Source organism: Ammospiza caudacuta, chromosome 2, assembly GCF_027887145.1.
Source record: "Ammospiza caudacuta isolate bAmmCau1 chromosome 2, bAmmCau1.pri, whole genome shotgun sequence".
In the NCBI taxonomy this organism is placed as follows: domain Eukaryota; kingdom Metazoa; phylum Chordata; class Aves; order Passeriformes; family Passerellidae; genus Ammospiza; species Ammospiza caudacuta.
In genome coordinates this window covers 20,909,076-20,977,332 of record NC_080594.1, presented here as the reverse complement: position 1 = coordinate 20,977,332, position 68,257 = coordinate 20,909,076, and the positions used below count along the sequence as shown (strand labels likewise).

At 42.2% G+C, this 68,257-nt stretch overlaps 2 protein-coding genes across 5 annotated transcripts; both read right to left on the bottom strand.

Moving 5' to 3' along the window:
• Nucleotides 1-33,662: 33,662 nt before the first annotated feature.
• LOC131554873 (OX-2 membrane glycoprotein-like) lies at nucleotides 33,663-41,647 on the bottom strand. 4 transcript variants are annotated; one of them, XM_058800459.1, is made up of 6 exons: nucleotides 41,461-41,647; nucleotides 40,928-41,032; nucleotides 39,967-40,048; nucleotides 38,869-39,195; nucleotides 37,948-38,214; nucleotides 33,663-36,114 (listed from the first exon to the last, which is right to left on the bottom strand). In XM_058800459.1, the coding sequence occupies exons 3-6, from the start codon at nucleotides 40,022-40,024 to the stop codon at nucleotides 36,011-36,013; spliced, it is 756 nt and encodes a 251-aa protein (XP_058656442.1). In that variant the 5' UTR covers nucleotides 40,025-40,048; nucleotides 40,928-41,032; nucleotides 41,461-41,647; the 3' UTR covers nucleotides 33,663-36,010. The 4 variants fall into 4 exon arrangements, with proteins under 4 accessions (XP_058656442.1, XP_058656445.1, XP_058656443.1 ...); XM_058800462.1 differs by lacking the exon at nucleotides 41,461-41,647 and adding an exon at nucleotides 41,155-41,206 and having other exon boundaries at nucleotides 37,997-38,214; XM_058800460.1 differs by lacking the exons at nucleotides 40,928-41,032; nucleotides 41,461-41,647 and adding an exon at nucleotides 41,175-41,330.
• An 18,960-nt stretch (nucleotides 41,648-60,607) lies between these two features.
• LOC131554879 (OX-2 membrane glycoprotein-like) lies at nucleotides 60,608-67,740 on the bottom strand. Its single transcript, XM_058800470.1, has 3 exons — nucleotides 67,374-67,740; nucleotides 61,478-61,789; nucleotides 60,608-60,939 (listed from the first exon to the last, which is right to left on the bottom strand). The coding sequence occupies exons 1-3, from the start codon at nucleotides 67,738-67,740 to the stop codon at nucleotides 60,608-60,610; spliced, it is 1,011 nt and encodes a 336-aa protein (XP_058656453.1).
• Between the last annotated feature and the right edge of the window lie 517 nt (nucleotides 67,741-68,257).

Genomic DNA, 68,257 nt, shown 5'->3' with positions numbered 1-68,257 from the left:
ATACTTTCTACAACTAAAAATTATTTTTCAAATTGTATCCATTTATTTTACCAGGAGTTGTGACAATCCTGGGCCTGCCAACACCTACTTCAAAGACAGTGGAAAAAGGAACCAGAAAGACAACTTCCCTTCCCTTCCCTTCCCTTCCCTTCCCTTCCCTTCCCTTCCCTTCCCTTCCCTTCCCTTCCCTTCCCTTCCCTTCCCTTCCCTTCCCTTCCCTTCCCTTCCCTTCCCTTCCCTTCCCTTCCCTTCCCTTCCCTTCCCTTCCCTTCCCTTCCCTTCCCTTCCCTTCCCTTCCCTTCCCTTCCCTTCCCTTCCCTTCCCGTCCCTCATAATATACTTTTACCTTAAATCCAGAGAAATGCATACTGATTAGGACAAATATATAACTGAGCTCTTTCAGTGGTGACTTGGCTCACAAATACATCTGCTACAAGCTCTGTGTTTTGAGATCATAAGAATTCTTAGCAAACGCCATCCCAACAAAGGTGATTGAGTCACATGCTTTGACATGGATCCTGAAGACAGACTTCAGAGAAATTTAGCTTAGAATTTTGAAAACTTATCTAAAATCTGTAAAAGCCACCTGCAAACATGTTCCTAGATATACAGGGTACAGAAGTATAGGAAAGGCTCATGAATGCTGAGGAGTCTACACTGCCTGACTGGGCACTACAGCAGCCACAGCCACCTCAGCCACTTGGAGGTGAGAGGGAGATGGCTCTTGTCCCCTTGGTCCAAAAGAACCACTGTCAGTAGACAGAGCATTTCTTTGTAAAAAACAGGTGAGGAGCATAGCACCTAACACATCAAGACTGCCTGCTGCTGGGATCATAGCCAGTAAGCCTTCATTCTGTCCATAATAATGAACATCCTCTCCACATCCCCAAGAGCATGTTATTCATTTGTGGCTTGAACAGGTTGATAGCAGACCCCACTTGAGGGCTGATCCTTTGTCCCCATCCCCAGAGAGGTGCTCCCAGTGTCTGCTGCCTGTCCTGCTCCTGGCTGACAGGTAGGACAAATCCTGGCTGCTGGACTCACTCTGCTGCTCTGAACCAACCCTCGCCCTACTGCACTCTGACACAGGCAGAGAAATCATCTGTAATCCCACTCCACTGCTGTTAGATACACTCAATTTTCTCTGTGTGGGGGATGGGAAAGGATCTAAATAAAAAAGACAAAGTAATCTCCTGTTTTTACTTTATCTAATTACTGTGGAAGTTAAGGCGGAAAGTACCAGACTTTCAAAGCATACTTTCATTTTCTACTTGCAGGATTTTTTTGGACGAATGTGTCAAAGCATCCTACTTCCTCCGGGAAATGTTTTAACTAAAAACATACGCTGATAACCTGAATCTGCTTGCATAAAAAAAAAATACTCTGTAATTTACACTTGAAATATTTTCAATGTACCAAAACTGTACAGATAAAACATGTGCAGTTCCCACAGATGGGGGATTTAGTGAACTGTCAGACCAATGGAATCATCTGCATTTGCTCTTGTAACAGATGTCAACATCCGAGCTCACCTTCCTAATCTAACAGTTATTCCCAAATAGTTAAGTGATGGCAAAAATATCACTAAAAGAGTGGATGCTACGGAAGAGAGAGATGTCAAATACCAAAGAAGGCCACACGGAGAGGTTGCCTACACCAGGAAATTTTTGCCCAGTATATGCCAGAATTTTATCTGTCTGTTTCTACAAGTGAATGGCGGGTAGCACACCCATAAGTCAGGCTGACTGCATCAAGAAGGTGTGGAGGGTGTCATTCTATACCCAGCCCATGAGCACCAAGGACCGAAAAAAAACCATCCTCCACTTCAGTGCCGGCCAAAGCCCAACTTAGTTATTCAGGAAACACCAAAGGTAAACTTTAAAGCCCTCTCCATCCTAGAAAAGGTCACAATGAGTGACCAAAGCCTCTGCAACCTGGCCATCCTCTGAAGGGAAGAAAGAAGAATGGGCAGAGAAGAGCAGGTGGGGAGGATTGAGGTGACTTGGCTATGCAGGGGCAGAACCTTCTTCTCAGTGTTCTTTTCCCTGGGCATGCATCCCTCCCTTCTGATGAGGGTTTTAAAGACATGACCTGTGCAGCCTAGGACTGGTTCTTTGGCAAGCCACTAGATGGCAAGAAATGGCAAGGACTGAGCACCAGCTGTGCCCTTCTTCCCTGCAAAAGGGATCCCTCGTGCTTCCCTCAGGCCCCGCCTGGAGTCAAGCTTGTAGAATGCTCTTCCTAACTTCACCTGAGAGCATCAGAGCACAAGCACAACCCCTCTACACTCAACGGTCCTCGAATTAATTTCCTCTTTTTATTTGTAAGTGATATTTTGGGTGTTTTTTGGTATTGCTTAATTGTCTTGCTGTGCTAGAAGAAGTCATGGCACCTGTTCTGAAATGCCACTGAACTGTGGTGATTCGTGAACAAAGCCTGTTCACTTTAGGGAAGAGCAGGTGCTTCTCTGTAAGACAGGTTAACATGCTACCAGCTGAAAGTGATTTTCATTGATTAAAAACAAGCCAAAGTCCTCACAGAAATGTATATTATATCTTTAATTGCTCAATCTTTTGCTCTTTTTGCTGCAGTGTTATGTGTCCAGAGAGAAAATCCCACAGAACTGTTGAAATTTCAGGGGTAAATGTCTTTACTCTGAGCAGTTTACAGCACTACCAGCTGAGGTATGATTTTTATTTGCATTTTTATCCAGAACAACTCTCCTTTGTTAACCTAAAGAACACCAAAATAATTTTACTGTAATTATCCATTTTCGAGTCTTTTCTCCAAGCTTAGGCTTTTTCATTACTCTGTGTCAGTCAGAACGCTTATAATCCAAAAAGTTATATGCCAAACAGAACAATATTGTTATTAGCAATGTCTTTGTTACCTCCTGTCTTCATGGACCCAGAAGAATTCCTTACAAGGATGAAAGCTGTCCCCTGCCCCATCCCTGTCTCGAATCCTGGATATGCCTGGCTACATAAAGCCAAGTCAGGGAGCTGAACATCTTTTGTTTTGGTGACTCTCCAATTGCCACAAGTCCCAACCCCTCCTTGCAACCTGCAAATACAATGCCTTATCTGCAAGGCTTGCTTCTACTTGCCTGTTCCAAACAAATGGTTAAACTAATTGACTTCTTTAGACTTTCTCAAAATAATATGTTTCTTTTAAATTTAATTTCTCTGCATTTTCTACTCCCAACCAGGTTTGTTTCTGACAGATACAGTATTTCAAAATATGTTGTCTTTTCCCAGAGTTCCTTCTTCCTTCAGGAGGCAACTAATTCAATGTAAAAGAAAGTATTGTTTGTCATATGGAATGTAACCAAGTCTCTTAAACCTGACCTTGTCATCTTCTCCCTGGAGCCCAGCTCTGGTGTGGGATTCATTCCACCCACTGCAGACAACTACAGTGGCATATTGTATCTGAGCCAGACACCAAAAGGCTCCATTGAGACTCATGGGAGAAAGATTAATCATATCTCAGAATCTGTGCACATCATAGTTACGTGGGCATTGGATAAATCACCACATCATCATCACTAGCTGATTCGGTCCTTGATTGGGAAGGAAGTCTTCCCATCCACAGAGTACAGCCCCAGTGACCTTGCTATGAGCTTCACCAAGAACACAAATTCCTTTCATCTGCTGTCATGCATTTATTTTCTGTCTTCTGCAAGCCTCCTTTCCAACTGCTGTAAAAAACATCCACAAGGATCAATTAAGGCAGGTCAAACACTGAGATCTGCTTGCCTGATCTGTCTGCTAGGTCTGACATCCTTTGGGTCTAGATCCAGGACTGGAGATCCTCAACCTGCGTGAGTGTCCTGCTACAGCTATGGACAAAAACTGAGCAGGAAGCTAAGCAACCATGAACCACAGCAGAAAGTACCTGTCAGCCCTTCAAACACAGAGGATTGGAAGCAACTGAAGCTACAGGGCTGATCTCAGGAGCTCAAAGCAGTGAGCAGGTAACACAAGGAAGGTCTCAGTGCAAGAGCTGGCACCCACCACTCTGCAGTGCAGGTGAACAGAGCTGCTGCCTTCTTCCCTAACATCAAGGTGGCAGCAAAAGGAAATCCAACATTTGTGTGCACAAAAAATTTCAGGCCAGATCATAAGTGTCCTTTAATCCCTGTGGCATCTGAAGCAAGATACCAGATTTCTAGGTAAACATGGAAAAGTGCTGCCTTCCCCTTCAGGAATAGAAGATAATAGATAATAGAAAAGAGTATTTTCATAGTTTCATATTTGTCTAAACAGAGAGCCTTTGAGGGTAGCAGACATACCACGCAAGCTGTTGCATCTAGAATTAACCTCTTTCCATCATGGAACTTCCTTAAAATATGTGAGGGCAAGAATGTTAAATTCCATGGCATGATTTATTGTGAGACCAAGTCTGTTAAAATCACTGAAAGACAACCATTAGAAACCCTCATCCATCACTGTAGAGAGTAAAGGAAAACTCAAGACTAAATCCTGAACTGCTACTTCTTCCCTTCTTTCCTAGCTAAAGACATGGCTGCTGGAAGAACCGTCAAAGAGAGATGTCTGTGAAGTCAAGAGAATACCAGGTCAGCCATTTAGGATAATCTCTCTTTCATGAATTGCAGAAATGAAGGAAGGTAGACAAGGAAAGAAGGGAATTTTACACAAGTTCCACCCAGGAGATCAGCGCAAGCATGGAAAGAGCAGCTGTGTTAGTTTAACACAACCTGGCTTTTAGTGGGGATGTAGAAAAAGCCACAGAGGCTGCTTCTGAAGGAGAAGCTCCTCAAAACTTCTACTGTGTCCAGCAGAGCCAATCCCTGAAGGCTCTGACGACGGACATCTTGGCCAGCCCAATCAGAGAAGTTAGCAACGCCTCTGTGAGCGCATATTTACAAATGAAAAAATGAAAAAAACGTATGCAAGCCCTCTTTCTTCCTCCAAGGGGTAGGGAGGAGGCCTCCAGGAAGTCTTCTGGCATGGCCGGGAGGAGCCCATCCTGGCTCATCCCAGCGCCAGTAGCAGCCATGTGGCCAGGATGGTACAGTCGGGGCAGCTCAGCCAGGATTGTGCGGCCGCTGCCATCTTGGCATGACTTGCAATGAACTTTATTTATTTAGTTGCTTTTAACTAGAAAGGCAAGGGCAGCTGGTGTGGCCTGTGTGGGGTCGGCAGGGACCCCATGATCAGCAGTGAAGGGCATGCCGAGCAATTGCCTGATGTAGAGCCCAGACGGGATCAACATTTCAGCACTGCAAAACTCTATAAAAACTTTTCAAGTGATAGAACTTGAGAACAAATGAACCTATGGACACCAATTCTCTCCCAAGTCAGAGAAAAGAAAAAGATGAAGACATGTGAGGAGAACAACATGGCAATGCTAAGGGCAGTGAAGAGGAGGGAGGGGGAGGGGGAGGTGCTCTGAGTGTCAGAGCTGAGATTCTTCTGCAAGCTGTGGTGAGAACTAAAGTACAAAAAACTGTTTCACTGTAATTCATGAAGTGCATGGGGAGATGTAGATGTCTACCTGCAACCTGTGAGCACAACATAGCAGAAGAGACGCCCCTCCCTAAGTGAACAGAAGAAAGACTTTCAGAAGTGACTGCTGCAGCCGGAATAGCTGCTAGTAAAGTCCAGGGTAAGGAAGCAAAAAGAGCCTTTTCATAATATCCACAGATGTTTAATTCAGCCATGTGGTAAGATGTTCAGGGTCACAGGCACATTCATGGGGGGACTCGAGGTTTTTTCCTGCCGAGGGACCTGGGGATCAACCCGGTCTTGGGGCAGTACAAAGATAAGGGTCAATCAGGAAATAAGGACGCTCAGGCTCAGGGACATAGGAACAGCGGAAGGAACCAGTGGGGTCTTAACAGCTTTTTGAGGGAAGCTTCTTGTGTCTCCCTAAACCAGGGAAAGCCCCCCAGGGTCTCCTTAGTGACAAACTGACAAAACACCCCATGTTTTGTCTCCCTGCGCTGTTGGTAAGAAAGAAAGAAACGCTTGAGGGCAGGAAGGAAAGGTGTTCTAAAGGTTTATGTTGGTACTCATTTTCCTCTTTTAATTCTATTAATAAATTTTTATTTCTGCCTTTTAAGTTTTAAGCCTGTATTACCCTTAGAGTGTTTTCTCCTAATTGTTATCTCACCCTATAAGTCTTTCAGATTTTTTCTTTTCCACTCCTCTGCTAACCTGTAGTAGAGGAGAATGAGTGAATGGTTTCTTGAGGGTGCCCGCCTTTTAGGCAGTATCAAACCCCCACAACAGCCAACCCTGTGTTTGGCAGTGTGCACTTGGGGTCTGAGCTGAAGAAGACTGCAATGTGGAAATTTACTATTCTAATCCTTATAAAATGCCTCACCCAAAGGACAGTCCCAGCAAGTACAGCTTTCCAGAGCCAGAAAAAACAGTTATTGCACTTAAATATCACTTATGTCCCAAAGAACAGAAAACAAACATGACCTATTACAGGCCTCCAGAGAACTGCAATTTTCCCAGATCTGGGGGAGGGTAATTATTCAAAATAAATTCTGATTTTTTTTAGCAAGATATATAAAATTAATCTCCCTAGAATTCTCATGTTTCTTTTTCTAATTTTTTTTTTCTTTTTGCCAGCTGCTCCTTTTCCATAAAACCTTTGCTTACTAGTTGTACAGGGTTAGATTTTCTTTAAGTTTTAATAATTTTTGTTTTGGCAATATGAAGTAGTAGATACACTCCCTAGTAGATTAGTCTGTTTCTTAAATACAGATAGACTTGTTTCAAAAATTGTCTATTATCACATGTAGTCCCACGTTGGATACCATTACTACACCAACCATTCCACTATAGTTACCATGGAAAAAACTGCACATACTGAGAGGTTATCTTGACCTTTGAGTATTTTTCTTTCTTACAGAGCTTCATTCATTGGTGAGGGAAACTGGGACAACCACATTCCCAAAGAAAAAGGGTGGCAGACAGTCAGAAACATTCATTTAGAGATGACCTTTGCAATCAGCCAAGCTAAAAATACTCATCCCCCATCCACACATTGCAATTGGGCCCCCTTAGCTTATGCCTGCTGGTTGTTAAGAAGCAAAGGCAGCAGTGTTTTATGGGGCTACCTCAGGCAGTGTCCCTGAGGTTAAGGACAGGTAAAGCTCACAGGAAGACTTGGGAGCTCTCATTAGTTTATCTGATCTGGCACACAGCTCTGGTGCAAGTTTTGATTTATTCCAAACCCACTCAGGGTTCACAAAACGCACAGAAACAAGTGAAGCTATCTACACTGGTAGCACACAATGGGCACTCTTAGAGCAGATGGGAGCAATTGGTGCCTGGCAAGTCTTCCAACAAAAAACAGATCTAAATGATGAAGTTCTGGTTTTCTTCTTAAAAACGATGACGGTGTTGTGGCCCTCTCCAGAGCGGAAAGTCTATGATAAGGAGAAATAAACAATCTTAGTTCCTTCTGAGCCTGTCCAGAGCTTGCAAGATTTTTTGGAATAATGAGCAGGCACAGATGCCAAACAGAGGACTTAACATCATTCCTTAAAAAAAAAAAAAAAATATTCTCCTACCATGTCATCTTGTTTTCCCTGAATTTATTGCAAATGCTGCTTTGTTCCTGCAGAAGGAACAAAGTGTAGTGGATGAAGGACTATTATCAGGGTTTGACACACAGAGAGCAATAACCTATAATTTTCATAGACACATGGATGTCTGTGTCACTGCATAATTTCTTTGCTATGTCTAGGCCACAGGCTCAGTCTCTGTCAGCAGCCACAGAAAGAAAAGGGAAGTGCAGAAGAGTAAGTGGCCCCAAAAAGGCAGGAAGGAGTCAACATCGGCATAGCCAGGCCAGAGTCACATGCCAACCTCTGGAATTCTGTTCAGACTGCCAATGTGCCAAACTGGCTTCAAACACTTTAGGAGGGGAGAAAAAAGTTTTGAAATATATTAGGTGTATGAAAACAGCTATTCTATCTAAAGAAACACAAAAGGTGTTTGACAGCTCTGTTCAATAGTTTACACTGCGGCTCAGGTCAGTGGTACCTGTAATGCCTGTAATGTTTAATGCAGTCATCTTAAATGATTCCTTTACTTTTTCCCATAGGAAAGCTTTACAAACTTTGTCTCCTCCTAAGTTCTCCTAGAATATTGATGGAAATGTTCAGAAAAAAACCCAACACAATGAAAATAAAACACATTTCTGCAAGACTGTAAAATGTCATTTCCTCTGTGTCTGAAAAGGTGGTATATTCTCTTCATTTAAAAATGCAGGTTTAATTCATGTGTGGCTTGCTTTGAGACCTACTAGTTAGCCCGTTACCACAGCAGCTGTTGCTTCAGAAGTGGTTGTCTTGGTTAGGAAATTACAGGATGAGTTAAATAGTCCTTTTCTGACAGGCACAGAAATCTGCCATCTATATGCAGCCACCAAGGCAAAATTATTGTCTATCTCCATGATGATTCAGAAAGAAAGATAAGACAAAGGACCTGTTTGCAGGTTACTCATTTCCTGACCCTCTGCCAAGGCCCAATGCCCACCGCGCCCAGGCTCCCATGTAACTCCAGAGCACTCTACATATCCATGGTGTCTTCTTCAGGAGAGACGAGAAGGACACAGGAAGAGTTGGGCCTCTGAAACGCTGACATAGAACACTCAGAGCAGTGAAAGCCACTGAAAACCACATCTTGAACATCAAAATAGATGAGTGCTGTCCTGCCATCACATGTGGGAGAGCCCCATGGAAAAATGTAGGCTGAGACTATGCTCATTCAGTCCACCCAAGGAGCCAAAGTTCAAACTACGTGCACAAACTTTTCATTTTACAATTTCATACCTTCCATTTACACAAGGGGACAATGCTGGTTTCCCTGTTATTCATCCTATTACCTGGGCAACACATTTCTTTTAGGATCTCCTTTCCTCTTTTTAATTCAAGGGCAGATGGTGCTTCCTTTGGTCGTGTCTTTTCCATTCTTCATGCTTCAAACAGTCAATGCAGAAGAGGAATTCCTACACCCTTTTCCTGTGTTTTGCTTGCTGCCCATTCCTCAGCAGGATCCTTGTTGCCAACTCCCATTAGGCTTGCCAATAAAGTAAACAAAATAATAGTTTAAGAAATCACTTAGAAAAAACATTGCCTTTTCTGATGCCCTCCATGAACTACTTTGTAACAGCATCCTGAGTGCAGCAGTCTTCCTCTTCAGCTATAACCCAAACTATATTTTGGGCCTCACAGAATATTTTGTGGCATCACTGGACAGATTCTGGTCCAAGCAAATCCAGGAAACTCAGTAAGTTGCAGACAAAAGTAAACATATTTGCTTGCTACCTAAAACCCAGGCTTGGATATTTTGAGCACAATTTTCAGGAAGTCCCCTCTTCCCAGGCAATTTTGCTATTTATACGTTTTTGGGAATTCAAGGGAGTTTTGCCTTTAAAACACCGACTGCTTTACATAGAGTGTAGATCAGGGGATTTCTTTGCTAATTTAGCTCAGCTTCAGACTAGGTCAGCCAAGAGCTGCTACCCATATAATTAATTATTTTTGGCCTTAAATTGATGCCAGCTGGCAAATTAGGACCTGGGGAGAACTAGCAGGGGTTTTGCTAAATATGTTAAAGTAAATAGAAATGAAGAATTTATTCTGGCCTTTACTTATTCAGCAAAGAAAAGAATATAAATGTTTGCAGAACATTTCAGAAAGTTTTGACACATAAATTTTGTTTAGTTTTAGTGAGGCGTTTCTACTTCCACGCAGAGCATTGCATCTCAGTTCCACATACTTTGTTGGTTATCTTTACTGGCACTGATGTCATCTGCAAGACTGGATGGCCTCTTACCATGTCAGGATGGCAGGTTACACATGGGGCAGCCCAAATATGCATTCCCATAAAAAGAAGGATATTTTTTGCAGTTCTTCAAGATGGAACATATCACCAATCTCATCTGAACATCACACAGTATTTTAATAATATATTTCTAGCTAATAGGCAAGAAAATTCTCCTGGGTAGCTGAGTAGAAGCAGGGACAAAGAAATCATAGAACGCCTTGGGTTGGAAGACACCCTATAGATAATCTGTTCCAACACCTCTGCCAAGGGCACAGACACCTTCCATCAGACCAGGTTGGTATCCAACCTGGCCTTAAACACTTCCAGGGATGGGGCATCCACAAGCAGTTCCAGAACCTTACTGCACTCACAGCAAAGAATTTTACTTAATGATTTTACTTAATTAATTTTACTTAATTAACTTAAAGAATTTACTGCCCTCACAGTAAAGAATTTCTTCCTAATAGCTAATCTAAACCTACCCTCTTACAGTTTGGAGCCTATATCCCTTGTGCTATCACTACCTGCCATTGTAAAAGGGTCCTCTCCATCTTTCTTGCAGTCTCCTATTCAAGTACTGAGGTATTCAGGTACAATAAGCTTTTTCTGGAGCCATCTCTTCTCCAGGCTGAAAAACCCCAATTTTCTCAGCCCCTCCGCATAGGAGAGGTGCTCCATCCCTTTAATCATATTAGTGTCCCTTCTCTGGACTCACTCCAACAGGCACATGTTTTCCCTGTGCTGGGACCCCAGAGATGGATTCAGGGTTCCAGGTGGGGTGTCACCAGAGGGGGGCAGAGGGGCAGAATCCCCTCCCTTGCCCTGATGGCCATGTTGCTTTGGATGCAGCTCAGGACATGTTTGGCTTTCTGGGCAGCCAATTGCACCTTGCCAGCTCATATCCACACTGTCATCCACCGGCATCCCCAAGTCGACAGGGCTGCTCTCTATCTGTTTATCCCCTGCTTTGATACCCAACACAGGGGGCTGCCCCAACACAGGTGCAGCACTTTGAACTTGATCTTGTTAAACCTTATGAGGTTCTCATGGGCCACTTCTCAAGCTTGTCCAGACCCCTCTGGATGGCAGAGTCACATAGTTCTGTCTTGCATCTTTTCATTTAAGTAAGAAGGAGCTATTGCTCCATCTCAGCTAGCACATATGCATGTTTTCCATGCAAGATTCTTTAAAATTTCCAGAGTTTGCCAAAAGAGTGTGCAATGGCTCAATAAGTGTTATGTGTTGCTTGGGACCTCCAAGTAGGTGGGTGTTCAATTTTACATTCAAGACTATACACACATATATATACACTATATATAGATATATTATACATAAATACATGTGTGTGTGTGTGTGTGTGTATAAATATATACTATGTATGTAATCCAATATTATATACAAATCCCATAATTTAAAATGGAATTCACTTATCTTCATGGTACGTTAGAACGTCAGCCTCCAGGTTGGAAGAACTACTATTACAATATTTGCTGCAAGCTGTTCCAGGTTTTGCATTATTTATTTGCTTATGAGAGACTAAATCTTCAGCTGGAGTTCCTCTAGGATTGCAGCTAACAGCCAAAGTCTTCTAAAATTATTTATACTGGGCAAATTAATGAATATAGTCTTTTAGGATGAGCTTAGCACCTTTGAAGCCTGGTGTAAATCACACACCATACACCTATTCTGCAGTACTACAGTGTAACATCCATCAGTGCCTGCCACCCATCTTTGTATGAGCTGAACAATAGATCCAGCTAATGTAAAACCACAAAATGGACTATATGCAGCTGTTTCACATGCCCGTAATTAATGAGTATAATTCACAGAAGAAAAATTTACTCCACATCAAAGGTCTCAGAATTATCACCGAATAAGAAAAGAAGACTGTGCCCTGCAACCACAGGCTCTACATGAAATAGGCTATCAAGAAGGCTGAAGCTTGAATACTCGCCAAAAGCCTTTATCCCTTGAGCTAAGATGTTAATTGGTGATACATGTTGTGCACATGCTCTTACAGGAGCTACGGATGCATCCACAGGTTGGCCTAGAGAGTGAGATAATGTCTTTCAGCAAGAGAAGCAACACCCTCTGCCTCTTCCTCTCTGCTGTAGCTGATGGAAGAGACAGTAACAAATCTGGAGTCAGTCTGGGGACCCTGGCACTCTATTGCTAACCTGCTGAAAGCCAAAGATACCAGTGTTTAAATTTGCACTGACAGATCTCTCTCCAATTAAAATTCTGTTTCACCAGCCCTCTAGCAGAGTGTGTAGAGGGCACGAGGTACTCCAAACACGGACCAGTCCCTCTTTTTACTAAATATTATTCCTGGAAACAGAAGGCTGCTGGTTTGACAGCTATGTAAATAGAAATAAGTTTACACTTTGTTTAAATAAATACTTGATGACAGTGTACAGTAACAGCAAGATGGTTACCAGTTGTAGAGAGAGGCCTTACATGTCTTCTCCCTGCATGTGCAAACTAGAGCTCTGTAATCTTCCTGTGAAGCCTGACCTTGCTTCCAGAGATTGTGCTATTTCTTTTTCCTTCTGAGCTCCATGTTCAGACGAGCTGGTCTCCTTCCCTGCTTATTTGACTTACAACACAGGGGATTTGTCTGCTCAAAACACTCCTGTGCAGTTGCTGAAAACTGACCAGCACTTGTGGACCCCCAAGCCCACAAAAGCAGATTCCCAGAGGACTCTGCTAAATAGCTCCCTGAATAGCTTAAAGTTTGCTCACCTGAAGTCCAGGGTAGAAACTCTAATGTCCTTTTTTCTCATTACAGTGACAATTTTAAACACTTTCTGTGACAATTTTAAACCATTCTGTGATCATTGTGGCCAAGACAGTCACATACTGCCACATGCCCCTTGAGTCCTTCTTTAGTCACAAGTAAGTCCAGGAAGGAGGGCATCTTTCCTAGCTGACTCACTGAGTACTTTTGTGAAAGAGTTATCTTCAACGAACTACTGGAATTTCCCAGACTTGCTTGTCACATGAGTATGGTATTCCCAGCTGATGTCTGGGAAGTTGAAATCTCCCATAAGGACAAAGGCTGTGGATCCAGATATTTATCTTGACTACAGAATAACTCATCAGTCCTATCATTCTGCCTGGGCAACCCATAGTAGACACCCACTACAACATTTACTTTGTTTTCCAATCCCACTATTCCTTACCCAGAAGCTCCCAGACATGTAATTTCTAACTGTAAGGACTGTACAGCCACACATCTCCCTCACACACAGTGCAACTCCTTCACTTCACCTGCCCTGCCTGTCCCTCCTGAGCAGCCTGTGGGACTCATCCCACCACATCTAAATAGCACCAATGCCGTCACAGGATTGGGAACAGACTGGTGCTTCAAGTTCATCCTATTTGTTTCTTATACTGTGTGCATTGGTGTATAAGCATTTCAGATTAATAAATTAAGTGTTTTGGTGAACAGAAGCACAAAACCTAAGGACTGGGGTTTAATCACTTCCTACAGGATGGCAGGGCAGGATTCAAACCTCACAATGTGATCCTGAATCATATAAGTGTTTTATGTACATGCATAAAACACCCCCTATTTTGTATCAATGAGTAAAGGTGAGCAGTGTGCTTAGTTCAATGCTTCCTCTTGTCAAAAACTCAGGAGGAGGGTGCCACTGCCTGAGGTGGAGGATCATTTTGCCTTGACTGGCAACTGAGGGTTGCTATGACACAGTTACTATATCCCCCTAACTCTCCCTTCTTGCATCTCTGCCTTGCTCACAAGACCTATCAAGGTGCCATCCAGCTTACCCTGCAAAAGATTTTCCAAAAGTCTGAGAATAGCTCAGCGCTGTGCCGGAGCTTCATATGAAGTAAGGGACTAGACCTAGTCAGATTCATTATCCCTGGAAAGAGGGATTTTCCACTGGTTCCTAACATATAGTCACGTTCAGAGGCATCCCCAGGCATAGGTAAAATGAGATAACAGAATATACATGGTATTCTTGATGCTCCAGGACTTCAGCACAGCTGCATTTATGGAAGTGAAAGCAGAATGTGGTACTGTACTACATGTCTGAAAACATTTCCCCTATCTTCCTAAAAATTGGTTTATAATTATTATTTCCCAGAATGAACCTCATGAGTACTGGCACAAAACATTTCCTTCTTAATCTTCACAGCTTTTCAATTGTTCTCATTTAAAAAAGAAAGTGGCAAAACATCTACATATGAGCAAAAAAAACCAAAACAAAAAAACCCCAAAAAACAAACAAACAACAACAAAAAAAAAAAAAACCCACAAAAAACCCCCTCCTCAAAAAAACAATAAAAAACAAACACCAGCAAAAAAACCCCCAAAGCCAAACCAAAACCAAACTGGAAAAAATAACAAGAAAGGTTACAGTTTATGACATTTAATCAGAGCATCTCAGTTCTGGAAGTGAAGCGCTTTAATGCCATGTTGTTTTCTTTGATGTGGACTGAGTCATTCAGATAAAAGTCACTTGTGAAATACTAGGGTGTACAGTCTGTGGAGGCCCTGGAGGGGCTTCTCCTAAGTTACACCACATTGGCTCCTTCCCCTGTTCCTATGCCTGAACATCGGTGCTCCTGAGGCTCTCCCTCCCTTTTCCCTGATTGAGCCTCACCTTGATACCGTCTGGAGACCAAGGTCAGCCAGGAGGCCCCTGGGGGAGAGAGCGGGACCTTAGGGGAGAGAGTGTGTCTGAGAGGAGAATATCTCACTGTGCAGCTGAATTAAACATCTATGGATATTATGCAAAAGCCGTTTTGGCTTCTTTACCCTGGACTTTACTAGCAGCAATTCAAGCTGCAACAACAGTCTGCACTAGTTTCCTTTATAATTATCTTTTCAGCATGTTTACAGTAACAGGTTCTGGAAAAAATGGGGCTCCCTCCCACATTTTGCCTTTTATTGTTAAAATAAACATTACAACATTTGATATTTTAAATACTTAATATTGTACAAATATTGTAATTTTTTTTATAAATCCTCATCGAAAGGGTTGATGGCACTGGACTGACCTCAACACTCACATCACATTTGTCCTGGCTGAAAATAAAGGGCATTAAGTCTTCCTTTGAGCCTTGTCTCCACACCCTTCTTCAGCTCAAAGCAAATGTTTCCATTACAACCACACCAGCTTGAAACCCACTAATAAAGATCTGCAGGCATCCGAGCAACACCTCCAAAACGTACGCAATCCACTGAGAGCCAAAATATGCATTGCTGGCTTATTTTCACTGCACTATGTGTGGCACTAGGGGACAACAAAAACAATAGCAAGTGAGCAGTCAAAAGGGCCACAAATTATGAAGTACAAAAAAAAAAAAAAATTAGAGAGAGAATGTGGGTAATGAAAAAAGTTAAGGCACAAGAACAGAGAATATGCAAGATGGAGACAGAGAAAACCCATCTGTGAATCTGAACCACGAAAGTCACTATATAAGTTCCTTTCCTACCCACATCAATGACCTGCTCTGGCTCTCACTCCCCCTTCCCTCCTAATCACTTCTTGCAACCTGAAACTTACAGACCCACATTCTCTTCCCCCTGGCAATTTTCAGATACCTTTCATGGATTGAAGTAGTGAAGGCTACAAAATAAGAAAATAACTCAGTAAGCAATCCACATCCACATATACATCTGTCATCTGCCCTTCCTCTGCCCTCTACTTGTAGGAAATTAGTGGTAGCCACCAGAAACCTCTAAGAAAAACAAAGGATCACCATTTCAAAAGTTTTGCTGCAAGGCTGAGACGTTTCCCCCCTTTCCTGCCTCTCTCTGGACTGGATCATTGTATCAACAGCTTTGCTCACAGGGAACAAGGCAAACTTGTAGTTGTGTGCCTTCCTGCTCAACTGCTTGGGAAGGGAAAAAGAAATGCTGTGAAGAAAGCAATCTAAACTTTCTCAGGATATGGAAAAGCCAAAGTGTTGCTGGAAGCTAACTCTCTGGAGATTATGAATGAGAAAGAAAACACAAACTCAAAATTAGGATTTAGTGAAAAATTTTAAGTACTACCCCCACAGGACAAAATATTTTTTCTTCCAAGTAAGGGCAGAGAAGTGTCACTCTTAGTACTCTTCTACATTACACTGCTTCATCATATGGAGAACAAATAACATGAGAAAAAAATCTAAGTCTCCACACCAAAAGATTTTTTTTCCAGCCTGAACTCACCAGATTTATGCAACTGGGTTATGTCACATCTCTTTTTTTTAGTATTGCATTTTCTATTTTCATATATTTTTCTCCCAGAAGACTCAGTGGTCTGAGGTTTTCTCTAATGCCTACTAGGAAAGATGAAAATCTCTGATACATAGCAAAATCAGATATTTTCCTCCTGGAAGACAAGATATCATGGACAACCTGGACTCAATGCACCTAGAGAGCACTGTTAGAAGCAAGGACCTGCCTAGAGGGACACAGCAAGCTGGGAAAAGGATACACACAGGCCCTTTATTTCTGTCACCTCAGTTTTCTCTTTCTAGAATGTGAAGCCTCCTAGCTTAAATACTAACTAAACCCTACTTTTTTTGAATTTACAAGTCATTCTGTTTATCAGTGGAAGCTCTTGTCTTGGGAATAGGGCTACCTGAAGTCAAAGCTAGAGCCATCTCAGGATTTTATCACAGAAGTTGGCAAGCGGCATAGTAAAGTAGTAGTTGCATGTACATATGTATGTATGTGTGTTCATCTTAAAACAGAGGGCTACATGTACCACAAGAAGGAATCTGGAGTATTCTTTAAGTTTTTTTGCAAGAAAAGACCCCAAACATCTATATTTCCACATATTTCTATTTGATTCTATTAGCTAGAACTAATGACATATCTAGAACTAAAGTCATATAAACAGAAATTATCCTGTACACATGAGAATTTGTGTGGGTCTGGTTTGGGGTGTTTTAGCACAGAAGCCATTAGCAAAACAACCTGGAAACAGGTGAGTTCACACAGGCAGCAAAAATCAGAAATCCTGTATCAGGCATAGATTTTCCAGAGGGGCTCTCCTCCTGTACTTCAAATTGCACCTGATTTCTGACTTGCACTCCCATCAAAATGTTCCCCATGACTGAAAGAAGTGGCCTCCTTCAATTCCTCTTCACAAAAGTAAACTCTCCCCATAATCCTCTATAATTCCCGTAATCATGTCTGCTACCTGCTGTAGTTCGTCTCCTGCTCTATAGCCCAGCGCTGATGGCACCCCATATCACACAGGGCAGGCTCAGAGTCTCTCCTCTAACCAGGGGGCTTGGCTTCACCATCATGTGTCTGTCAGTGCTCTGAAGACAAGGACACGGAGTCATGTGGAGATTGCTCTTGGCTCTTCCTTTAAGACAATTCCTCTTCAAGTCAGGTAAGAAGCAATTCTATTTCCACATAGTTACTGATTTGAGAATGCCACTGGGAAAAGAGATTAATATTTTTATGAATTTGTATCTTTACTTTATATTTTAATGAGCCTCATTAATATTTATGACTCTTTCATATATTTATAAATTCATTTTTTATTCCATATTTTGATGAATCTCCTTTCCCAGGGGCTTTGTCAAACCTCTACCTAAAGTCTCTAAAGTGGCATTCTAAAACCTCTACCTGGTGTCTCAGAAAAGCTTGCTCTGTTTGTTGCACATCCTAATCATTGCTCTCTATTTTCCCTTGACTGTAGTCTCTTATCTTGAACCAGAGCAGCAATTTAGAGTCTGAATATGTAGATATGCATTATTTAGGGTTGTTCACAAGCTATCTAACCCTCAGCATAAAACAGTGACGTGGTTTGACAGGAAATAGGTTTTCTGGGGTGCTGTGGTCAGGCCAATGGGTGATCAGATTTTAATCTATGCCCCAGTTTGGCCACTGGGGCATAGGATCCGCCTCTGAGAACACAGAGGTTAAACGCAGAGCTCTCCCCTGGAAGGCTCTCTTGGGATTTCCGGCGGGAAAAGGATTTGGATCTCTTCCCCCGTCCCAGCTGCCGGCTGGGCGGGAGGGGGGGAAGCCATACGGCTGTGAGGTAGGCCGGGCCTGGGACAGAGATGGGAGGTAGGCCTGGCCCAAGGGTGGAAGAAGTACTGAGAGGTATTTCCCCCCACCAGACGGAGAGAGAGAGAGAGAGAGCCGTGCCGGGGACGGTTATCTTGAAATTTGATACCATGTGCTGTGGCACAGCCCGGCCTGCGTGGAAGGTGGAGGTGGTACTGTGAGTCCCCGCTTGTAGGAGCTTTCAAACCCCTTTGTGGACAATGAAAACTTTGCAGAGCATTGACCTTTCCTGGAGTGGAGGATGAAGAGGGAACTGAGCATGTGTTGAAGGTCTGAGTGGGAGAGATGTGAAAAGAATGGAGAAGAACCTTGGGTGGAAGAGATGATGGAGTGGCTCTTTTGCTGGACTCTTTGTATAGCCATGGACGGAACCATGTTTCCTTGTGATACAGAGACTGCATTTCAGGGGGAGGCAATGCCTCACAACCAGGAGGGTTCAGTGTTGGTACCCCTCAGTCTCAGGGCGTGAAAAAATTTGGGGGGGACAGGTGTCCCAAAGGAGAGACTGTGCCCTTTTTGGAATGGGACAAGGCATCCTTAAAAGATGACCCTGTTCAGTGGTGAGAGCACTGGACATGAAGGAAGAGGTTACCATGGCATAAGAAGGACTCCTTCTCCTCTTGATGAACTGAAGATTGATTGTCTGAAGGGTAGTGCCGGACTGAGAGTTGGTGATTTGGGGAATGTATTGTATTGGAAATTTGGTGGGAAGAACGAGGAGATGTATTTAAGTTTTCATTTTCCTTGTGTGTTTTTTTTTTTCCCTCTTGTAGTTTAGTTAATAAAGTCGTCTTTGTTTCTAAGGGGGAGCCTGCTTTGCTTATTCCTGGTCACATCTTATAGCAGACACCAGGGAGGGTGTATTTTCATGGGGGCACTGGCATTGTGCCAGTGTCAAACCATGACAAACAGTTCACAGCAATTTATAAAGTTAAAATCAAACTTAAGGAACAGTTTAACTTAAAAACTTATTAAACCTTGAAATACTTCTCTTGTAAGGTATTTGCTTAGTCCACAGAAGGAACTTTCCACCATTTCAGTGGGAAAGGCAATTGTTTATACTTGCCCTATTTTTAGAGGCAACAGTTCTGGCAGTGAAGATGGTGAAGTAATACTTTCTTTTCTTGAGTCAACATTATTTACACTGTAATTATAAATATTGAATAAACTCTTAATTTCAAAAACAGAATGCACCATATACATGAATGCCAGCAGACAAAAATGCTTTCGAAGCAGCTAAATAATACAAAATCTGAACTAAAACAGACAGTGTTTTGGGACAGAGTTATAAAAATAGACCCACTTCTCCAAATGCTCAGTGGAATTTACTCTGAGAAACAGCTCCAAGCCAGTTACCTTCTCAAAAGGATGTAAACGCTTTTAATTCTAAAACTCTCCCAAATATTTTGTCAGAAAAGGCTAACAAATGTCTACCAATATAACCAGTTAGAAATACAAAATTCTAACTATATGAAAGCTGTGCCTGCCCAAACCCATTCCATAATGGCATGGATTATGCACACACCATCCAAACAGCCACTCTACACAATGCAAGCAAACAAAGCAATTATATTAAACTGAGCCTTCTTGTGTAACCCCAAGAATGAAGTTAAACCACGGAGCAGAGGATTTACAGCTAATGTCAAATAATTTGTCATAATATCCACATAATACAAATTAGGCCGATAGAAAGTAAATTTATGCCTATTTTTTAGAACTTAGCCCCTCAAATTTTTAGACTTTAAAAAGGTCATAACAAACAGAAGAAGCAATTGTGCAGTTTCCAGGAATGTCTTCCCTCTTATATTAAAGCACCAACCCTTCAACCAATACAGAAAAGTTTGAGCAGGGAAGATCTTGAAGCAGAAACTCATTTTAAACACAAGGGGAAACATCCTGAAAATTGTTTTCAGGAAACCAGAAATCTCTTCCTGTTGATTCAGTCAGCTGCTTACATAAACCATTTGTGATTTCCAAATCTGATCTTTCTCAATGGCTCTGCCTTCCCTAGTTTTAGCATAAAAAATTTTCAGGGTGCCCATACAGTTTACTAGGGTTCATTTTTACCCCTAGGTTCTTTCTCTTGGCTAGATTAACATGGAAAGCTATGTAGAAGGGAGAGGGAAAATATCTGGGTTGCCAGCAGAGACACAGTTTCAAATTCCCACCGGGAATTAGATTATTCCCATAGATGGAAGTGCTACTTAAATGACAAAAAATAAAGGCATAATAAGCCCTTTATATGGACTGTTAGGCATAACATTCATCCCACAGCAGAGAATTTAATCTTACCAAAATTTAATAGCAGATCAAAGTTTCTCACAGAAATTTAGTCTGCACAGCACAAATACAAATGTGTTGGAAGACTCAGAGTACAGATTTCACATGATCCTGAACAGTCCCAAAAAGCACTTCACAGGAATCCAACTGGGAGACTGGCAAAAACCTCAGCCTTGATAGTTCGACAAGACCATGCTGAGTAACCTCTATAGCCTGATGCTGTATGTCTGTCACAGGGCTTTACATCACCTCTGCTTCCTTACTGATTTGTAGGGGACAGGACTGTCAGGACCCAGGACATCCCTCTGGCTGTCCTCAGCAGCCAAGACCCCTGCCAGGGGTCTCAGAGACCCTGACACAGAGCCCAAAAATGCCTGTAGTTTTGATTATGACCCGTGGAGCAAGTTACCAACCTTAGATGAAGATCTGCAAACCATGACAAATTAAGTAGAATGATAGTGAATTTATCACGAGGTGAAAAAGTAGATTTTGGAGTTTTAGAATAAGAATTCAGAAGAGCAAGATGGAAAGATCTGGATGTATCCAGCCTTTCTTCTTCTTCTTCTTAGCCTCCATCTTCTGCTGTGATGTTGGCACTTTTAGATTAGTTTAGAGTAGAAGCTCACTGTCTAACATAAGTGATAAGTATTGGAAAGTTATTGTAAACATTGTATACATAGTTTTTAGTATAAAGACATAACACCACCCCGGAGTCAGGCAAAATGCCTCTGTCTGTCTTGCTGAGTGGACCTCAGCAGCACAAGAGAAAGAATTTTATAGATAAGATACAATAAACAACCTTGAGACTGAGAAATGAAGAGCCCTGACTCTTTCTTCAAGTGCTGGGCTGAAAAAAGAGACATTCCAACTTTTCTCAGAGTCACTCTGACCAGCTAGAAGCCCCGACTAGGACCACACTGGAAGGATTCCCCCTCAATGCTTCTCATTCTTGGTAGATCACCAAATAGCTCCTATGTAAACCTTATGAACTTGAGTCTTTTCTCTTCCTTGACGCTGGGATTTCTGCTCTTCCAGGGAAAACTCAACTTTTGCCTAAGAAGCAGCCAACCTACTCAAGGAACTAAATTTATCCAATTCCAATTTTTCAGTTGCTCAAGTGGCCAGACAGCCACTGTATAAACACTGCAGTTCCGACAGGCAGCCAAACCAAAGCATGGCTGGGGAGTACAGGCAGAGCAACAAATCCTCCTTCCAGTGAAGTGAATGGGAAAAGGATTTCAGCTCATGATTACTACTAGAAGTTGCAATAAGATTTATCTCTTCTGGTGCTGAAATAAGTCTAGAAGTATAATAAAACCTCGATCTTGGCCTTATTATCGAGCAATGCAAGGATGGTCCGGGAGCCCAGTCCCTCTGGGAGACAGAGTGCCCGAATGCCCAGTTAGCTCGTGGCCGTAGCCGCAGGTTACCCTTTAGCAATCTTGGTGATTGTCAGCTCTTTAGTGATTATCAGCTCTCTTAGGATATCAGCTCTTTGCTTGCTTGCTAGGGTGCCCTTGGCTGAGGCTGAAGCAGACGCGAGAGAGGTGTTCCACAGCGATGGTTTTATTGGGGGAGTCTGTGAAGGGTCTCAGCGACAGCTCTTCTTCTGTCGAAATGGCTAAAACAGCCCCTTTTTATAGGGTATAGGGGGATCCAAACTTGTCCAATAGTAAGGGTTAGGGAGAATGACCTATGAGGTTACTAAGATAAGGCTAAGGGGCAGGGGGTCGGAGACAGGAGCTTATTTTGCTGTCTCATCCTGACTCAGCAGTTCCTACTGTTAAGTCTCAGTCCTCCATGGAGCGTTCCCAAGCTCTATGGAGTCTGCTACATAGAAGGTAGAACTCTCAGCTGCAAATTAGGAAGAGATGGGAGTGCTGAGGGCAGTGGGAGAGGGAACTGCTCACAACAGAAGAACCCTGGCCAACAGCACTCTTACCCTATTGATAAATAACATTATGACAAACTGAAAATTCTAAAATTAAAATATCAATCTCAAGAAGCACTATATACCTAAGTGTAAAAATATTCCTGAATAATTCATCTGACATCTTACTATCAATTCAGGTCAAACAGAACACATTTACCTTTGTTTGACTCAACTCCAATCCTGTTCTTCCACAGAGACAACAGCACAAATAGCTACTTGACTCCAGGCACATCACTTGGAGACAGAGCAGGACACATCAGCTCTGTCTCATCTCTCCAGTGCAAATACTCTATGTTGGGACACCCAGAGCTGTCAGGGAAACAAGCCAGCTTTCTCTCACTCCAAGTCTTCTAATCTCTCATTCCAAACATTATGCCTTCCATGCTGTCCAAGAAAGTATTCTCTTCTGTTTTGATCAAAGCCTAATGAGTTCTCCTAATGAGCTGCTATCATCATCACAGATTTCTCACTCCTAGGTTAATTAGTCCAGAAAGGAAATAAGACTGACTAAGTGAATTTCAAAGTTATCACAGAATCACAAAATATTCTGAGCTGTTGGAAGGCAGCCCACAAGGATGATCAAATCCAACTCTGAAATGAATGGCCCATATTGGTATCTAGCCCTCCACCTTGGTTTCACTAGCACCATGCTCTAACTGAGCCATCTATCTCAGGTTGTGACAAGATAAAGGACACCAGAGAATGCCAATATTTATCATCCCTAGATAGGATCAGTCAGCTGAAATAACTGGTTGCTTAACAGAAATCAAATTTAATGCATGCAACAGTCATGAGAGTATGCTTTCCTTTTACTCCATGCTGAGACATCAACCATGTTACTCAGGCCCCCAGTTGCACATTTTCTTTTTCTGTACATTTTGATGGACCAATCACGCAGCCCAGCAAGGGTGGCAGACACGTGTCAGTGGGTTCCACATGAACTCCAGGCAGTGTGTGCCCAGGATCTGGGCTCTCTGGAGCTCCTGCAGACAGACAGGAGCAGGGACATTCTCCCTAGGTCTGTCTACTGGTGTGTATGTTGTCTTTCCTTGAGGGTCTGCCTCCTGGTTTGGAAACAAGGACAAGCTTTCAAAGAAGCCATTTTCACTTTGTGATTACTGTGAACCAGGAAGATGAAAACACCTTCCAATGATGGAGTGACTGTTGTGAACACTCAAGTACCAGAGAGGGAAAGATGGAGAGGGTGTCCAAATGAGCAAGAAAATACCACGCTTCATGCCAAGTCCTTTGCAAAGAACAAGAATGATCAGGAAGGAACTTGTCCAGGACCAAGAGAAACAACAAATCAGGGAAGCCTGAACAGCGAAGTGCAAAATCAGGAGGAAGGAAGCTGAAATCAAGATCACTTTAGGAGTGAATAAAATATAAATCATTATGTCAGTGTGTGTTTCCTTATCAAATTACAATAACAAACTCTTACAAAAAACAGGCAATCTGTCTGATCCATATTTCATAAGCAAGGACCAACCTGCTTAACCTCTGTTTTAAGTGAGAAGTGGGAAACTTTCTTTTGTCAACCACTACACTCAGATACATTGTTTTCCAGAAGTGATGTATGAGACTGCAATTAATAAGGAAATATGTCTCCTCCTTTTCCTCTAAGGAAACCCAGATTAGGCTGGGCTGGCAACCCTGTTCTTTATTTCCCAGTTCTGCCTGTCCAGGTGGCCACACTTCCTTCTCTCACAGGCAGAGTGTCTCAAAGCACCAAATTCACTTTATTACCTTCTCCCAGGATGCTCACTGAATATGGTCATCAAAAAACCTAAGCGCTTTCAACTTGAAGCTGCAGGACTTTCAGACCTTTCTGGGTGAAAAAATACTGGTCATCAACATGCAAGTTCTTGTTCAGTGTGAATTCTGTCACCAACTTAATCCATCTTAGGAAAAAAAAATCCAGACAAACCGCCACCATACATCCTCTTAGTTTCTAGCTTAGCTTCCTTCCCTCACGTCTTGTTATGCAACAGACTTTGAGAGCAGCTGCCACCATGCTTTCAAAGCAAACAGCATTTTAGTTGGCAGAATAGCAGCTGGGAGACACAGAAGTGAAGCAGGCAGGAACATGGCATGACATGATATGGTAAAGTCACCCAGGAGCATCCCAAGTCTACTTCTCAGACTTGGAAACTGGAAACAATGTGCAGAGGCAAAATTCATGGGCTGGTGAAGGATAAGGAAAGGAGAAAGGAAAAAACACAAGTATGCATTCACTACTTCAGAGGCAGCTGAAGCAGCTGCCTGACCTTGGGCTGGGTGGTCAGTGTGGCAAGGCAACAGGAAAACACTCAAAACATCCAAGGCAAAAAGGAAGTCATTCTCACAGTGTGATCAGAAGTGATTTTTTTTTCAAATTCTGTCTTTTATAGGAACCAAGCTCTGTGTATTGGTGGTTTGAAGACCCTCTCTACATCCCTGTGGTTATGTTACCTCTCACAGACACTTTACCTTCCTGTCCCTTATGTCAGCACAATTCAGAGTAATGACATCCTTGAGCATGTCAGGGATAAAATAACACAAAGAGAAGAGACATCTGTAGGAATTAAACAATGCACTGTGACTTGAAAAGCAAGGCAAATGTTTTAACAGGTTCTAAGGACCAGGCTGTCAGCCAAAAAAGCAACCTTTTATAGATTTTACAGTGACCTTGAGGTTCCCCTGAGGAAACATGCTGTTCTGCACATGTTTACATTTTGTGAAGTTAAGGGTGGCCAATCTACTCTTTCTAAGGCCACTTAACTGTGCTACCATACCTCAGCCCCAGCATGAACCACCTCAGCCCACAGTTTGGTTTCTGCCCTGCTCTGTCAGCACAACCCACCCTGCAACTGGTGGCTTAAGGAGCACTTGAGACAGCTGTGCCAGGAGCTCCTTGGCCAGGCAAACAGCCCTTCTGCTCTTATGCATAGCAAACGTTGCTCTTCTTCCTGGGGAAACCACAGCTTGCCCTGCACTGTGCTCAGGGCAGCAGCACTGCTGGCTCACTGCCTTCTGATCTGAGTGTGTCAGACTCTTAGAATTATAGAAGAGTTTGGATTGGAAGGTAGCTTTGAAGGCCATCCAGTCCAACCTCCCCCTGCAATGAGCAGTAACATCTTCCTCTAGACCGGTTTGCTCAGACCCCATCCAGCCTGACCTTGAATATTTCCAGGGATAAGGCATCCACCATCTCTCTTGGCAACCTGCTCCGCTGTTTTACCACTCTCATTGTAAAATACTTCTTCCTTATACATAATCTAAATTGACTCTCTTTTAGTTTAAAATTGTAATGCCTTATTCTATACCAACAAATTCCCAGGAGAAGGAACTACAAAATCCCATTGCTCAGGGTGAGTGAGGTATTGCAGCCATAAGATTAGCACCTTTGGCCAGCACCCAGGAGAAAGTTCTTTAGAAGCCATCGCTAGCAACCATTTGTATCCTTGAGAAAATAAAAATTTTATGTTGCAATCTCTGGAAAACCTCTGGAAATCACTGTCTATTGTATTTTACCAACAAACATAGCTCCAACAAGCACATCTGGGATACAATCCCATGACATTCAGCACCTCAAGGGATACAGTACCATTGACACATCCTTCTAACTATATTCAAGTTTCTCATTACCATATCTTTTAAGAAGAAAAGTACAAGTTGATGTCACGGCAAACAAAAATTATTGTGGCTTCACAATTGATCTTTAAAGGCCACACGTATTAAAGAATACACTGGATCACTACTGCTTTTCCCAAATTAATTAGTCATACACTTAGAACTCATGAATAATACTTCTCTCATTGATTTATAAAATCTCACAAACACTGTGCTACAAATGAAAGAAATTATGTGACCTTATGCTCAATTTGCTTTATTTGGCTTCTTGTCATCCAAGGAAATACAGAACACAAGACAGACAATATATCAGTACAGCATGTAACTTTAGATAAAAAATAATTAAGGAACACACATGACACAGACAATAATTGTAAAAATATAGAATACACTGTTTTAATTGACTGAAGTTATTTTCAAATCTGAACTAAACTGCAGCTGCTGTGGTCAAAAATACTTCTGCAAATTTATCTCAAAAGTTTTGTTCAAAATATTCTTTTAGAAAGAAAGATTGCCCCAAAACACCCTAAAACCCCCATTAACTCCCATTTTCTGTTCAGAAAGGAAGCAAAGTATAAATCAAAACTACTAAAAAGCCTAGTTTGCAAGGATGCATTTTTAGTATCCTAAAAAAGTAGGAAAAAAAAAAGGACCAGTTGGTGTTTTGGTTGGATCAGATTTTTTTTTATTTTAATTAGAAAAAGTGAAAGGTACAAATAAAAAATTCATATTGCACAGACAACAGTACAGCAAAGATCACCCCTCACATCCTCAGTAACACAAGCAGACAGACACACTTAAGTTTTTTCCAGACTCTGCACAGGCCACAGCTTTAGAACCAGCAAAATACTTGTTCTGAACACTAAGTTTTAAATCTCTATTGCTGATTTTTCAGCTTGACAGTTGGTACCCTTAGTAAACATATGAGATAAAAAGGCACAATCCAAAATGCTACGCACTCTGGTATGAAGGAGTATTTCAGATGCACAAACAAATGCTCATCAAAGCCAAAAGAAAAAGAGAATACTGTCAGTGATCTTGATACAATGATAAACATTCAGACAGAAGGAAGAACAGAACGAGAAACACCTTAAACTCTAGCACTCATCAGCTGAACAAAAATTCACCAGAGGATCCCCTGCAGTCCTCTCATCTGTCTGTCCTGTCAGTAAAAATGGGCCACTAAGAAGGTACATCCAGAGGTAGGCTTGCATTTAGCAATCTTTGCCCTGTGGAGAAGGTGCAGAGCCCTGCAAAGGTGCTCAGATGCTGTCATGGTTTAACCCCAGCAGCAACTGAGCACCACTCAGCTGCTTGCACAGTCCCCCAGGAAGGAAGGGGACAGTCAGAACGGTAGCCTCATGAAGTGGCTGCCGGAACCTGGGCTAGCTCTTAGAGCTCTGGTGCCACGCCAGGAATGGGGACCTGCCTCGGTATGGGAATTTACCGGAGGCAGAACCTTTAGAGTCACTTGCTCTAAGGTGCCAGACACAAGCCACGACAGGGACTAGGCAGAGGAGAAAGGAGGAGGCTCTCTGTCTTGAGGTTCCACAAGGAATGGTTTATTCCAGGTGAAGGGAGCAGGACAGAAAGCCTCAGGCTCCATTGTACAAGCAGTTTGGGCCAGATACAAGTCAGGGTACAAACATCTAACCAATAGGAAACCCTATGGGGAGGAGGGAGGGCATTACATCAAGTGTCTGGGTCCAATAGGGGTAGGAGGGTGAGGGTGGGTCATATGGGCCAACGGGGCTTCCAGGAGTAGGGGAACTCCAAAGGGATGTTGCAGACAGGGATTGGCCCGAGTATTAAGTGGCAGAGAACATTTGGGAATCAAGGGTTGGGTTGCCTTGACAGACAGAGAAAGAGCTGGAACAAGGGGCAGGGAATGGCATGAGGGACAGCTTTGAGGGAGGGTAAAACCCAGGGGTAAACTAGCTTGGAGAGAACATGGGGGTACAACAGGACAAACCACTTAACAAGGAATCAATAAAATAAATTTGAACCACAACAGCCTCATACTAACGTCTATCAAGAAAATTAACTCTGTCCCAACCAAAACAAGCACAGAGGCAGAGGACACCTGGAGCCTTCAACCCCTCACAAAGATGAGGAGCTGCAGGGCAATGCCCAGGAGTGCACGGCACTCCTGAGCAGCCTGCTCAGAGGGGGTCAAGCAACTGGAACTTTAAGCATGGAAATGGCCGGACCAGCAGGCTTGGGCTGGCAGTGATAAGCAACTTGGAACAGCAGGAGAGAAGCTGCAATCCAGCCTGGGGACAGGAGCAGAATTAGGTCCCAGCTCCTAAGAATAGTGCAGTGTCTTTGTCTGCTCCCAAAAGCCTGACAAATCAGTAATCTCTGTCTCTGTAAGACTGCCAGCTGATATTGCAGCCACAGTGGTGACACAGGACAGCATGACACTACTCAGCATGTGACATCCCACCCAATGAGGTCCAGCCATGGAATAATGGCTTTTAGCCAGCTAAGCAATTTATCTGTGTTTAAAAAGACACAATAAAAATGGATGAAGACAGGGAAGACTACTCTGAAAAGTGCATAAGATGAGCACAAAAACTATTGACAAAATCCATGCCTTTTGACAGCGCAGCAAGGAGTACAATAGGGACAATGTTTCCACTACTGGGCTTTGTAACCATCTTCTCCTCACTTACATATTTAACCCCACCACACACATCTCCAAAAAGCTCATAAAACACAGAAGAAAACACTCTAGGATTAGGAAAAAAAGTAAAATAAAGTAAATTACTTATATATTGTACAAATTATTTACAATTCTTCTTTCCAAATTGTGGCTGCTACTGCCTTTATTTAGTCACCTGCTTGGAAACCTATTGTTCTTCCCCTATAATTTTGCCAAATGCTGTGTAGTTTGAGTCCTGTGATTTTGAGTCCAGCAGATATTTCCAAATAGAGAAAAAGGAGCTGGAATAACTGGATAAGAGAAGAAAAACCATATGACAGGAAGAGGGTGATGAACTCAAGAGTTGCTGAAAGTGAAATTGCAGACACATGTTGGCAAAAATGAAATCCTCTCTACTCTCTAATGCAAGAGCAATTGGGCACTGGAAGAGAATCCCTAGACAGTCTGCAGAGCTTCTATCCCCGGACGTTTTCAGAACTCAGCTGGAAGAAGACAAATACATTTTGCCCAGCAGCAGTATCAAGAGTGGCATGGGCAAAGAAGGTTTTGCCTGACAAAATCTCCTCCTCTGCAGAGTAGTTAACCAAGTAGTCCCTCCAGTCCTACATATTAAGATGAAGGGCCTAGACCAAATAGCAAACACTGTGTTAGTTGTTTCAGTGATCAACTCAGCTTCCAGATAGGGCAGTATATATGATGTCTTCTTTTTTTGCTGCTTTTTCCAGCCAGTCAAGTCACTATGTGTAATGTTGACTTCAGGCTGCTAGCTTCTAATGATCTAGTAGATGGATGGAAATCCTCAAGGATCCTAGGAAACACAAAAACAACCCCAGGAAAGGACGAGTTGTGGCCATTGTGTTGCTGTCTCAGGTTTTGCTTAGCAGCGTGGTTGCTGTTGGGACTGGAGGAGGAGAAATGCACAGTGGGGAAAGTGGGGAGCAACAGTTACAAACCCACCATTTGGTGAACAACTTCCCTGCTTTTTTGATTCTGGAAATCACACACTGTGCAGAATTCAGAATGTGACACAACGAATATACAAAACCCTGAAAGGATTTGTAAACTGTGAAAAGTAAACCAACTTTCCTCACTAGTAATAATACACCAGTTATTAATTAACTCACATATACTGAGTATATAAATAGTTTGATATTTCAGAATATCTTTTATATGTTTGAGATTCAGTCTACAACACCATCTTTACATGGCTTTGAAGACAGTAATAAAATATATGGTATCTTTACTTTTCATGTAGAAGAGTATGAAAGACGTTCCATATCTAATAACCCTGCATTCAGACAAAGTATTTTGTAAGGGACTTTGGAATCGAGTTTATAAATAATTCTTACCAAGGAAGTGAATGAAAAATTGAAACAGTGAGGCAACTATTCACATATTACAGGAATGCCATTTGTTCTCCCTTTCAGTTGCCAGCCATTTTATTTTCTTGTTATATACAAAGCCCTATTATTGGAATGAAAAGTAGAAGGAAGGACTAGAAAATTACTTCATAATGCAATATGAGCACAAATATGATGCACAGGATAGCAATTGTACTAGTCACATAAGAACCTTCCTATTTGCAAAGAAAGGGCTTTGTGTTCTAGTGGCATGCCCTCCTTTAGATGCACAGGACAAACTCCAAGATGATTCTTACACCACTACCTTCATCTTGTTGGTAGCAAAACAGGATTTATTTAATCCTTCCAGACAAAAACCCCAGCCATGAACCAGGAGAGCAGAACTCACCCATGTGACCTCACCTCCCTTCCTCCTCCTGCCACCCCCCTTTCCTGGCTCTTCTAAAAGGAAAGCAGGATAAGGAGCATGCTTTTTCCAGCAAAATGTGACAGGGAAAACAAACAAAACACCTGCCATCCCTGTCCTTCACAAAGAAAACAGATAGCAGTAAAGCATGGAAAGCTTGCAAAGTGTGCCCATCCTCCCTCTATATATGATACAGACCAGAGGGTACTGCCAGGCACATTTCTGTGAACAGAAAATTAGGTGGAATCACTTGGTAACAAGAGTTGTCTTAAAACAGTGTGTGATTAAGCCCAAAAAACAACTTTACTTGAGTTGCAAAATATTTATGTCTGAAGGAAACCTGATGGGCAGCCTGACAGCAGAATTACCCTTTCACTGACATTTTTGTCATGAGGGTTGTTTGGTTTTTTAATTCCTCCGCTCAGTAGCTCTGTTTAGGTCTGCTTATCTATACTGTTTTTACTCTGTGGCATTTTTGGGTTTTGGGATTTTTGTTTGGTTGGTTGGCCTGTTTTTTTTTTTTTTGGTTTAGCATTAAGAAGGGTAAAGGAATGCAGCTGTTGTATATTCATAGCATAATTTTTGCTATCTTTCAGGAATTCAAAATAGGACAAATATAATCTCCTACTTCCATAACAGCCACACTTAAGAGGAAGCCAAGGCTACTTTAAAATGAGCCTGCCAGAAACCCATTCCTCTGTGAGCAGAGGAAGTATGTTATATACATCTCCCTCAGGAAAGAGGGAGTTATAACTCAAGTTTATAATCTGAAAATCTGGTATTTAGTGGGCTTCTCTGGAATTACTATTCTGAAAATTCTTCTAAAACCAAGCTGCTACTATATTGTTTTCAACTACTGAATCTCTCACTAATAAGAAAACCAGATGTCAAAGCAAACACAGGAGAAACCTCTGAAGTTGTAAGATAAAATAAGAACTATTGTAATTTTTAAGCTAGAGCTTCAAACAGCCTTCCCCAAACTGAATACAGACTAGAGAATACTGCTATAATGACTCCTGCAGAATTAATATGTTTACTATAAACAAAGAAATGAAAAACGTAACCAAGTACTTGTTCTTATAAATTTTCTCAAAACCTGGGAATTCCTGCATAGTATGTATTTCCCAGCCTTCCAGGACATATTTGACCACCAATATTTGGGTTTCTTATATCCACATATTATAGCTGATCAGCCAAGCTGCTATTTTACACTTACCAGACCAGATTATATGGTATTTGTAGCAACTGTCAAAATCAAAAGGGAATCCTGAATCTTATCGAATTCAATCAGGGAATCTTAAATTCCTAGTCAGGGTATTGAGTGATCTCCAGCTTGTAACAAAGAGGTATTTTGAAGCTGTTTTGGAGTACTTGTCTAACATATTAAGCACATGGAGATTTAGCATTTCTTTGGAATACAGATAACTGGTTTGTTCAGACACAAACAGAATCGTAGAATCACTAAGGTTGGAAAAGACCTCCAAGATCATCAAGTCCAACCTTTGACCAAATACCACCTTGTCAAGTAAACCATAGCACTAAGAGGTAAAGGCAATGCTGCTTACATCTGAGTTCCATAAAATCTCCACTTGAAGGAGAGCCTGAATGTTTTGATTTCCAAACATGAAAACCACATTTCTATGCTGCTGCTTTCTGCAGAATGGAATTTTAATCTGGCCTACTCTCTTCTATGACTCTTCAAGTTTTCTTCTATGATTCCTCAAGTTTTCTTCTTCCAGCTTAACCTATTCTGTTCAGCTTTCTTACCTATTCAGTATCGTATCTACTAAATTTCAAGTCCCATTTTTTTCCCCCCTTGTTATAGTTTTTTTAAACACAAGTATATTATTTGAATATTTCTGAAGCTTTCCACATGGCAAAATCTGCATAAGCTACCCAAGAGAGATCAACATACCAATTCCTAAAACCCAAACCAAATTTAAAAGAAAACCAACAAAAACAACATTCTGGCCTTGAAATGCATTGGTGACATAGTCCTTCCTCACAGGCTACCACAAGCCTCCAGAAAAAACGTATGTGTGGAATTTTATCCCCCTGCAGACTGATACATCCTGAGAATTAACTATAAAGCTTTTTAATTGTCCAGGCTGAAATATGAGTATCCTGCAAGCCATGAAATAAGCAAGTGATGCTATGGAAAGCATTCAAGTGAAGACACATAAATGACAGGTAAGTCACAGGAATTTATTCAGGCAAATAGCCTTTATTTTGCTTCTACCCAGGCATATAGCTTCTTAACTGGATTGTTTTATCTCAGTGTTAAGCTCTATTAGCTGAGTAAGGAATGAAAGGATTTAACTTTTTATCAGATGAGCAGTATCAAGAGACTTCAGGCATGGGAGAATTTATGCCTGGTGATTTTTTTGCAGCCTGCTCATTGCACTTACATCAAACGATGGGCACAGCTGGGTTTGCCTGCCTACTTGGTAGAGGATGCAATACAAGTTTTCCAAAGCTTCTATGTCAGCACTTGCTACAAAGACTGCTCAGTTTGATTCCAGATAAGTCATTTATCCACAAATGTTGTGAAGACACTTCACTGGGGACATTTTCAGGGTGAACCAAAATGTATGTATGCTCTGTAACAGATACACAAGGCAAATGCCTGAGGGATGGGACATTGACTTTCAGCCCCAGATACCTGGTTCCCAAGTATCTACCATGAAGAGGAAGGGAACAACAAAAACAAAAGCAAAGCAAAACCTAACCATATTCTCAGATGCAAAAGTACTTTGAAGAAACTTTGTCAGAGAAGGCTCCCCAGCCACCCAGATAAAAAGCTACTGTTTTACTTAAAAAAATTAGTATCTTGACAAGCCTGGAAAGGCTGTGCTTGTTATCTACTGCAGAATGAAAAGAAGTACTGAAGCCCCAGACAGACCCTGGTATTCCTGAGCCAGTGCTATTAGCTCTCTATTGTTAGCTCTCTCTTGTGGTGTTACAAACAGCACTTCCAAAAGTACACGTGTAGGTGCTGCTCCTCATTCCACCCAGTCTGAGGACAACAGAGGGTAAAACCAGAAAAGGGGTTTCTGCAAGTTATTATTTAGGTGAACTAACTACAACCAATGCTTAAAAAAGCATAAACATATTTTACAGATGATCAAGGAAAAAACAAGTCACCACAAAACCAGACTAGGATCTAAAGCTAAGAAGTTTAGGGGATTTCCTCATCATAGTACTTGTGGAGTGGTAACACACTGTAAGTACAGTGTTAAAAATTACTGTAACTCCACAGATATTCTTAGTATTCTAAGGATGCCCAGGAAAGTCAAAGTGGAATCCTGTACAAGATAAACTGTTAGCAGCCCTTAGCCACCAGCAGAAAAGAGCCTCCTGGGAGAGGGGAAAAAAAAAAATCAGATGGTGACAGAGCGATCAAACTGCACTGCCACTGAAGTTTTACAGCAAACTAATTAATAATGCCTTCAAGGAAACAGGTGTAAATTAAGAAGACCTTCTACACATTTCACTTAGATGGTCACATAGGAAGGAATATGTTCAGTTGGTAAAAATTACTCTGGATAAAGTAACAATGCCTTTATTCAAAACTGATCCAGGTCAATGCAATACATTTTTGAAACTAAAGGCCAAAGAGCAACTGAAAAGATATAGACTATGGCTAATAAAAACTGGACTACATTAAAAGAACATTACTGACTTACAACCTCACTGCAGAAATCACATCCTGGCATCACAGTTAAACAAAACCCATGAAAAATGGGAAGGAATACAAATAACTGATGTCATTCAAATCATGCTTTTCTTGATAAACTTTAATCCAACAAACACCCACTACTAAACAGTGCTCATCTAATTTATGTTCCCTGTTCCAGTGAACAGGTATTTACATTAAGTCTTGACCTTGTGACAGTTGGCATGCATGTGGCACCAGGAATCTTGATGTCTTCCCAGACAGCAGGGCATGAGATGCCATTTCTTTGGAGACACAGAGGGTCTTACAGCTTTGAGCCCTTAGCTAAGGAAAAAGAGCCACAATGCTTTCAGTTGAAACTAATGCTTTTCTGTGTCTTATGCTTTCCTTACAAGGCAGGGGAGGGGGATCTATTCGGTTTCCCAAATAAGGGATACTGTAGGCTCTGCTGCTGTGCATCACAGTGGCATCTCCGCAGCAGTAAATAATGTATTACATGAGCCATGTCAGGGAAGAAGGATGCACAAAATGGCTTGGGCTCCAAGCCCAATACCTAGGGTGGTGTAAGATGTAAGAAACCTGCTGCCTGCTGGGGATGACCCTGTTACAAATTATTGCTGAACCCACTTGATGGCATTGCCCAGGGAACTACTAATACCCATGGGCCAGAATCATGCTAGGACATGTTAAGATCCTCAGCCTACTCCAAACATGAACAACCTGGTCCTATCGAGCAGCATTTCACTGAGTGGCACTGGTCCAGCTTCAGGCCCCAGCCCCAGATGCAGCATGCCAGTGTGTTTCTCATCTGCCATGCAAGAAGCCAAGCAGCTTCAAAACACTGCAAAGCAGCACCTCTTTTCCTGGTCAGTCTCAGATCTGCTCCAGGGAGTGATCCCAAAGCTCTACCAGATCACCTCCATCTCAAGGTCTCTCCTTCACAGTATTCTTCGTACAAGCTCATTTGTGTTTGGAATGGTTGTTCTAGAGTAAAAATACGTTTTTATTGTAAGCATTTCACATTTTTCTTCTGATCCTTTAAAAAGCAGGGTTTAGGAACAAACTCCTTGCACTTTAAATTCCAGGTTGGTCTGAAAATTCAGCCAGAAATTTTACCTTCTGAGTTGTTTATCGGATCAATGAAAGCCTCATATACATTTTATAATTAAGACATTCTATCTGGGATGCAGTAAGTGTTCATTTCTCTTTCTTCTCAGTGGAGACTTTTGCATCTCTGGTAACAGCAGATTCATTAGGTCAAACCCTCTTAATAGTAGATGTTGTAGGTCCAAATTCACAATAGATAGGTGTGATACTCCTTGAAGCATTTCTTTATATTGTACTATTGCCCTGAAGCAGGTATTTAGCCAGGAACTGAGTAAATATGTGCTGGTGTTTCTCAATATATTAGTGGAATTTAAAGCCAGACATGGAATGTGGATTTAGTTAAACAACAGTGAAACCACCAATGACGATCAAATTTCTGTGATTTCTGAAGCTTATGGTGTCCCCCTCATCACCCCCTGCCCTCCAGTCTTTTTCTGTTCATTATGTTACTACTGATTAAAACTAGAGAATTGAATTTATCCATGACCAGGTTATTACACACTCAGAGACATTACACTGACTTTACACTGCAACTTCTCCTTGACTCATCATTAGAAAGCACACTCAAGCCAAATTTGAGCACACTTCTTAATCATATTACCATTTATCTTAAAAAATAAAAAGATGGTGCCATGACCAGTAGAAAATTATTCCCCTGAAGGGACATCACTCTGCATGAGTGGGTTCCTCACCAATGTTTACTTCATCTGCCAAAAATTATCTGAGCATACTACACTTTGTAAGCTTCCAGGAAAATTTGAAATGAGCAAATTATTTCTGCTGAGACTGCTACTTCCAAAGAAAGTGCAGCATGCTCTGCTTGGATCCTTCCCTCACAATTCTCAGTCTTGGATTGTCCCTTGGCAGTGGGAAAACAGCTGTTAAATTTACATGCAACTGAGGCAACCTTGAAAACTGTAAACATATTACTATTATTATTTATTATTAATAAGTTTACTATTATTATTTATTATTACTAAGTTGTCCAGTATGACACTCTCAAACCCCCAAATGGTATCCCAACAAAGTCTTGTTCTTCTCTGCAGATGATCAGACCTTATTATGGGCTCTAGGAAAACCACAAGTTTCCACACATTGGTGACTCACCACTTCAACTCCTCCTGCATAGGATCTTCCTCCAGAACAGAATCAGAACTATCATGACTACTAAAAGCACCACAATAATCACCAGCCAAAGCAATGATGATCCCTCTTCTGTGAAAACAAAACAACAACACATCCACAGCAAATTAATCTCATTGTGAAAAAAAGCAAAACAAGCCACGAGGATGTCTGATTAATGACAGTGGTTCCTCTGATATTGTTAAAGGTACTGCTAGGATAAATGAAAGCAGCAATTGCTCAAAAGAGAAAATAAACCCATGTGTCTTCAAAAACAAAGCTACTTTTCCACAGAAAATCTGAAGAAAAGATGTGCAAAGAATACTGCCATTCCTATACCTGATACAGTGGTTGGCATACACACACAAGTAGAACTTCATACAAGTCTTAACTCTTTCAAAAGAGCTTTTTTTTTGTTTCACCCAGAATTTTATTATTTTTATTTTAAAACACTTTTTACTTTTAAACACTTTTTAAACTTTTAAACACTGATGAAAAGGCAACAATAATTTTAAGAAAATAAGACCGGCTATGTTTTGCTGCCTGCAAATAGCTCTACCCAACAGCTGAGTGTAAATGTTCCTCCCTGGTTAGACATTACCACTTCATTTGACTGCTATTAATCAAAAGGCTCATCTCAATGTTCACTGATACTAGCTGGAAAATGGTATGACTTGAAATTTATTTGACTTGAGCCAAAACGATTATGTATTTTAACAAATTTATGTTGAACTATTCCTTTGAACTTCTTGTCCTCTAAAATATAAGATTGTTAAAACAAAAAGCTCTTAGCTGATTTTTTATCCACTTAACAAGAAATAACAACAGTCTTAAGTTTTTTGCTTTCTGAGATATGCATTTGCTTTTTGGAAGACCAAAACAAAAGAATACTGGGGACAGGACAAAAAGATTAGTATGTTTTTTTCAGAATTGTAATGTAATTCAGAATTAAGAACTAAATTGCTTTTGAATGTTTAGAGAGCAGATATTAAAAATCAGATCCTGCTCTTTACTACTATTCCTATAGCAATCACTTCTAGAGCGTGTAATTTCAGAATCAACCCACAGCCACAAGCTGCTTTTCCTGTCTTGCTAATCTACAAGTGGTCTTCAATTTAAGGCTCTATATACAGAGACGTGAATTTTAAATCACTCAAGTCAATGCTCCTGTATTAAGTAAAAATGTTTCTTCAGCTTTTAATGTTTCTATTTCTTATCTGCAGAAACAGGGTCAAAGTCTTTCCAGCAGAACAGAATGTTGGAAAAAGAAATAAATTAACACTATAAGATATTCAGATGTTACATTAATATAGCTAAGATTTCTGTATAAACCAAACATAAGTATCTTCAACTGACCCCCTCCCTGTATGCCTGAAAGTACTCTTCCTCTCTGACCATTACTGCAGTGGACATGCGCCTTGGCAAAAAATCAGAGAAACCAAAACATCATGTACAGATTATATACAACAAAACACGCAGTAAGTTGAACTGAACATTTGATTCAGAGACCGTTTGTTATGAATTTCAAAATTTCTGACTTGATCAACAACCCATAGAGTTTCTACTCATCATTCTACTCATGGATATCAGCTGACATATATTTATATTTATTTTTAAGCTGTTAAAAAATTATGAAGGCCTACGTGGAAACCTAAGTTCAATGTGGAAATCTAAATTCAACTTGCTGTACAATGCATGGTGCCTCTAAACCCTGTATCTCCCCAGCTGATTAGTCTGTTTTTTTTCCCTTCTTGGATAGGACTCCAATATGTTACTACCTCAAAGACAACAGTGGATGCAAACAGGATTTCCTGACATATAAACATCTCATTCCCTCTACTTCCCAGAAGATTCCTATCCAAATATGCTACTGCAAAACATGGAAGCCAAGAGAATGCTAACAAGTTGCCTGTACTTCTCACCTACCTCCTTTTATTTTCACAGGTATTTCAAATGTTTCATTTGTGTTGCTTACTTTGCAGATCAAATCCTGTGCACTGATGCTCTGAATAGTGTAGATTTCCAGTGTACTGGTGATGGACACAATCCCATTTTTGTGCTTGACTGTCTTCTGTGTAGGAGTAGAGTTGAACAGGTTGTTCCAGGTGATGGTGGGCTCTGGGAGGCCATTAGCATTACAGATGACTATCAGATGATCTTCAGAAATGTTGTGATGGACAGATGCATTGAGACCTTCCAACACACAAATGAGACAAGTCACCACCACAGTGAGCACCTGGTCGTAAGCAGTAGTAGCAGCCTAACCATTACAAATTAGAGCAAAGCTTACTGGATTCACACTGAGCCCAATGGCAAGGAATGCAAGAAGAGAAGAGTTCCTCGGGTAAGATCCCCTCCATGACTCAATACTCCTTCCTCCACACTGAAGCAGTATACCCCAAAGATTTCACTCAGTCTGAAATCCAAGTATTAAAATAATCTGTTAAGTAATATAATTTATGGGTCCTATCTGCTAATTCCCTGTCAATGGTAGGGTTTGGAAGAGCAGCTGACAGCACTGGAGTTGTACTGTGCACCAAAAGGAAACTCCAATGGGCAATGTTGGTTTGCCCAAGTTCCAGATGGGACTGATCAAGGACTTGGAAAGATTCCACTCCTTGTTTTTCAGCTGCTACTCAAGGAGTAACAAACAAGAGCCAAAATGACCACAATAATCTTGAATATGACCCACAGAATTTTGCTCACGGCAGTAGTGCTCTGTTTCTACATCACGTTCCACCAGGGGATGCTCCCATCACTGCAATTCATGAATCTGCTCAAGGAAATACTGTGGGTGAGAAAACACCTCTTATTTCACTAGAGACATATCCATGCAGAGAACCTCACCAAAAACACTCAGGCAGGTATTTCCTGAGAGAGGACCAGAAGGGAAAACATTGAAGAGACACTTGTAACATCCTGAATCATCCATTCTAGTGTCCCAAAAAGTTATGCTTGTCTTGTTGAGTTCCAAACTTGTGAAATTCATCCTGTCTTTATAGGGCTTCTGAATCCTTAATCCGTTCGTTTCACTGTACGTAGCTATATTATCATGTAATTCTTCTGAGTCCTTTTGCCATGTCACTTGCAGAACATCCATGGGTTTTGTCAGGGCACAACTCAGAGTCACACTGTCACCCATCCTCACTGCTGTGTATCCAGCCTGCGGAACCACTGCAATGACAGTGAACAGTTAATGAAATGGGCAGATATCATACATTCAGAAGCCTAATGTTGATTCTAAGGCCTGGATTACCCACAGACACAACTCCTTCAGTTACATATTGTTTCTGTGGCTTTCCCCTACAAAAAAGTCCATCTCCTGCATACTCCTAGGAATCAATGAAGTTATGTTGATTTGCATTGGCTGAGACTTTAGCTTTCCTCTAAGCTACTTAAAAGACAAAAAGATGTACCTATTTCTGTACCTGTATCTGCAGACTTCCCTCTTAAGTTTTACTAAATCAGCTCATGACTTCCTATTCTCAGCAAATACTCGATTTTTGTTTCCTAAGAGGTAGAGGAAGATTGAATGCATAAGAGAAATATGCAACAAGCCATTATCAGAGAAGTAAACAGCATAATGCCTTTAAAAGGCTTTCTGAACTGTAGTTTCAGAGTTCACAGTGCATTTGAGAGGGAGGGAAGGAAGTCCTTTTCGGATGCCCCACTCTTGGAAGCTGTCAACTCAGGTTAACGATGGTGTCCAGTGTCACTGTCGATATGGGATGTTTCTTGTCCTTCCCATCTCTAAATGCTGCTCCAGGAGGATTTGTGTCACAACTACCAGCTCCATGTCTCTGTCTCATCTATGTAAGAATGTAAGTCAAGCAGCACCAGCAATCTGTATTTCACCTAGTTTTGTCTGTTACTCTGCTGAAGCCTCAGAAACCTGAAACCAGTTCCCCAAACAATTTCAAGCAGATTTCAGGAAATTCAACTTACCATTTGCCTTTCCAAGCCCAGAATATGCCAAACACAAAAGCAGAGCTTGTAAAGTCATTTTGGAAGAGAAAATCTGCTTCACCTAAAGAAAAACAGAGATGACAGATCATCCTCTGGTGATATTGTACATTCAGGGTGCAAGAATTAACAGTAGATTTTTCATGTGAAAAAGAATATAGTTCGAGGGTCAGACAGCAAGACTTGACAAGTTTTATTGCCCTGTTTCCTTCAACTGAATTGTAGACCTGCCTGGAACTGAAGTTGGTGTTATATTAAAGAGGAAACACAATTTGCAAAAAATACTTCTGTAACACACTCTACCCACTCCTGAGTTTTTTTTGTCAATGCCTGCAAAACTAGCTGAAGCATCCTGGGACCATCTTCTGTCAAGAATTTAAGCAAAGCCCAACCTTTTAAAGATTTTCACAACATTCAAAAAACAAAAGAGACAGTCAGCTGAAAAGCATTTTCTATATTATACAGGTTAAAAAAAGAAGGTCTGGTAAATAAATCAATAAATAAGACAAAGAAAAAAGTATTTAAAAACAAATTGCCAAGAACTTGTGTACATACTGCGTACACCCACAACCAGTAGCCTGCATTTAAATCTTAAACACACTATGCTAAAACAACTCCTGATATAACTCTCCAGTTACCAAGAACAAATAGAGACCAAGATGTTACATGCAGAATCAGGAAACAAGAACATATCAGCAACGAGCCCAATGAAAAAAGTTTGTGTAATCAGATATTTGAGCACGGCTATAAGAAATTCAAATATTCCCCTAAGCATGCATAAATCAAGGGCCAGCACAGCAAGCAGAAACTAGCGAGTCACAGAGCTTCTTTATAAAGCACGGGAAGATGTACCACGCCTGCAGGCAAGCAGAGTTTTCAATAACAATCCTTTGCTTCACTGCTTTAGTACCCATTAAAGCCCTTAATGCACCATTGCACACACCTGGGGTAGCAACAAGAATTCACACAGTGAGGAACGAGGCTATACCGTGTAGCTATACCACGCAGAGAAAGAAGTCCCTTTAGGTCACAACTCCAGTCACGGGTGCTGCAGAGAGTGAGAAAACACAAACCAAAACGAACAGAAAAAGAAGAAAAAGAGAAAAGAAAAAAAAAAAGAAGAAGAAAAAAGCGTTAAAGATTGGGGCAAGTAAAGCGCAAATCCCTTACTGCGTCTTCCAAAACCGCACCTCGGAGGGCTCCTGAGCCACGGTCTGTGCCGCTCCCTGGACAAACCGCCCCCCACTACTGTCTGGGAGTCTCCCTTAACTTCAAAGTAACTTGCTCCCTGTTAGCATCACAGAGGTTTTCGAAGGCAGCTGCCGACTGAGCCCAGCAGCTGGAGGCCCCTCCCGGGTAGGAAGGGAGGACGGAGGAAAGAGACGCGGCACGCGGGCGGCGCCTCCGGCCTTTCGTCCCCACGGCGGGGTCCCCCTCCCGCCGGCGCTATCAGGCTGACCCGCACCCGGCACTCACTGCTCATCTCCGCCCGAAACCCTCCTCGGACGTAGGAATGCGTCCGGGGAAGGCAGCGACAGGCATGGCTGCTCACAGCCAAGTACGTGGAAACACGGAGAAAGATAACATAAATCCCGTGGAGGCGGAAGCTCCCAGACCGCATCGCTGTCCTTGTTCTAGAGCTGAGCTGGTGTCTCATCCAGCGCTAACCTTTCCCTCAAGGGTATTCATAACAGCCCAGTAAAAAATTATTTTAGGCTATATCGCATATGTAACTGGGAGTGGTCTTTTGCTTTCGCTGCTACCTTCCTGTTGGGTGGGGAGGAAAAGGCGCAGCAGGAGGGATAGTGGACAATCTCTGTGCTATTTTTGTGTTGTTAGATTAGGATCTTCCGCTGATAAAACTACAACAGGAATAACTTATCAGGCCTTTTTGCAGGCTTGGCAGAAACAACGCATTTCTCAATCTGATTAATTAGAAACAGTATTCTCAGTGATCAATACAGGACATTCAGTTCCTGCTCTTTCTTCAGATGCTTTCATACACATGCACATGTTCATACACTGTTCACACCACTTGCATTATTTATCTTGCCAGACTATTTTAAGCCATCATTGCTCACAGGAAAAATCAAACACCACAATTTCAGCCTCTTACCAAAGTTAATGGACAAAGATGCCTACATAAACCTAGAAACTCATTCTTATTTAAGACACAGATCTGTGTGAATATTACAAGCAATGCTACTAAACTGTCTTAAGGAAGAAGGTGATGTTTGCAGCTTTCCTGGGTCACCCTGGCCTCACCATGTATTAACCTCACCCGTCCTGCTGCTCTCAGTACCTTGGTGCACGAAGGAGTGCCTTTTGACCCGTAGAAATAGAAAGCTTCTGCTGTCCCCAACAGATTTGGCCCAACTTTTGGCTGGGGTCTGGAGATCAGGGCAGTGTTTCTTCCAGATGCATAGAGCTGTACTTGGAGACACCTTCCCCACAACTGTGCTGGATTTAGTGCAACCTTTTCCCTCTGCCAACTAACTGACCAAAGCCCCTTGGCTTTTCAACAAAATTTCAACTTTACCTTTATTTCTACCTCCAAGGATAAATCACTATGTCTTAAATCACTTAAATTTCACTCCGCCAGCCTTGCCCTTGCCCAGTTGCTGGTCCCTCTAAAACAGGCCAGCAACTAAAACAGTTGTTTGAGACTGATGTATCTACACACTTCACACTCTTTTTGTTTTAATGAGAAAAATGCATTAGCAAGTTTCCTGTGCTCACGTGCCTTCACTATAGCTGAGGGGATTTTAGAGGGAAGTCCAGTTAACTGCGCATTGCGCAGCTTAAAATAAATTTGTCCAGAAGTGCCCTGTTCCATCAAAGCAACAAAAGGAGGGAAATCCCAGTGATATCTTCCTGCTCTTATTTAATGAAAATAAAGGGGACTTTGGGGGAATTTGAATGATATATTATAGTAACTCACATCTATTGAGGTGGAAAATGTCTGTGTTTAGGCAAATGTTATTACTCATTCAGTGGGCTGGAGAAACGTAGAGAAGAAAGAAAAAAATGATGAAAGGGTCCAGAAAACAAGGGGGCTGCTCCTTTGGAAGAGAGGGAATAAATTAAAGTTGAGCAAGGAAAGGATGATCCTGAAATCATAGGCAAAGACCAGAGGTAACCTCAGGGCAGACAGAAGGAAATGAAAAATACTCCAGATAAACCAGCAATAGTGGAAGATTCAAATTATATTTAGAGAAGAACAAGGCACAAAAATCCCCTTCTGCCTTATTCTGTCTTCTAATGTCAACTGTTTCTTTTTACAGGAACCTGACTCAGCTCAGCAATCTTTACCAAGCTTTACAAGGTTTTTGTACGTTACGTACAAAGAACCTGTACCTGGAGCTGGTGGTAGCCAAGGTGACATGGACTCTCTGCTATTATAAATCCTTTGAAGTTAGTGAGAAAGACAGTAAGTAGAGAGCTCTTGTCCAAAAATTCAAAGAGGTCTTTGTTCATTTTTTGTTATTTATTTAGCTGTAATACACCCTGTATGCTGGTGGAAGAGGCAATTTAAAATTCCTTCTGTCACAAATGAGATTTATTCTTCATTCTTTCCTCTGCCTTCTGGGTGGACACATTCCACAATTAATATATTTCATCATTCTTCCCTTGACTTCTGGACTACTGACCTCTTATAAGCAGAGCCATTTGAACCACTAGCCAGCGAAACCTGTACAGACTTAAGGCAAATATATGATACAGCAGATCCAAGTTGTCATTATTTAACAGGGAAAAGGAAAATAAATGGGTGAATGGAGTCAGTGACATTGATTCCAGTAAAACCAAACACAGTAGGTTTTACAGGATGTACTGTCTTGTGGAAGTGTATATCAGAACATTTGCACTGCTGATGTTCTTCTGATATACTCCCTTCTGGCTCTGCTCACATCAATTAACATATCCCCCTTAATCATCATGCTCAGGCAGTGCATCTTCAAGTTGCAAATGCTCATATGGGTCTAATAGGAGCCTAACCTGGTTCAGAAGATCTGCCACCAGCTGTCATTTTGCTGGTGATTCAACCACATGATCATAATCAAACCACATTTCTCTCTCTCAAGCTTACTTCTATTAAACAAGGAAAGTGTAAATTGTTTAAAGTTTGAGGTCCTGCCAATTTCTCCAGTGCAAACTGTACAAGATTTCTCAGTAGGGACAGTTAGCCATGTGGGTGGGGATAAGAGCACAAAAAATTTCTGGAGTCCATTTCAGTGTCAATTTATCCATGTATAAAGGGAGACTGGATTGAGGAATAGGAGCACAAAGGGGATACAAAGGCATGGAGTGGGTGTGGAATTGGAAGAAGAAGAAAGTGACCATGGTAGTGAAAGTTTTAGTCCATAATAGGGCAGACAAGGGTGGTAGGGGGGCACACAGGTAGTACAATTCCTGCTGCAGCAGGTGGTAGGAGTTGAGGAATGTATAATTGTTAAGGTGTTGTATGTGATCTGAGTAAGTTGTTAGAAGCAGCATGGAACATCTACAATAATTAGGAGCGAAAGCTGTGTTAGCAGAACAAAGCCCAATTGCAGGGTAGGGGGTGGGGAAATGGTGGCACCATGGGAGAGAGACAGAGAAGGAATTACAGGCATAGTTGTACAGAGGTCTGTGTGCTATTTTGTTAAGAGAAGGGCCATGGGAAAATCTGTGGGGAAAGGGACAAACACAAGCTGGTGGACCCTGGACTTCACCCAAATCTCCTGATCAGGCTGGAAGGCTCCCACTGGTAGAAGATGTGTGATGGTGACTGGAGATGTCATCCCCAGCTAAACCTGTGGGGATTACATTAACACTGGGAATGACAAATAGAATTTCTTAGTAGACACTGGAGTGGTGTATTCAGTCTTATATATGCCTAAAGGAAAATTTAGTCAGAACAATTCATGTTGGTGTGACAGAGCAGAAGGAAAATTGGCCTTTCTTGGAGCATTAAAATTTGAAATTGATAAATTGATGTTAGCCTATCAATTTCCCTATATACCTGAATGTCCCATACCAATACTAGAAAGAGATGCGTTGACTAAATTAAATGCACAAATTATGCTTGGAAAAGAAAAAAATCAAGTTTCTGGCTGCAGGCTCCTCTGTTAGTATGAGCTGGTTGGGTTTGTCCTGAGGCTGAGGGATTGGTGCAGCACTGCAGAGGCCTGTGCCAGCTCAGGTGAACTGTCCTGTGGAAAGGTTTCACCTTGTAACTAGCAGGGTACTTGCAGTTTAGGAGATTCACTGTTCCACATGGGCAAAGGAGTCAACACCAGGAAAGAAAGGAGGCTATCTGTTAAAATGCTGAGCCCCTTTCTAAAAAAGAACTGAGCCTGAATGCAGCAAAGCCTTTCAGTAAATGAAGCATGCTCTATTGGCTGCTCCTGCACTGGGATTACTGGACTTGGTAAACCTTTTGAACTATTTATGCAGGAAAAATTCCATTTGGCATTGGGGGTATTGACACAACAACTGGAATCCTAGAAGAACAAAGGATGGTCACCCTGCCTCACGACAGTAGCGGCAGCAGTCCTCCAAATCCAAGAAGGAAAAAAAAAATAACTATGGGGCAGCAACTGACTGTTTTTGTGCCTCGTACAGTTGTAGTGGTGTTGGAACAAAAAGAAGGACACTAGTCATCACCAAGAAGAACGTTAACATACCAGACAGTACTGCTAGAACAAGATGATGTGGAGTTAAAAGTAACTAACCTGGAGTTAAAAGTCACTAACTTGAATCCAGCAGTGTTCTTAACAGCTAACCCATTATGAAAAGATCTGGCCCATGATTGTTTGCAGAGCACTGAACAGGTGTACTGTTGTTGAGATGACAAAGAACTTGAAAGACATGGATTGGGAACTCCTTGTGGACCGGAGCAGCTTTGAAAAACGTAATCCGAAAAGCCAAGTTACTCAGTTGTAACTCAGCATGAGTTACTAGAAGCCAAAGTTAAAACCCCCAACACATTGGCTCAGAAAGCAGAACTGATTTCATTGACAAAACCATTGGAGCTCTCACAGAATAAGATTGTAAAACATGAACAGCCTTAAAATTTGCTTTTGGCGTGGTCCATGCCCATGGAGCTATTTGGAAAGAGAGGGCTGTTAATTTCCCAGGCATCCCCTGTGAAACATAGACAAATAACACAGTGATTGTTAGAGGGGGTGCAGCTCCTTGAGAGGTGGCATCAATGCTTTGTAAAGCTCCTAAGTCAAGAAGACCCCAGTAAATACTGGAAATTGCCTGGCTGACAAAGGAGCCAAGAAGGCTGCTGGTGGGGATGTCCTTTTGGTTTTACCTGAGAAATAACAGCATTTGGACAAGCAGGCTTCTGATTACCAAGCTAAGAATGAGAAATTGGCAGAATAGTTAGATACTGACAAGAGTCCTGAAGGATGGTGGATTACATCCAGCGAACAAATCGTGATTCCCCAACACCTTATGAAGAAAATCTCAGGAGAAGGACATATGGTAACTCCCTGAAGAATAGAGTTTATGGTAGAAGCAATGAAGCCTCAGGTTTTGAACATAAGAATGACTGGTATAATAAAAAGCATTGTTAAAAAGTACCAAACACTTAAAGAACAAGGCACATCAAATTAGATAGCCTACACACACACCTGTGACTGTTAAGAAGTTGTTCAGGAGACTATTGGCAAACAGGTGTTGCTGAGCTGCCATGGTTAAAGGGCCACAGGTATTTATTGGTACTGGTAGATACTTTTTCAGGATGGCCAGAAGCTTCTTCTTAGTGCGCTAACAAAGCTAGTAAAGATTTGGTGAAGGAAATTGTCCCAAGGTTTGCAGTATGAATGGGAATGTCACCAGACAGAGGTCCACATCATTGCTGAAATAGCAAAAGCCTACCAAAAATGTTAGGGGTAAAGTGAGGCTTCCACACTCCATGGAGACCTCAGTTTAGTGGGAAAGTAGGAAGAATAAACCAGAGTCTGATAGAATATATTCTATCAGAATATAATCCCACAGGCAGGTGTTGTATTCTTGTTATATTTCATATTTCTCAAGTCCCAAGCTGTACCAAACTGTTCTTCTCTGCAGCACAGTCCTTCATGTGTCTTCTCAGGGCCTCCTCCTGGGCTCTTGACCCACCCCTATTTATTCCAGTTACCTTCACGAGCTACAGCTGCTGCCCAACTAAGGACTTTGCAGCTGTAGCTTGTTTGGAGTAACTAGGACCCACACAGATCTTACAGGGATTCTCTCCATAAGGACCCACTTATTTAATACATAGATCCTACAAAACATAGATCTTAACAGGGACTCTCTCCATAACAATACATATATTCAGGCCCCTACATACATATATTCAGGCCTCCACATTTCCCCCCTTTTCTTTTAACAATTATACAATTACAATACATATGCAGTCCCAGCTCTCAGGCTGCCACAGCTCTCAGCTGTCTTGGAACACATACAAATCCCTTAATGTTCCAAGGCTCTTTTCCTTAAAGGCCATATTCTTACAGCTTTCTGCTGTTACAGCTCCTTAATTCAAAGGCCGTATTATACTCTAAAGTCCCAGCTCTCAGGCTGATATTCCAAAGTCCCAGCTCTCTGGCTGCCACAGCTCTCAGCTGTCCAGGGGATTCCATACCTTCTCTCGATGTTTGGCTGCGTGTTCTTCCTCACACAGGGTCACCAGTTGTTGTATTCCATATTTCTCAAGGCCCATACTGTACCAAACTGTTCTTCTCTACAGCAAGTTCTTCATGTCTTCTCAAAGGCTCCTCCTGGGCTCTCAACCCACCCCTATTTATTCCAGTTACCTTCACGAGCTACAGCTGCTGCCCAACTAAGGACTTTGCAGCTGTAGCTCGTTTGGAGTAACTAGGACCCACACAGATCTTACAGGGATTCTCTCCATAAGGACCCACTTATTTAATACATAGATCCTACAAAACATAGATCTTAACAGGGACTCTCTCCATAACAATACATATATTCAGGCCCCCACAGGCAGGTGTTGTCTTCTCTCCACAGATACATTGTGCTGGCAGCATCCATGACACTGGACATCACAGCTCATCCATACCAACCAGGAGACTACCTCGAAACCTGGACTGACAAGCCTCTCCAAGAAAAGTGGAAGGGACCATATCAAGTGTTGCTAACCATCAATACTTGTGTGAAGGTGCAAGAAGTAGATTTGTGGCTCCCCAACTTATGATGGTTAAAACAATTCTTTGTACTTATTGTGCTATTTTTAACTCATTATCTTGATCACTTAATACATACTGCTGTATAGACTAGGCCAATATAATAAGTGGATATGAAAATTTGAAGAAATTATATTAAAGTCTCAAAGGGGCAATTTGTTACCAAACAAGTTATATTATTATGAATAAACTGATGTTTATAATGATATTATGATTTGTTGTTATTAGGAATTAATTATTGTTGGCTATGTAACCTAGCATACTGCTTGTAGAATTTATTTCCCAGCTTTTGGTGACACAGTGTCTTGGTTTAAAAGACAAATGTCTGCCAAGGAAGGTGGGAACCTTACTGGAATGCAAAGATGATCCCGCCTTCAAAATTATTGTAACTTAGAAATTACAGGGCTTTGAGGCAAAAATACAGGAAAGGAAGTAACAGTTCTTTACTGGAAAATGTGCATATGTGTAGTTGTGTAAGACAGCAGAACAGACTACATCACAGAAACAGAAGTTTCACAACTGCTGAGTGCCGTGTTTCCCCTGTGGTGTAGTTATGACCATGGCCGGCAGGGCACGAGACAGAGAGCATACCATGATCCCCTCATTCCGCTCCAGGAGGGAACGAAGGAAATTGCTCCTTTTGCAAACTCAGGGGCAGCATTCGATATCACCACTGCCAAGGAGCAGCTGGAAGAAGCAGGGGAAGCAGGCAGATTCAACCGTAGTGCCAAATTGCAGCGTAGCTATGTCCTGGAGCCGAATGCACAACTGTCCTACAGCGCCACGAATGTCCCACGGCACCGCGCGACCGCTCCCTCTGCTCGGCAGAAATGGCAGAAAGGGGGGACGGACCCGCCCCCCCAGTGAAGTCTCGGGCAGAGACCAAAACTTCTCACACAATATCCCTAGTGTTATAAAAAAAAGTGTAATTGTTGGCTTTCGTTATTATATATTGGCTTTTACAAAATATTTTGATATAGTAGAGTTTGTAAACTCTTTTTAACTGCTTTTAACATAGTATAATTTGTCAGACTTTTATGGTTGCCATAATCCCTGCATAGATTGTATATTTTAGTGCGATAAAATATAGTTTAGTCTTTCGCAAAATATTAAAATAGAGCCTTTGTGCTGTATATTATAACATTAACTTTTGTGGAAGTAATTGTAGTTGTGAAATAATAACTAATGCCTTACTTTTGTAACTAACTAACCATAGTAAAATGGCTAATATTAATTGAAAGTACTTGTAAAAACACAAAAATATCTGTATGATAAGATAACATTGGAAAGAACTGGGCAAACAGCACCAAAAGAGCAAGGAGGAATCTACCACTGACTCTTTGGCTATCAATAACTGTCAAATCACAGACCAGGGGACTGTGAGAAATGCTACTCACTTCCAAAAATTTAGAAAGGTTTATTAAAACCTCATAAAAAAGCCACAGCTGTCTCCATCTCGGTCCAGCCTGCAGCGAGCCTTGCCTGCCTGGCCACCCCTAGCCAGCCACTGTGGGCAGAAGGGCAGGGGTGGTGATGGCAGGTTCCCTTTCCCAGCACCCCACATGAGGAAAGGAGTTAAATAGCGCCAGTGCCATGGGAACCGCCGCTGCCTGCATGATGGTGGCGGAGCTGCATGGCTGGCGGTGAAAACATGGTGAGTGACTCCCTGACATGGAACCTAGATGAAATTGACCTCTTGGCACTGCAGGATCCTATAGGAATCTTTGAATTGGTGGAACTTATTGGCAATGGTGCCTATTGGCAGCAGTGTTTCTTCCAGTCAGACAAGAGGAGGAAGTGAGGACATGTGAGAGAAAAAAACATGGCAGCACTAAGGTCAGTGGAAAAAAGATGGGGAGGAGGTGCTCCAATTGTCAGAGCTGAGATTCTTCTACAGGATGTGGCGAGGACTATGGTGAAGCAAATTGTCCCCCTGCAGCCTGTGGGGTCCATAATGGATGCAGAGATCCACTCTCAGCCCGTGGGAGGAGTGCTCACGCTGGAGCGGTTGGATGCCAGAGGAAGCTGTGATCCAGTGGGAACCTCAATGGAGAGAGAGAGCTTGTTTCCAGAGACAGAGAAAGAGGGCTCTTGTTGCCAAACTAGAGCAGCCTATCCTTAGAGTACTGCGTCCTGTGGGTGAGTGATTCACACCACAGCCGTTTTGGGAGGACTGTCCAGTGGAAAACACCAATCACTTGTTTTTAAAATTTTAAAAGTTTAATAGTAATAAAATGGTTATAAAAATAGTAATATAATTAGAGTAATAAAAATTTGGACAATTAGGATTTAGGACAGTATGAGACAATAAAAACAAAGAGTTACAGACAGTCTGGGTACCTCTTTCTGGGCAAAATAAAATCGAAAAAAGACACACATTAACAGAGGATTAACCCTTAAAGGCAATCGCCTGTTGCATATTCATACATCTCATACAGGATGCATAAATTCCATTCAAATAAAGGATTCTGTTTGGTCAGTGTCAGCTTCTTCCTCTGAATCCTAACGGCATCTTCAGGGCTGAGCAAGGCAGGAAGAACTTGATAAGAACTCGATAAATTCTTTTTCTCTGAAAGATTTAGGTGTCCTGTGGCTGCTATCTTGGTGTGAGTACTCTCTTTAAAAAAGTATCTTACATAGCATACTTTCTATTTTAACATTATGTTATAACCTAAAACTATATTTAACACACTACTTAAGAAAATTACAGCATTACTTTCTAGCATAACACATATAATATTCATTTTAGTATTTGCGAAAAGCCAATCATAAAATAGACATTTTTCACAGTCCTTCCTGTGGGAAGGACTCACATTGCAGCAGTTTTGGCCGGACTTCTGCTTGTGAGATTGCAGCCATGATGGAGAAATTCCCAGAGAACTGTCCCCCATGGGAGAGATCCCATGGTATAGATCTCCCTGAGCAAACAGAAAAAGAGCTTAGATGACAAACCAAAACTCCCATGACCCTGTTTCCCTGCGCTGTCAGTGGGAAAGAGGGAGGGGCTGGAGGGGAAAAAGGTAGGCTTTTACAAAGGCTTATTTTACTTCTCATTATCCTTCTCTGACTCTGTTAATAATAAATTTACCTTATACTTTTTAACTTGAACCCATTTTCTCCCAGTCCTTATCTTGACTCATGGGACCTTTGTTAATTTTTTTCCCTCACCTTTGCCCAACTGTAGCATGAGAGGATAAGCCTGGCATTTGGCAAGTGTCAAACCACAACAGGTTCCCAGTTACAGCACGGGAGCACCACGAGCTTACACAGAAAACAGGGAACATATGGGAGGTCAGAGCAGAGTGTCTAGTGGGAGAGATTCCTCTTTGTGACCAATTACTTGTTTTGTCTGTGGATGCCAGCAGCCCTCTGAAGCACCTTTGAGTCTGCACCAGGAGGAGGGCAGGGCAGACCCTTGTGAGGAAACTTCTGTGTGAAGCTGCTCTTTACAGCACCTGAGCTCTGAAGGGCTCCCCTGGCCTTGTCCAGAAGGGACATCTCAACTGTCCTCCTGGACATTTCCAGTGCCTCTTCCATGCCTTTGCACCTAAATAACTTTTACTAACTTTTCTGCTGCACCCTCCAGGACAGCAGTGCAAAACATTAGGCAGTTTTTCCTGATCGTTGCTAGAGGGACACATGGGACACATGTTGTGTCATCCACCCAGTGTGGCTGTCCCATGTAGCAAAAACACGACAGGACAGAGACCCCTAATGGAGGATGTGAATAATCACTAGAAGCCTTGGGTGTTTATGTTACCTCCTTTGGGTAAGGAATGTGTTGGTCTTTTGATGTGTGCAGGCTCAGAGAGGCTCTCTCACCTAGGTCTTGCTGTAAGCCTGTCTTTCCAGGAGTTCTGGGTGTACCGTGTGTCTTCTGCCTAGGGAAAAAAAAAAAAAAACCACACCATCAATTAGTCACAGTATGCCTAGTATACCCCTTGTCATTTAGAGTGAATTGTGCTATTTTAAAGATGCTGTTACTAGTTGGGTGGGTTTCCAGAAGAGATATATAAAAATACCAAGAAGAAAGAGAAAGGCAAATTGCAAGGTGAACAGAGGCAAGGCACTTCATTTGCAAGAAAAGGGAAACTATTATTACTTGTTCCTTCTGCAGTTATTTAGTCTCGTGACACAATATATCAAGACCGGTAAGAACAACACAGCTGTTAATATCAATGTGATGATGACTGTTCTTCTGAGCATCTACAAAAAGAAATCAGTAAGTTCACACAGAACATGAAGTGATGCCAGTATGTTTCTGCTGTCCTCTTCCAGGATCTTGGACCAAGACTGCAGCATTCAGAATTTTGTGCTCATTTATTCTTTGAAGGAGAGAAAGGAACAGTGTAGCAGTATAACTGTACCAAAGATGAAGGATTATTTAATGATTTTAAATAAATATTGATAATGTCTCATGCTTCTCTGGTATCAGGTTGTGTCAAAACGCAGAACTTTTGATCTATTTGTGTTTCTTTTTCTGAAATATGGTTTATCACAAGAGAGGTGTCCCAATCTTCCTGACACATATCCTCCAGTGAGATATTCTATGTGAAATGTTTTTCTGCAGCATTTGTCTGCCAGGAGCCTGCTCTGTTTGGTGTCCCCCAGATGTGTGTACTGCTGCTCTACATAAACTGTTCTGTAGAAGTGTAGACATACTGTGTATGCACAAATGTAGATATTTATTCCATCTATATATGCACACATATTCCATCTATATATCCCCCCCATACACACAAAGGCACCACAGGGAAGAATCTTCTGGAAGGTTTCAAATTCTGAAATCTTCATCCAACATAAGATCTGACCTCACAGAATGTTGACTAGCAAGACCTGTGTAAGTACAAACTGCCCTCTCACCATTTTACATGCTTCCCTAAGAGCTCCTCACGTGTTACACATCTCCACACAACTGCAGCCCACCCTCCCTTCCTTTTTACAGGTGGAGTGCCTTTGTTTTTCTTCTTGTGGGTGGTCGAGGAGGCAGAACAAGGCATGGAGGTGGCTGGCAGAGAAGGTAAGTCTGCTCGCCACTGTTACTGTTCCATTGATGTTCTGGATGTGGTGTATTTGAGACCTCTCCTCCAGGGCTCTGTCATCCAGCCATGTCATGCTGGGGGCAGGCTTTCCTGTTGCTGAGCACACTGCTGTGAGGAGACTCTCAACGGGCAAGAGAGAACAAAATTCCACTCTGAGCTCAGAGATTGCTGGTAGCAAAAAGAGAAGATGCTTTTTGTACTCTGGTGAGTTTACAGTCAAAGCTGGGTGGGTTTCTTTCTCTCTACAAGGCTTTCACTTCCCCCGAGAAAAGTGATGCCTAGAAAATAGAAAGGATCTTCCAAAAAAAAGTCAAAGTGAATATAAAAGGCAATCTTTATTTGAAAGCCTTCAGGTACACAATATGGTGAAAACCACACACGGTACAGTAATTCTACAGTTTTTATAAGGTCAATTGATAAATATTCCTATTATATACTGTTCAATCAAAAGGACGGTTAGGTAAAAATTCTGGTATGGCAATCTGGACACTATCTACCAAGGAGATGCTGCTGCATTGAAAATCTTCGTGTGGTGGATAGTGTGGTGATGTACCTTCTGAGTACATCAGACCCAAACTGAGTGCCCAAAAGAGAGAAGGTGTTAGTGGAAAACTTACTTTGGATGTTGAGGCATATGTCTTTGCTGAGGGAGCCATGACGGAACACATTGAAAATGCATCTGTAATAAGAGTCATACTCAAGTGTGAGATTTTGGAGTATGATAGCTGAGGCCTTTGGAGTTGCTCTAGTGAAAGACACCTTCTTCTGAAATTACCTTATCAGCCTCAGCCTGTGTATTGGGGTGTAGGTGACCATGTTATGGAAGGAAGCCCCATTTCTCTTCTGCCAAGTAGCTTGCAAAACATCCATTGAGGGCAAGAAGTTACAATGAAAATTTGCCTCTCCCCCAAGGGCAGCTACGATGATGATATCAGATTGGATGGGTTCCTTCAAAGCTAGGAACAAAGCAAACCCCCAAATCAAGGCAGGAGAAAAAGCAATTGACTTAGGGAAGGCCATAGTGCCTTGAAACATCCAGTCACATTGTTCTCATCTTGTGGAGCACTGGAATAAGGAACTTCACCACGGGGTCATGGGGCACACCAGCAGACCTCAGACACCCTGTTGTCACAGGTGTGTCACATCATTATCCTTTGCTGTACAATTCCATGGAGAAGAGGAAGGCAGCATGGGAACAGAGGGCAGGCAGGCTCTGTAGCAAGCACAGCAACTACCCAGCAAAAACAGCTCTCAGCCCCGAGAGCACCCCTGCTTCCCTCTTGCCAGCACCTGCTGGGCTGTGGGGAGGCAGAGCAGCCTAGGGCTCCCTGCAGCCAGGAGGCAGCACAAAGGGCTGCAGAGGGATATGCCCTGCTCCAGCCTCTCCCCAAAGAAGTGTGTGCTACCTGGACATGTACACTGGGAATGCAAACCTGCTCCATCCCCTGTGCTGAGGAGTTCAGTAAGACAACAAAGAAAGGGAATATACAGGTAGATCATATGGCTTGCAAGCAAAGTGCCCTGTGCTCTTTGTGACCAAACCTTACCCAATCTGGCTGCTGCTGACTCATGCCCAGCTCACTAGCTACTCTTCCAGTCACCAAGTTGTGTATTTCAGTGAACATAATATCCGTGTCTCTCAGTTTGCTAGGAAAGGTGGTGGTGCTCCAGAGTTAAGCTGGGGTGAAGGAAGGGTGCTCCACTCACCCATTGCTGGTTCCACTCGCTGGCAGCCTCCACAGAGCAGCAGGTGGCAGATTTCAGCCCAGAAGAGCAGGGGGAAGATCACTGTGGGGCAAAGCAATTGCCCAGGAAAGCTCATCCCTTTCCCCGCTTCCCTCAGAGGGCAGCTGGGATGCCTAAGGGGACTACAGAAGATTTTGTCTTCTTTTTTCAGTGCTCTTCAGTGGCCAGTCAGCAGCACCATTGTCAATCATTCATCAACACTGGTTGCCAGAGGTGAAACAGAACAAGGGCCACTTTGTACTTTCTTTGATTTTCTTTCTCTCCATCAGCAAAGCCTGGTGATGTCCCTTGTTCATCCCATCCCACCAGTCTCTGCTACGAGGTATTGAAAGTATTTGCAACTCTCAAGGTGTGAATTTGCAATCTTCTTGGTATGTATGGAGGTGTCTAATGGAGAGGAAAGAAACAAGGGGACACAGGCCCCGACAGACCCTGCTCCCTTTCTCTTTGGCAGGAAAGGGATGGTGGGCAGGGAAGTGGGTCACTGCCTCTGAGCCTTACCAGACACCATGCTGGGTGACAACACTGGGGCCCTCTTTCCTCCCTTGGATCTGACACAAAGGAGTCACAAACAAGAGAAGATGATTCTCCATCAGGCAAGCAGTGTGGAGATACCAGCAGGTGTCAGTGCTTTGCCACAACTCACAAGCAATCTCCTTTATGAAAGTAGCTACATTCCTGTAAACAAGGAAGGCTCAAGGCAAATTGATTTATTTAAACTGAAATATAAGCCTGGGTGTTTAGGATGAGACGCAGGCCTTCTGTAAGTTACCTAAAGGATAATATCAACTAGAATATTCTGATTGGGGAAAAAAATTGGGGGTTTTTTGCCCCTTTTTTTTTTTTTATTAAGAAGTAGGGCTTTTTTTTTCTGCAAGGATTTCATCCTAGCCTGTCATGTACAATTTCAGGTGCTCTTTTACTAGGCAAAGCTGCTGTTTCCTTAGGGTGTTTAAGGACCACAGCTTCTGACACATTAGGGAATTTAAAACTCTGGACTGTATAGGGATCCTAGACTGAGGATCCTCTCAGGCTTTCCAGAAATTTCAGGTAGCTTTTCTCAAAGTTGAACAGACTACAACAGAGCCCATCCACAAAGAGTTGGACTAGTATTCAGTGCTCCTTTCACCATAGCTTTATATGTCCAAAGATGAAGGCAGCAGAGCTATGAGAAGACCATTTGTATGGCTTCCAAAAACATGAGCAATTTCTGGTGTACTGAGAGTGAAAACAAAAATACACTTGATTTGTATCTATCTGCCTGGCTTGATAGTCTCATTTATAAAAGAGAAAAATGCAATCAATTAGTGCAATTCTTTTGTTTCAGCTGATTTCCAGGGGCTCAGTGCTGAAAACTGAATGAAAAACAATGGGTTATATTTTCTTCCAGGTCTGATTTAATAAGAAAATTTACTGGTGTGGTGATTAGATGAATCATTCCCCCAGGGTCACACAACAGAGAATTGATGAGTGATGCTTTTAAAGGTCTATAACCAAAACAAAATTTCTTTTCAGTGAACAAATTTAGTCCCATACCTCTGCCAGCACTGGTTTCAGAAGAATATTCTTCCTATTTCAGCCAGTGCCTGTAAAATATCTAAGAAAAACATTTCAGCTATTTTTCAAAGTCACATCTTCAGCCAGAGCTGTTGGGGAAAATTTGCTTGCATCTCACTGCTCTCTTAGAACCAGGAACCCAGTGTCTAGGCAGAGAAAAATACCAACACAATATACCCCTGAAATAGCCTGGCATACCAAAACAGAAGCATGGACATTTTATACAGCCTAAAGAACCTTTATTTATCTATCTCAACTGTTTAAAAGTACACTTACATGAGTTAAAATCTTAACCCAAACTGGCTAATGTCAGGGTCAAAGGATCCCAAAGCTGAGAGATGCAGGCTACATTTACTTTATAAAGAGAGACACAACGTAGAACCAGTTTTATCTAAGTGAGAGGCAAGCAGGAAGGTGGCATTCCCTCTTGCCCTTTTTCCATCAGTTAGGAGAAATTATACCCTGCATCAACACTACTTGTCCTGAGGCTGGACAAAATGCAGTAGCACATAGTGGTCACGGGCGAGTTGGGTGAGACTAACAACTGCCCAGCATCCAAGCAGGCAAAAATCCTGGGCTTTTTTGTTTGTTTCTTTTTTATTTTTATGTTTTTGTGGTGGTGGTGGTAGTATTAGCTCAGAACATTCCTGTAGAATTTATTTTAAAAGTGTGATCTGCTTCCATTTATTTTAAAAGTGTAATCTGCTTCATATCACTTGTATTGGAGCAGAAAAATAAAGTAATCCATTTCACTTAAATTTCCTTGCATCCTACCAGTTTTATTTCTATTTCTTATTTCAAGCTCCACACCAATTTCACCTACCACCTCCACCTACAGCCATGCAGGGCCACAGCAAGCAAAAGGTGTTGGGCATCAAACCCACCCATTTATTAAAACAAATACTAGGTATCTGTGTAAACTGATTTGAAATATAACCTCCAAGGAATTCTTACAAGTTGTTAACAGAAGTAACAGGACAGACAAGCACAAACTAATTACAAAGAAATCTCATAACAGCAGTTAGGATGTTCATCATTCATAGCCAAAACTTCTGATTCCATCAGTTATACCTTTGTTTATTCCACAAAATATGGTTTGTATCTATTTAATATTCTTTTTTTTGCCCCATAGCTATCAGCCACTTAATTTTCCATAGTCTGTATTCTTGCATTAATTTCATTGCTACGCGAAACCAAACACCACAGTAGCACACAGAATTTTATGGTACTGCATCTTAGTAGGTGGCTTTGGAGAGCATGAAGGTAAGTACACCTATTGGTTTTAAGTGTTCTGTGACTGGATATCATGTTCTCATTCTAATATGAATGAAAAATAAATCTTGTATAGAAATTTACTTGTAAACCATTGCATCCCTAACCCAGCTGCTGGACCTATCATGCTCATAATCAGAAAATTCTAAAAGCTCATAAAATTTCTACATTCAGCTAAAATTAAAAGAAACTACAAACTCACACATAAACAGATACTTTCATGGCTCCAAGTCCTGCTTTCCCACACTCCAGGAGATCAGCTTGTATAAAACAATAATTGATAATCACTGCCATTTTCCTGGGTTTGAATAGATTTACCACTGGCATTGTCTCTTTCCTCAGGAAATCCTTTTCTTTACCCATATCTAAACTCCCTGTTTCTGCAAGAGATTTTTTTTAATTAAAAAAAAAACCAACAAAACCTTAGTCTAAACTCTAGCAGAAACCTCATGTTAAAACTCAAGGTACTCTAAATTGCAAGTGCAGACTGTACAGAATGGCAAGGGCTGAGGCCACACAGCCTGCTCAAGAAGGATGCCAGGGGCTTTCTACCCCATTCCAGCCCTCCACAAACCAAGGGGAAACCCTTCTCTCCTGGCCTCTTCCCTCATCAATGAAGAAATGAAGCAGCAATGGTAGAAAAGTTTGGACAAACCATTACTTCCTCCTTTGACAATTAGGGGGCTATGGAGAAAAAAACCCAATTGTAACAGCTGCAGCCAGTTCCTCTTTCCCCTCACTCACCAACTGTGCTCTTTCTAGGTATTAGGGGAGTTTAAAAGAAGTATTTTATAGCAAAACCCATGTTTATTCATTCTCAACTTGCTTTCATTTTAGTTCACTTGGGTTTTTGACTACAACTTAGTGATTCATGTAGGATGCCCATTTGAAATACATGTATGAGGAAAAAACAGATGACACACATTTGCTCCGGGAAGCCAGAAGGAGAGGAAGCAGCCTGCGCTGGTGGCTTCCCACAAGACCAGCATGAGCCAGGTTGGCTCATTTCTCCTTCCCTAAGTCAACAAGACTTCATGAGCATATGATACAATTCAGGGAATTACAGGAGATTACAGCTCAGATCTGACCCACTGCTTAGAAGCAAAGCATGGTCAGAATTGGGAACACTCCTTACCCTGCACTAGTACTTATCTGCCCACATGGAAATAAATAAAGCACCCACCTCCTCAGACCTATCAGCCTCTTACTTCCCATTGCACTCACCTGCCACTACACTAGGACACAAACAAAGTGCACTAGACAACCTACTAGCCCTGTAACTGCCCTTTTATTGCCCTACTTCCTCCTGCAGGTGAGTGGGATGCCAGGAAACACAAGGCAGCTGTGATAAATCAGGTACATGAAGAAGGGGGCTGTGAAAAGCTCTGAGAAAAAGGGAAGAAGGAAACATCTATGTGCCTTTTACATTGCTTTCCAGGAGAGGTTACTGGAAATTGGACCTGGCACTTCTTCATGACTCTTGGCTTGAAGCCTGTTACTCTTGGCACCTGGGTTATAAGTTTAGGCTGGCTGCAGTCTTGGCCTGATCTCTTGTGCCCTTTAGGGAACAAGTTCGACACCCGAAGTTCAGAGCAGTGTGGTGGGCTGTTCCGCAGGTTTTCTGCAGCCCAGCTCCTGGTAAGGGGCTACTTTGGTCCATCAGCAACACTTTCCAAGTCAGCGGCCTTACAAAATATTGCCTTATTTCAGACAATCCCCCTTCCACTTTTGAGTTCGCAATGTTAAAATATCAGAGAGTAATAAACAATGTTAAAACCCCCAAAAATACATGAGTTCCATTAAATGGATCCACAAAGCCAGCCTGAGTTTCAAATAAATACTTTACATTTTTTTTCTTATGAAACAGAATATTATAGTATAATAAAATAAATAAATATATATTATAAATTGCCCCTTTTTATATTTCTCTTGGAGAAAGTACCACAAGGTTTCCTTGGAAGCTTGAGGTGCCATTTTAAGAGTTTATCTCTTACATGTGTAGGTGTGGCAGCTTCTCAGGTGTTCAGTGGCACACCAAGGCTGTGGGATATTGCAGGAGCCCACCTGCTTGCAGCTCTATACTGCCTGCACTTCTTGGCCTTGGTGCAGGCAGGAAGTACCTGATGAAAGAGAAGTTGTTGTGTTTATTTCTTCAAAATATATGGATATTTTAGGTGTAAGGGTAAAGATCCTGGATATTTGTATTGCCAATGAGTCCTTGCATCTCTTTGTGAGGGGAAACTAAAGTTCTCCCCTTGCAGTCCCATCAGCAGTCTTCAGCTTGGACCTAGAGGTATAACACCTAAGACATGTGTTGCATTTCCTCCACTGCTTCTTTTTTTCCAAAATGTTCACCAGAATCCAGGGTGCACATGCTAGACATGTACTGCAAGGAGGATGAGGAGACTTCACAAAACTGGACTATGATTTTCTGAAACGATTGCACTTCACCTCAGTTTATCCCCACCTCAAACTTGTATCCTGCACCCCCTGCACCAGGATAGCCTTGAAGTACCTCAGCAGTGCCTCAGCCCATGCCCCAGTGTGGTACCCTGGGCTTCCCTCACAGATGCATGGTTTTCCTCTAAGACCACATTTTGTTTGAGGCCCATCCTCAAAGTTGCTGCCTTCGTGAGCTGCGTTGATTGTGCTGAGGGAGGTTATTTTAGGAGCTGTAGAAGACCCACTGCTTACACAACTATTTTGTGCATAAATATAATAGTAGAGTGATGCTCCCACTTCAGGGTGCCTTGTCATTGTCATTGGCATAATGAAAGTTTTCTAGCTGCCAGCACTCTTGAGCACCTGTAGGCTGGCTATACGCAATCAGGTTTCCCCTTCCCAGCTGTCTGACTGGGGGCTCATTCTTGTGTCCCTCTCCAGCCCAGTTTCAGCCTGGCTTGGGCAGTGTGCAGGTAGCCCTTGTGTGGCTGGGCAAAGCCAGGTCATGGTATTGAACCTCAAGACCTGTGGGAGTGAATTCTGCAGCACCCTGAGGAAAGGCAGACCTACCCAGCAGGGCCAGGTTGGGTTTCTCTCTGCATCACGTAGGTGCCTGAGGCAGTGGAAGAAGAGGCAGGTGAGAATGAGAAGGGAGGTCAGGGGGACCAGCACCCCAAGTGCAATGGCAATGGCTGATGCCATGCTGCTGTCTGGACCTGTGGGGAAAGTAACAGCTACTCAGTTTGTGCATGAAGTAAAAAAAACAACCTGAAACCCATTTCAAGCATCCCTTGGCCATTCCCTGGGGTGAAATGAGATGGATAAGAGCACTGGGAGCACATTCCAGTATGATGCACAGAAGTGGCATTGTCAGCACCTGTGCTTGGTCTGATGTTAGGATCAGGCATGTACAACCCAGCCCCTCTGAGCTACCCAACACTGGCATGTTTCGGTTTGTCACATTATGTGACAGGGAACCCTGTCACAAATAGTCCTTCACAGAGACAGGGAGGTTGGGGTACATCATGGTGGGTAAGAGGACCTGAGGAGCAGTAAGTAAGACATTATGTGCCATTGGCCAGAGCATCTGGATGTTTCATGGCACCTCCTCCATCCCTCCCAAGCCCAACCACAGCTGCTCTTCCAGGTGCCTATCCCACCTTCCAACCCTCTGAGGAGTTTTCTGATTCTACCCCAGGAGGTGCTTCCCAATTTCTGCCCTACCCCAGAGCAGGAGCAGAGTTACATACTGACCCTGCTCCAGGCTGTCTGTGGGCAGGACCAGGGTCACATTTAGAAAAGGGTGTTGGATCATGCAGGTGATGGGGTACTCCCAAAGGATTTTGGAGTGGGTATGGGTAAAATTGCTGATGACAGTCACGGTCTGGTTGCTGAACTTTATGTGGTACTCCTTTGGTTTCTGCTGCAGTATGCTGGGGAGGTGCCAGGTTATTTTTGGAGCTGGTTTCCCTGTTGCTGAGCAGCTCATCCCCACCATTTTCTCAGAATCCTCAGCTTTGTCTGGACTGGATATAAGTTTAGTTTCCACCCTGGGGTCTGAGATGGCTGTAAAGAACAAAGTGACAAAGTCCATTAGTTTCTGCCTATGTTTGAGCAAAGAGCATCTGTTTGAGCATCTGTATTTACAGTTATCTTGGAGGAAAAGCTTACCATCTAATCTTAGCTCCCCCTTCCCAAAGCCCCAGCAGTGACAGATGAATTTGAAGGTGATCAGACAGTAGTCTGGAAGTGAAGAGCTGGACAACAGAAAGGGCAAAAGGGTAGAAGCATCATGTTTCAGTTCTGTTACTAGCAGCAGCCACCCAGCTGAGAAGTGGTGATTATGGCTGAGTTAAAAGCAGAAGGTGGTGAACTGCAAAGTCATATGTCATGTCCTTTTCTCTTTGAAAGAGCTGAACTGCTTAAATGAGTTAGAATTATTTTCCTTTAAAATTACCTGCAGGATTAGTTTTGCCGCTGTTTAGCATTTTTGCTGTTGAGGTGTGTAGAGTTGCAAATCAAAGGACTAAATGGATCTATTTATGCAAGACAGTAATAGTGAATTTGTATGTGGTTACACCATGGGATTTCATGGTTTGTGCTTGTTTAACTTTGTTTCCTCTTGTAAATGGGTTTTGGGTGCGTCATAGTATCCCTCGAAACTATCATGAAAGATCGCTTCTTTCAACACTCTCACTCCAGAGATTTGTGGATGCTGTCACATTTGATTTTAGTCTGGAAGACGGATGAACTACAGGCATCATTCATGCTTAATCACTCACATGAAGCCTACTTGTTGATTCCTATTTATACAAACTGTATTTGCAAGAAATAGATAAAGGGGAGAAGTTCTGGAAGTTGGTTTCAACCTGGATAGAACTCCAGATGAGATCTGAGCACATAAGCCATGTCCCATGTGAAAAATCACCTATTTATCCCTTGGCATAAAATCATGCCATAATTTAGGTCAGAAGAGACTTCAGGAGAATGTCTAGTTCAAGCCTCTGCTCAGTTTGATAAGGTCAGTTTGCACAGGCACAATATCTCTAAAGGTGTGTAATTTGGGAGTGCAATCCATGGGTTTCTGCATGGCAGCTCACCAGCCTGCCTTCTTCTTCAGTGCATGTGCTGAGGAAATAGGGTCTACTTCTAGGTCTTGGTTTCTGAAAATATTGCTTTTTTTAAGCATTTAAGTTCAATGGCAATTCTAGTTGGCAACTCAGTCAAGTCTGAATTACCATGAATGCCTTCTGTTTAAAAAAATATCCACTGCTGTAATTAGTAGAACTCCATGTGTATATTACTGCTTACATAAGAAAAATAACAGTGTTAAGTGCAATATTTATGGTAAAATTAATTTTTATCCCAACACTGGAACATACCTCTATCATTTAGCAATTCTGCTTTTAAATGAGCAAACAAAAGATCTTTTAATTCTTCTTAGGAAAAACAACGATTTTTGCTTTTGAGAGTTAAACAAAGATTTGCCTGTGAGGTGTAGCAGACACTGCAAAAAGGTGAAAAAGAACACGCCAAATGTGTAACGGCACCTATAACCTCCTGGTACAACTCCAGATGCACCTCAAAAGGTTGTCTGTCTCTTCCAAGCCATAACTCCCAGAGGGTGGAAGCAAGACTTTGTATACCAATTTTGTTGCTTTTTGTTTGTTGTTTAATTTTTTTACAAGCCTGACCTTATTTACTTACTATGGCTGTGTGAGCATAGAAAAAATAAACTTGTATTTCTCACTTTTTGCATCAACCATAGACAAAAACTCAACACCCACAGAGTTGCTGAAACCTCTGACAAAAAAAAAGGAAAGTGTTTAGGGGGATTTCAGTTGGGACATCTCAAAATCTCCCAGATATGAAAAGACTAGTGTTGCAAACAAATTATGTTTCATTTAGAAAATTATCTCTGAACTTCTTTCACTCACGAGATGCATAAAATTAACACATCCACCCACAGCATTAACTTCAAATATTAGGTTTCAAAATTCACAAGCAATCACATGGAGAAGTCACAGATGTTGCCACAGAGGATGAGAAAAACTTGTCAGTGTCTTGCCAGAAACACATGCACTCTGCACCTGCTCTTCTTCTGACTAAGCAGTTCTGTCTCTTCTCACAATGGACCCCAATGAATGATCCTGCAGGGCTGAGCTTCTCTCTAGCAAATGTCTGTAATAGATGCACTGTCAAAACATGTAAGTGCTTGCTTTTGCAGGAAAGTCCTGCTGTGCTGTTTGCTAGTATGTGCTGGCTGTTCATGTTTGATGCATACACTTAACTGCTTCTTTTGCCTTTCATCAAAATATTTGTTTCCAGTGAAAAAGTCTTCACCTGAGATGTTGTGTGCCAGTACTTGCTTTAGTCTCTCTTGCAGATCAGTATTGCAGATGTTCCCAAATTTGAGCTCTGTCAGCATTCCCAAATATCTGAAAATGGCTTAATCTGTAATAGCTTTCTGTAATTAGAGGGAATTAGGCACTGCTATGCCTTTAAACATAAAAAGCATATAATGACCTGATTCATTATATGTTTTTTATGTTTAAAGGCTTAGCAGTGCTGTTACAGAAAATGATAACAGATTGTAGGAATCACAATATGCCTCGTGATGACAGAAAGCTTTTTGAAACCATATGGGTGTTCACGAGCAGTACTGTGCCTTGGTTTCCCTGTCTCAGAAATTGCGATGGCATTTTTCCAGGTGGGCTCAAGGCTTCCAGACAAATGTTGCCGTCTACAGTGAAGGCAGGCAGTCTCCAGAGTCAGCACAGCAAGTGTCCAGGGAATTTTGTGGCTCAGCAAGTCTTGCCCATCCTCATGTGGCACATCCCCCTCTCTCCAATTTCTGCCTCTCATAGTCCCCTCTCCCTCAATCCTTATTCTGGATTTCATTCTCATTCTCTTTGACAATGAAGTTTGGCAAATATTTCCAAAGTAAAATGAAGGGGGAATGCAGCAGACTGCTCAAAAGAGACCCACTAAGCTTGCTTGAAACTATTCTGTTCTGAAATGGATTTTGCTACAGGGTAGGACATTTCTGCTTCTTCCTGAGTTTGCTCTTTTCAGCCAGGCAGGTCTGATATCCTTCCAGTCATACTTGTTTCTGTTTTTACAGTGTTGTAGCCAGTTCTTATGTGGTTTCACTTCCCCTCATTGTGCGGTGATGGTGCCCATCCCGTCCCGTCCCAGAACAGCTGTGTTAGCTAAGGCTGCAGCAATCAGACAATTACCAGCTTGTAAATTCCCTGTTTGTCCCCTCTTGAGGGCAAAGACATCGCAGCGTTTAATTTTCAACTGGTGAAAATTAAACTTACCCTGCCCAGTTGAAAATTAAACTTACCCTGCCCTGAACCTCTGAGCCTTGGGAGATTCCTGCTGGCTTCACTTTTCCCTCAAGGGGCAACCTCTGGGCTTGTTCAGACAAGTTGTTCCCATCATGAGGATTTGGGGTGTAATGAGCAAGATTATGGCTTTTAAGTAGTATCATATAAATTGGCTTCAATGAGATAATCATATATGAACTAAAACCTGCTGTCAAAGTGCCAAATGTTTAGTTTGTTCATGGTGACTCTCCAGGGCTGGTTTGATACAGCACATTACAGGAAGGCTATCATGACTTTGATGAGGCAGCCTCTAGCAGTCGCCTATGAGAGAACTTAAATCCTTCTCAGTTGATGCATTTTTATCTGAGGCAGGAGAAAAACATCCCTTTTCTTTTTTTAGAATTAGTGCTCTGGTGAAGGATGAACCATAGCCTCACAGCTGGTGAGTTTGGGAGGGAATTCCCCCACTTGGATAGAAAAAAAACCAAACCAAAACCCAAACCCAAAAGAAATCTCTGTGTTTATGTGATTAAAAAGAATGAGATCCCTCTGCATATCAGGCACAGGGCCTGCAAGGCCTCCCTGGCATTCAGAAGCCTAAGATAAGAAATGCCTAGTCATGGTGACTGGACCTAAGAAGCCCCTCTTCTGCCTTCGGACTCTAGTTATCTCTCTTTAAGACTATAGGTCATGTTCACCTCGATCCTTACCATTGGACAATTTCCACAACTCCTAAACCCTATATAAACACCCTCATCTGCCCAGCTCAGCAGCAGAGCTGTCACTGAGACCCTTTGCAGAAGCTGCCAATAAAGACATCTCTGTGGAACCTCACACAGCACTTCTCTGTTTCCCTGCATCTGCCAAAGGCACTTAGCAAGGAAAAGAGTTGAAAATCATTAGTGAGCTGAGAATCTCTAAAGAGCTGATCTCATTTAAGAACTGAGCTTGCTAAGATTTCCTGCAGCCCTGGAGCCTGCCTGAGGGGCCCAGACAGGTTGTGCTTAACTGGACTTCTCTGTTTGGGACACCCAAAAATGGCAGCCATTTTTGGGGAGACCCCGAAAACCCCACAGCCACCTCATACCTCTGCAAGGCACTTCCATGTTTTTCCTGTAATATATAATCAGTGCTTACCCTCTGAATGACTCAGAACTGGCTTTCTTTAGGAACTTTCCTCTTCATATATGAAATACCGCATGAATTTCTCCTCATTTCTCTTTTCTGCCCTAGTTTTCCCAAAACATGGGAAAAAGAACTTTAGTTCCAGGCTTGGTTTTCCCTTGTATTTTTCACCACCGCCTCCTTTCCCCTCTAGGTTAGGAGCTTTCTTTCTCCACACAGAGGACTCCAGAGACATGTGTGTGGACATATGTGTCCATGTCTTTGTCAGCAGAAGGTACTAGGGGGGTCATATCACCAGTGACAGGGCACAGACACTGATACTCTTCAGATGGGATATGATCTTTGGCCAGTTTCCCCACAGCAGTCTCATCTCTGAGAAAGCTAGGAGTCAACTGGGTGTCCTCAGAGCATGTTTAATGTCTCAGCTCTCTCAGCTGGACAAAACCCAGCAGCTTTCCTCAAAAGATAAGCAGCTTGTTACTCTCAGTTCTTTTGAGTTCATCTATTAGTCTTTATTTCAGGTTGCACTTGAAAGTTGATGATTTCATATGGAGGTGACAAATATTGCCATCTTGACTCATGATTTTTTTCAACTCTCTTCTTTAAGCTAGTTGATGCTGACGTGCTCAAGATATTAATGTGTCAAATCCCATGAGCTGTACAGTATTTTAGCCTTCCTTTTCTTTTTTTTTTTTTTTTAAATCCTGTTCCTGACCCCAACCCAACTGCTGTTATTTTTACTCTAGCTTCAAAATGAGCTTCCAGCTATTCTGGTCATGCATGTGCCTCTTTGCATTTTGAATACTTTGCAATTTTTTATAACCAAATGCAGAGCAAGTCAAAATTAGCCTGATTTCCAGGATTAAGAGGTGAGAAGAGCAGTGAAAGGAAGCAGAGGAGCACGGGGTACATGGCTGTGGCCAGGCAGCTGTCAGCGCAGCACACGTCTAGGGAAACTTGGAGGAAGTCATGAGTTTCATGTCAGTTTTGAATCTTGCTGTTGCTGACTTGAAATGTAAGAAAATTAAAGAACTGTTGAATGCTGATTTACCATCAGAGGTAAACCAGAGAGGGAGAGAGAGGCAGGGAGAACCATTTTTTCCACATCAATGTTGCAATGTTAGGCAAGGTTTTTCAAAGGAAAAATGACTTGGTCCTCAGATGAGCACCCGTACATAATTACAGTACCTTACCATAAACCTTGAGACACATCCTGCCAGTGACAGCCCCCGAGGGAAATGTGTTGAAGATGCATTTGTAGCATCCTTCATCTTGGAGGGTGACTCCATGAAGGGAGATGGCTGAGGCTTGTAACTCGCTGTGGGCGAAGCTCACATGGCTTACATAGGCCTTGGCTATTTTTTGGCCATTAATCGTACTGTAAGTTGCTATGTTGTCTTCAGTCCCATCCGTCTCTTTCTGCCATGTCACCTGTATCACATCTTCTTTTGTGACTGACCGGCATGAAAAAGTAACATTTCCTCCTGCCTGGACTGACTGGACCTTTCTGTTCATCACCTGCACAGAGGCTGGGGGAGAAGCAGGTGCCATACTCAGCATTTCTCACACTCTTCTGCAGCCCAACCCCACCAAAGGCCCCCACAGCCCCTCACCCTCATTTCCAAGCAGAGCAACTCCGGAGGATTTCTCTATCCCTCCATCTAGGGAAAAGTTGAAAATGAACTTGAAAGAACTACCCAGAGAGTTTCACTGGACCTGCCACCTCTCACACCTAGCATTTTGCCAGCCTGATATCTGTGCTGCAGAGAGCACTGAGAAAGGCAGTTCTGGTGCTGGGAGCCACTGATTTGTCTGCTAGGACTGCTATCCCATGGGCATCCACGAAGAGATTCCCTAAACTTTCAGCCATGCTGACAAACAGCTGTTGGCCCAATACCACCCTCTTAGCCCTCCTGTGGCATGGGGTGTAGCAAATCAGTAAAAATGCTAAAAATGATTATGTGTCTCACTATACATACATCATGTATTCACACTTGTCAGAAACTGGTAAGGATCAGAAAAGTAGAAGAAAAAAGCAAGAAGAGTTCTCAGGAAGAACCTGAGGCAAACTACATCT

Coding starts and splice junctions, on each gene's coding strand:
- LOC131554873 (XM_058800459.1), bottom strand. CDS start 40,024: ATGACTTTACAAGCTCTGCTTTTGTGTTTGGCATATTCTGGGCTTGGA. Junction 39,196..39,966: donor TGGGCTTGGAAAGGCAAATG/GTAAGTTGAATT, acceptor CTGTCATTGCAG/TGGTTCCGCAGGCTGGATAC. Junction 36,115..37,947: donor ACCTGTGAAAATAAAAGGAG/GTAGGTGAGAAG, acceptor TTGTTTTCACAG/AAGAGGGATCATCATTGCTT.
- LOC131554879 (XM_058800470.1), bottom strand. CDS start 67,740: ATGCTGAGTATGGCACCTGCTTCTCCCCCAGCCTCTGTGCAGGTGATG. Junction 61,790..67,373: donor GATGTGTCTCAAGGTTTATG/GTAAGGTACTGT, acceptor TGTTCTTTACAG/CCATCTCAGACCCCAGGGTG. Junction 60,940..61,477: donor CACAGACAGCCTGGAGCAGG/GTCAGTATGTAA, acceptor CTTTCCCCACAG/GTCCAGACAGCAGCATGGCA.